Consider the following 72,089-nt stretch of genomic DNA (forward strand, 5'->3'; position numbering starts at 1 on the left):
AAAGGCAAGTAGTTCAGCCTACAATTCTTAACCAGGGGTCCACGGACCCCTTGGAAAATTTTTTCATGGGAGGGGGGGGGGGATTCGTGGAATCAGTAAGCTTGCATGAGAAAACTCCTTGCTTTTGATTGTTATAACTGAATATTATTCTGTAAAGGGGTTCATGGCCTTTATTTTCCTGGCCACACAGGGGGTCCGTGGAACACAAAAAGTTAAGAATCTCTGGTTTAGTCAATTGAAATAACTCTGAAAAATAGTAATAAAGTGGGAGATATTTCTCTAATGCAATTTTTAAAAAAAATCCAGAGGAAAAAACGGCCAAAAAGAAATTGTTGTCACGTTTCATAGAACAGATTCGATAATTTTTTGTTTAAAACCCCAAACAATATTAAAAAATAAAAAGCTTGTCCAGCACCGCTAGTTATTCATAGTACAATGATTACTTTAGATTGATAAAAACCGAGCACACACATCGACAAAAAAAAAAGTCACATATAACAATGTAAGTCCTCTAAAACTGCTGCTCAAATATATATTTTGAATTATTTGTCCTAAATCAAGGGATGAATACTTGAACCGCAGCACTCTTTTTTTTCTTTTAAATATATATATATGTATATTATATATATTTATATAATTGTATATCTATTTTTAAATCGTTTCCAAAAATGTACAATTTTTACATTTTTCCAAGCCAACAATAGATAACCTCAACACTTGAAAAAAAAAACGGGAAAAGGGACGCTTGACAAAGAAGGGGAAAGGGGGAACGAAATAAAATTTTACGAGAACTCTACATACCAAGCTAATCTATGTACAGTGCAGAGCAAATGCTTCAGCACGAGACAACAGATCTCGAACTATAAAAAGAAAAAAAAATTTTTTTTTTCCTTTGATGCCACTGCTGCCACGAATACACTTACCACTGGTCGTTTGTATAGGGGAGGAAAAAAAAAACTGTACACTTTTCATCGCAGGCTGGAAGTCAATATTGATAACGGCATTTCATAAACTCAACATACTCTTCTACCAGAACAATTGCAAAAAACAACTTGGCAATTCGCAAGATTTTTTTTTGTTGCATTAGTGGCCTTTACGCCACCGTGTGTTCTCCCCACACTCGACGAGCCGAGCATGTTTCAGGGAGGGGAGGGGACATGGTTCATATATACTTCCAAATGCATGGGTATTGCAGATGTATTTATATATAATTCTTTAGAGTGTTTTTTTCCTTTGCTTCTTATCTTAAACTGAGGTAAAAAGTTTACAGCTTTAAGTCGTTAGCTATTTTTGATGCTACGTTCTTGAAACCGATGGATGTACCAGAGATCCTCTTGAACCGAACTCCATTAAGTGATAGGCGAGGAAGTTTGCATACTTCTATCTCCCATTGAACTAAAGAGTCTGTGTTCGGGTCGCCGTAGACACAAAGCAGAAGAAATTTCTCGCGTTGTTCATAATCACAGTGGTTTTTATCTAATACTTTCCTTATTTCCTGCATTATCTCGTTCGGATCTCTAGATGAAGTGGTCTTCATACTCCAGGTGAACCTCAGTGACCTCGGCTTCACCTGATCATCATTTATTGTTCGGCTGAAAAATTGTAAAAAGTTAAAGTCAATATTATGAAAAACAATAAAATCACACAAAACATAATGGCTGTTTTTTTCATACACAGAGTTCCCAGCAACATCTGCTTAATCATTTTCTTAACCAGAATTCAAAATTTTTTCAGATTTTCCCAGTACAAAACTCTGAGGGAAACTGTGTCCAACTTGTGTCTAAGTCAAGTTTTTTTGGTGGAAAAATTTTTCAAGTGTGTGGGAGGGGGGTCGGCTTATTCAGCTTTTCGATGAGAAAATATCTACCCCCGCAATCAGTAGTCATTTTTGTAACAGCGACTATTGGTATGGGATATGTTCAAACCTCACAGAATCGATAATTTCAAAGCCGAGGCAAAGAAATCAAAAACATCATTGGTTTTGATACTAGGTAGGCTAACGTCGTTTGTACAGCCTTTAGATGTGAGCATTAACAAGTCATTCAAAGACTATTTGAGGAATTTGTGGATCAAATGGATGAGTTCCGATGATAAAGAAACTACAAAAAGTGGTGCCTTGAAGAAACCTGACATTGGTTTAGTGTGCCAACGGATACATGAGGCATGGAATTCTGTTTCCGCCGAAATTATTATCCAATTCTTCAAAAAGTGTTGCATCAGCAATGTGATGGACGAAACTGAAGATGATATCCTCTTTGAAAGTGAAGATGACAGCCCAGATCAGGATAAAAACGAAGATGTCGCACCCCTATGATGATCTGATGGATTACGATGAGCTTGGAGACACAGAAGAAATAGATTAAAAAGTTTGAATCATTTTCTATTGTAAGTTTCCGCAAACTATTCATTTTGCATGAAAATATAAGAATTTTTTTCTCTAAACTGCACAGATTTTTTGGGGTCAGCTTATACACAGGTTTTCAATTTATTGCAGTTTTTGTGGTCCTGAGAAATGGGGGGTCGGCTTATACATGAGTATATACGGTAAATATAATTTAAAATCAGCCTTCCAAATTTCAAATTTGTTGTTTATTTGTGAATTTTGTTTCATTTTTCCCCCTTACCAGAACTTTTTTTGAGCTAGAGATTTGTGCTAGAGTCTACTGTGCTCATGTTAACAAAAAAAAAAAAGTTCGCAAAGTAATGCTGGATCCAATGGAATAAAAGAAATGTGTATTGTCTACCTTTTGCTAAATTTGAAAGAGAGCTTGCTAAAGAAAGACTGACGGCCAGCATGATTCATGGAAGCCATGTCCTGAGAGTTGAGAGGTGCCATACCCTGGGGACCATTGCATGCAGCGATATGTCTCCTCTCACGGGTCTGGCCGCTGTGGAAAGTGCTCCTGTTCGCTGTTCCTCTTGGAAAAGCCCTGCTAACAGCTGGCAGTGGAGATAAGGCTGCCGGTTGCTTTGCAATAGCAGCGGTGCTGCAAGTATTAAAAATAAAAGTTAACAAATATGTTTAGAAATTTAAAAACAAAGTTCATATAACTTTCGGTGTAATGCGAAAAACAAAAAGCAAAGAACATGATAAATTCTATACATCAATTTTTCAGAGAATCCTGATCAATCTAATGATGCAAATAACCAAAAATGAGGAGCAAGTGAGATTTTAAAAAACATTTGGAAATTTTAAAAAAAATGGATATTTCTCGGCTGGATGGAATGACAAGCAATGTATAAAAATTCACAAGCAATTTTTAATGTCAGCAACAAAACCCAGATTGATTTCAAGATTCAAAAGTGCATGTCTGATAAACTACTGAGATGATGCCAACAGACCACACCTATGATGTGTCATGGAATAGTACAGTACTTCACATGTGGACAATGTTTTTTAAAAGAGAACTTTGATATGTGATCTTGCGCAACTTAATCCTATGTAAGAAATTAGATTCTTGCCAAAAAAGAAGTTACATTCAATATTCATTCAACAATTATGACAATTCATTATAAGCTATTTTTCCAACAACATTTAAGTATTGCAGATTCACAGGGACAGAAAAAAACAAATTATATTACAGCTGCTACTTTGTAGTATCAGGTTTTCTTATAAGCAGGCTCGACTGTAAATGTTGCTAGACAGATGGAGTAACAACTTTTTAATCAGGAAAGGGCGCCAGTCAGGGTTGGTAAAAAAACCAAAAAACCAGGTTTTTTCGGTTAAAACCGTTTTTTTTGTTTTAAATAGTATTAACATTAAAAACAATGAAATTTCTGAAAAATCATTCAAACTTCTAATAATTAACTAAAATAAAATGGTTATTAATGCAATTAACACTATTCCCATATTAATTAATCAATAAATATTTCTTACATTTTAACAAAAACCAACTTTTGCAATTTAATTATTTTTGCTTAACTCAATGGATTACTGTGTTTTTGAAAATTCTTTCAATGTTATTATTAATCATATAGTATATAAAGGTTTTTCTCTAGTTACTTTCAGTATACTTAATTAGGAAGCTATTTTGCAAAAAGTAATAAAAATTAGGTGAATATAATGTATTTAATGAAGCATAAATAATGCAGATTAATTAGCAATGATTTACGATATACAGGATGATTATAACTAAGGTTCTGATTTAAATATTAAATTATTATATTAAATTAAATGATTAAATATTCTGGTCACTTATATGAGACTTTTTGAAAAAAACCAAGGTTTAAACCAAACAACCCTGGCGCCAGTATATAGAGTAAATTTTGTAACTCGATAAAATGACACATCTAAAATGGGCATATTTTTTAGATACGTTTTGCAAATAGAATTACAAGGGTCGTTCGGAAAGTAATACCCATTTGAGCATGTATGTCATTTTTGCTGCAGCAGGTGTCTGACAAGTTCAACCAGTTTCAATCAGTTGTCTGCTAAATGTCTGCAAGTTTGCATCATATTTTGATATTGTTGTCAGCAATAAAAATTCAGCGTGTTGCCATTTGTGAAGCAAGGTCTGTAATTAATGCTAAAAATGTGCGGCCAAGTGAAGTGAAATCAAAGACAAATATGATGATTTGGTGGATGAGGCATCTGTGCGTTGGTGTCAAAGTTTTGATGCTGGAAGGGAGATGTCCATGACAATGAGAAGTGGCTGCCCGCCTGTCATTAAGAATGATTTGTTAGTCTGTCGACAAACTGATAAAGCAAGATCACTGTGACTTTGGATGAAATTAGTGAGATCTAATTTTTCTTATGCTACACCCGATACTAAGCATCAATCTGTGTGGTGACATCATGCTTGATCACCAACTGCACCCAAAAATTCAAGCGAACTATCTCGATTCAAAAACTCATAGCAACAGTGTGTTATGACCAGCAAGAAATTTCGCTCATTGAGTTTGAGCCATGAAGCGCCAGGATAAATGCAGATGCATACTGCAACACACTGAGGCGGTTAATTCCGAATCGAAGGCACAGAATGCTGTCCAGAGGAATCTTGCTTTTGCATGACAATGCATGGCCTAACGTTGCAAAGATAACAAAACAAATTGTTAAAACGTTTCATTGGGATACTATTGATCATTCCCCATACAGACCTGACTTAGCTCCTAGTGAATTTCATTTCTTCACTAAACTTTAGAGTTTCTGGGAGGAAAACGTTTTCAAAATGATAAAGAGCTCAAAGAAGAGGTCACTGATTTTCTTCATGGAATGGACTGATGCTGGTATTCAAAAACTTGTTACAAGGTATGACAAATGTTTAAATTTAAATAAACTGCTTTTTAACTATGTAAAAAAGATGCATAAAGTATGACAATGTAAAACAAAGTTTTGTGAAAAATAACTAGCCGGCATTTTATTTGAAAATGGGTATTATTTTCCAAATGACCCTCATATATTTCTATAGCGAATGGTTCAAAAGATAAAGGGTGTATAAGGATATAACTTTACATCCTGGTATAGACACACCGGCAAATGAAGCACCAATCAATTATTCAGACAAAATTGTCTATATCAGGGGTGCACAACCTCTGACCTGGGAAGCAGATGCAACCAGCCAAGAGGGTTCTATCCAGCATGTAAAAGTTGTTTCAGTAGAAAAGTATCTATATACACACCAGAATAGATACCTAAGCTAATCATATTTCCCTCATAAAAATATGGGATATTGCCAAAAAATTTTGCAAAGGCAAGTAAAGTTGCTATTTTTTCAAGGTATGTTCAAAAAAGTACCCAAGCACAATTTTACGTGCATAAACCAATAAGCTAAGGATGCATGGTTTGATACACTTATGCAGGCTATCTTAGTTCTCATGCTTGAATTTTTTCCTGGCTGCAGAAGATGCCAGTGACGGCCAGACCCTTGATAAGTAAGTGTCACTTTTCACTGTCGCATTTCAGGCTTACGACAAAATGATATTAAAACTTGAACTCTACTGCATTAATCATGATGGAGCTGCCAATTGTGAAGCAGAACGTGTAAATAGTACTCCTTGGTGATGGCTGTGCCGAGTGGTGAATACTTCAGCATGTCCGGTGTGATCTTCAAATGGAGTTGCTTATGTCCCATCGTTAGCAGCCTTGGCAAAAACTTCAACGATATTCTCCTGAAGCCGAAATCATCAGTCAGAATAGAATGAATAGATCCAATGCTGATGCTAACCTTGTCTGCAAGTACTCTGATCTTGATTCTGCAATCCTGTATCAACAGAGTCCTCAGTTGGTCAATGATGATCTCCTTTCTGGATGTTGAAGGCCTACTAGAACATGCTTCATTCTGCAATGATGTGTGGCCATCTTTGAAGCAGTTACTTCTTTACTGGCGTGGTGCCCATTTTTTAAATCTCTGATGGTTTGTTGAATCTTTTGGATTGTTTCTGCTTGGGTATTAGGCCACCAACATCCACACAAAATTTAATGCAGTAGCATTTTTCAAGTTATTCTGCAATTTTATCAAAAACTGAAAATGTGACGCAACACACACTTACTCACTCATTGGTGGTCTGCCAGCAAGAAAAAAAATTCATGCATGCATATTAGGATTGCCTACACAGGTGCACCAAACTACGCCTCCTTAGCTTCATTGGTTAAGGCACGAAAAATTATGATCTGATAATTTTTAGCAAACCTTGTACAGCAGAAAAAATTATCAAAGGCATGAAAAGTTGCCAATTACAGCCAAAGAGAACTATCGCTGAAACTGATGGGTACTGCAGGTCCAAATGTAATTAACCAAAAAAAAATTTAGTTTGACAAATATGTAAAATGAATACGTTTATATGACTATAATTATGATAATTTGAGTGATTAATTATCATAGTACAATTTGTAAGTAATGGAGATAAATGTTAATTCTTGATTTCAAAAATCCAACTCGGCCTTGTTGAAAATAGGGAAAAAATGGGGTATTTTATAAAAGTTGAGATGGCCACAAAATTATCAGAAATGGAACGAATATTCAGCTAATTCAGTATTCAGCCCTTTTGTTGAAACTAATTGGGAGTAAATAATGGTAGAGACATTTTTTTTTATTAGATTTAAAATTGTAACAAGTATTACAAAAAAATTGGTTCCATAAATAATATTAAAATACATCAGTGTTAAATTTAATTGTCAGTATCATATCAATGCAAATTTTCAATTACTATTTTTTTACTATTTAAATAACAAATAACAATTAAAATTCAATGTAATTTAAAATTAACAATAAAATCACCAATTTTATTCATAACTGATGAATTTTAAAATTGATATTCGGCCAAGTCACTATTCATCTCATCCCTAAAAATTATAGGAATATCACATACAATACGAGTTGTGTATATGGTTATTCTTCATATAAAACTGCCAGTTGAGTGGCAGAAATACTGCATATCTGACCTACGACCGAAAAGTCTCAGGCCAGATTTCCCATCTATTTCAACAAAAAAATTTTCCTAAACGTTAAATTATAAAAAAATTTTCAAAAAAAAATTAATTAAATAGCATAAAAAAAATCTGTTAACCCTTTAACTGAACAATCAGCCAAAATGTTAGCTTTCCATTTTGTTTCATTACATTGGTTTTTCCTACAATACATACTCCTGATACCAAATTGTCACTAATTCCTGTCGTGTCTACCTTTGCAAAGAGTGTCATGATCAATAGATAATTGGAATGGTCCGCTACATAAATCGCTTATAGGAGATATGAATAGTCCACTACTCGGATTGCTAATTGCAGATGGAAGCAGTTAAAGGGTTAAACAGCTGCGCTTTTCAAGTAGTTAGAAAATTTATTATTAGTGAAGAGAACATTAAAATGATTAAATAACGGAACACACATACAGCAAGAAAAGACAATTAAGACACATGCAGTAATAAGCAATATGGAATGGTAATTAGCAAAATACCTGGGTCGTAATGGATCAGACGAATCGAACGTGGACAGCTCTGAGCGGCCCGTGCAAGAAACGGAAGCCGACTTAGTGTGTCCTTTTGGTCTAGGGACAGGTGTTCTATCACCGAGCAAAGGGATGTTACTGCAGGTAAGAGTTCAAAGGGTTAGCATTTCACACTCACACAACATGCAGAAGCATTAGACTTTTTTATTATTGAATTAAAAAATGCGGAGCAGATTAAAAAAAATGGCTAGTTAAATATTTAAGCAGGAAAAAGTCATTTGAAGAAAACAAAAATAGAATTAGGGAAAACAGATTTCCGCACATCAAGAAATTTACTTTTCCAAGTAAATTTTTATAAATCAAGTATACAGACATGAAAATATTAAAAAATCAATAAAAATCTTTTTTCCTCTTAAGTTTGTGATTGGTCAAAGGACTAGGGTTGCTCAGATAGTCTAGACAAGTGCTTCTCAACTTTTTCAGCCCACAGCCCCCTTTGGACTGTGTTCCTTCTTGTGGCTCCGTTTGATCCGCGGGACCTCCTCCCCATCTTTATTCAAGAATTCCACCCTTCCTACTTATCAAATTGAATTTAATAAAAACCAAATTTATGTAACAAATTTATATAATCGAAGAAAAACTTCACAATAAGAGCAAACTCCAGCACCCTAGACAAGGCAAGGATCCAGAAGGTAGGTGATTATCCCTCCCAAAAGTCAAATTATATGGGGGCAAATAAGGTCTATGCCACAGAAAGGAATGATCCAACAAATCTACACAATAAGCTCCAGGCACATCCCCCTGCATCCATGCCGATTCTGAGCAAGACTTCAACAAGTTTTCTTATACAAATACAGCAACCCAATTAAAAATTGCATTTATAAAAACTATATATACAACTAGATAAAATATGTTGTGGGATATTTATGCATGACCTTCTCAACATCATGGATCCTCTGAAAAAAGTGATGTTCTGGGGGACCATACTTAGCTGAAGTAACAGTTTACATACTTACATTTGAAAATTATAATACCAGATTCGATCGTGTAGGCCTCCTATGGATACGAGGTCCCTAGTCATGCCCACATGGGCTAACATGGCCATAGTTCTATGAACAGCTCTGATGGATTCAGAAATTAGTAACATTCCCTCCACCATATTTCACCCGAAAGCTATAATATTTCACAGCTCTCTGTGGCATTGTTGTCATCCCCCTATATTTTGCAAACACATAAGATATTCACTTTTTTAACTGCTACACTCTGGCATACTAGAGCAGTGGTTTTTCAACATGGGATCTTGGGGCACCCTAAGAATGCCCACAGTTAAGAATCAAGTTGAACGGGACCACAAAGAGCTGAGAAAAAAGTTCAGATTGGAGAAAGTGTGACTACCTTGATAATCCAACAGAGCTGTCTATAGAACCATGGTGCACTGGACACCGCCCAGGTGCCTTGAGTGCATGGGGGAGGGGCAGTCCTCATGATAAATGAGATCTGATACTCTGTTTTTCAAGAATGAGTATGCATATTGGTAAGCAGGTACTTCCAGCCAGGTAAGGTGTTTCCCACTAGGTATAAATAATTTTTCTAGCGTTGCCTAACCCTAAAGGGTGAAGATCGTACATTCTCTATGTAATATGTATGGAACAGAGCCCAGGTTATGTCTGGTCCTACAGCCAGGTAAGGGGGAGGGGCCTGATGCTATTAAGATGACCCTGCATAAAACCAGGGACATTTTAATCTTAGCATAGCCATGCATGCATGCATGCATGCATCAAAACACTGATGTGAATAGGGGATCTTCAAGATGAGATCCTAAGGTCTACTATTTGAGAGTGATTAAATATCTCAGTAGTTACTTTTAACTATGTATGGGGAGGGGAGCAGAACATCATTTCGCCAGAAGGTCCATGGTATATAATCAGCATAGACCCCCCCCCCCCACCCAAGAACCCTCACTGACACTAAGATCTGGAGATTGATCTTATTTACATAATTTTGTTCCCCATAAATTTACTCACAAAAATTCAATATGCGGGAAGATCTCACTCCTTGCTGAGGGGGTCCCTGGATAAGTCAAGTGGGCCAGCAGATAAAAATATGGTTCAAAGGGAGGGAGGATGGGGGTGACAAGGGTTAAGAAACACTGTACTAGAACACTAACATTAGAATAGTATGGAAAATTAGCTTTATATATAAAGTTGCCGAAAAGCATGAATCATGGCTGTACGTGGAGAAAGTACCTAACCAGTTCATCTGCAAGGAACATAATTAGTAATTTTTTTCACTCAACTTCACCATCATCACATAAAGAAGCATGCATTGCAGTTTAACAAACACTGCAGTTAAAGATGAGGTAGCAACCACAATGGATTAATCTCCATGCTTATTTCTTCTGTTGAAAATATTAGTCGGCAAAGAATTCATTATCTCCAAAATGTGTAGTTTGGTTGATATGGGCTACAAACTTCCTGTTCTGAGACACAGAAGACTAAAATTTTCAAGAATAAGGCGGGATAAAAATATATAAGTTAATAAAATTATTAATTTAGGGGACTTCAAAAAATATGTGCAAAATTTACATATGTTTTATGCTGCAGTAGCAACCAAGCCAGCAGGGTTGTTTCATGAGCCTTGCAAAGAAAAGTGATAAAAATGGTCAAAAAAATTTTGAATGAAAGATTTTCGATAGCCATTTATCAATGGCTTAGTGTGAAAACCTCGTAAGTTAGTTTCCTTCAATTTTTCCAGGAGAAGCAAAAAACATGCACACTACTGCAACTGTTGGGATGAAAAACAAGGTTATCAATTTTAGAGATATACGGCACTATGTTTATTAGTGATGATGTGCTTTGTCTGGTAGATAGTCTGCTTTCTGTATATATAATGACTTATCCTTGGAAAAATTGAGACAAAAGGTTTTCACCTTAGGTCATTGATATGCGAACATTATGCTCATTATTTCATCTGCAAGCATTCAAGCAACATTCAAAAAGTTTTACATGACATTGCACTCCCAAGGACCTTTTCTGGATTCTATGTCGAGGTGAACTCTGAAAAGTCATTTGGTCTTCGCCAGGAAATAAACCTAGGTCCTCTTGCATACTGGGCAAGTAACTTACTATATACATACATCACTGGAGACACAGCTCTGCCTCCCATATTTCATGCACTGTAGCATCAGTGACGAAAGTAGAGGCATTAGTAGCCTCCCTCAACTTCAGCAAAGGGCTCTTCTTTCCAAGTTCACCTTAGCATAATATCCAGAAATTTCCTATTTCCTCAATGCATTGGGCTGAAGAAAATGCTGTGTGTCTTACTCTCTATCACCCTGCCTAGGCTATTTGCTGAAATTAAGGGAGGCTACTAATGCCTCTACTTCAGTGCCTTGTTACAGTACATGAAATAAGGAAGGCAGAGTAGTGTCTCCAGTGGTGTGCATGGTAGTGCACTGGCCCAGTTTGAAAGATGACCTGAGCTTGATTCATGGCAAAGACTAGATTACCTTTTCAAGTTCACCTCAGCATAGTATCCAAAAAAGTTCTATTTCCTTGATGCATTTGGGGGCTGGAAAAAAAACTCCCCCACACACAAACAAAGCATTCAATCGAAATGTTTATTTTAAGGTTAGTTTAAAAGCCAAAAAACATGCCAAGAACAATAAGATGACTAGATGTCAATGAATAAAGCCATACAAATGATATCTGAATGGCGATACAAAACAAAAGTTAACGAAATCCAAATATATATGTATGTATGAATGATGCAAATCCTGTATGGCTCACTAAATGCACAAAAAATTAAAAATTTTACTACAACTGTTCGATAACTGAAAGAATTATGAAGCTTGATATGTTACAAGGTTAATATTTTGGCACAGCATATATTGAATTTACAATTTGTTCTACTTTTGAAAAGCTGAGCGAAAATTCACCTCAATTTCAAATAAATTATTTCAAACGAAAGTAAAATTAATAAAATACCTATTTGATGTTTCCTGACTTCCAGATTTTTCAGACGCTGACAAATGCTTATTTTCTGAATAGTTATATGTATTTCTCCTTGGAATTCCACTATAATTTGAAGATTTCCCCCCGGCAGATGGAGCATGAGGTTTACGAACTGTGGCTGTTGATGAAGCAGATTTTGATGGGCTGCTGTCTGTTGTCGTGCCGCCAGCTGCAAGAAATAATGAATTAGCAATTGCTCGACAAATTACATGTTAAGGTTCATCCACAGCATCGTAAAATGCACGAGCTTCATTGCTTCGTAACAAAGGTCGAACATAACCTCCCCAGTCCTGGCGTTGCCTGTAAGAGACACTAGACAGCATTAAAAAAAATTCTACCTAGCTAAATGAAATGTTCATGGAAACCCCAAAATCAATTCTAGAGGTTGTCAAAATTTGGTAACAAATTATTCATGCTTATCTGTGGGTAGAAACTAACTCAAGGCAGTTTCACAGTTTAAAATGAATATAAAACATGTGAAATTTAGTTTCATTCAGGACTGGGGATGATAAAACCCCACATACCGCAATATACTCTACTTGACTAAGTTTTATACTACTCTATTAGTTAAATACAAAAAAAAATTGATTGCAATATTATGTTCATTCATTCATAATACACTAAATTGTCATGCATCTATTTGTAACATTTGCATGCTTTTCCAGACAATGATCCTTTTTGTTTCACAGAAGTTATTTATTACGGTTGATTGGAAGGATCTTACAATTTATAGCAGATTCTGGATGACTTTTCTTTCACGACATTCGCTTGGAATGGGGGTTCTTGCCCTTTCATGCTCCCCAAACCCTTTGTGCAAATAAGATGAAAGCCACAGAATATTATTCTAAATAATAATGTAAAAACAATAAATTTATTATTTTCTCATCATAGCTAACAGACTTCATGGAAACCTCTCCAAGGGCCCCTTGGGGGTCCTGGTTGAAAACTACTGACTTGAATGATAATATGCTAACCCCTTGAGTATGGAAACATTTTCTCTCTCTCTCAGCAACTGCATTTCCTCATCATTCAGACATATTTCACACGATTCAAATTAAACATTGAAACATTGCTGAAACTAAAAAAATTCAAAAAATGAGGTGTCCCTCACGATATACTAGAACAAACGACAAGTGCATTTTTGTAGAGAAAGTATTTCTTGTGGTTCTTTCATATTCCAATGCTATCAGGCGTTCATAAGTGAAAATGTAAAAATATTCACAGCAAGGGGTCAAGTCTCAGTGCAGTTAAGCTCATTGGAGCATGATTAAAACATGCGAAATTTAAGCCGAAATGCAAAAAAAGTTTTTGCCTAATCTAAAAAGACAGCCAGAAAGATGTGCAAAACATTTCAAATACAATCGGAGCCTGGAACATGCATCCAACACTTAAAAAATTCACACTTCACACTAGGAAAAAAAAAAAAAAAAAATCAACGTAAGTACTCTCTCACATTCACACAGAAAGAGACATGCAACTACGCTATTCTACCACAATCATTCAGGCAATGATTTTAATTCCAAGAATTGCTGACTGCACAGGCATCACCATACATATGTAATGATTTCAAGGGACATCTATGACTATGGTTTAAACAAAAAAAGCCATTTGGAGCAAATGAAAACATTTCATTAAAAATACCACACAATTTTATATACTTTACATAAAAAATCACTTGGTCAGACTTTCGACTACCATTTTAATACAATCAAATTTTGCTGCTTACAATTTTTTAACACATTGTTCACTGGTCTCACTATGGTACAATTGACACTTGTTAAATCGTGACCAAAGAACAAACCAGGTTTTTTTGGTTTAAACCTCTGGTTTTTTTTGTTTAAATAACATTTACATTAGAAACAATTATATTTCTGAAAAATCATTCAAACTTCTAATAATTAAAACAAATGTTTATTAATGTAATCAGCACTATTCCCATATTAATTAATGCATATAAATATTTTTATTTCAATAAAAAAACCAACTTCTGTCACTTAATTATTTTACAGCTTAATTTAAGAAATTATTTTGTTTGATGATTCTACTGCACTTATAATAGCATATTGAAAGTAATTGGGGAAAACACCAAGTTAGGAAGCTATTTTGCAAACACTGATAAAAAGTAGATAAATACGATGTGTTGAATGAAGCATAATTAATGCAGATTAATTAGTAATGATTTATGATACAAAGGGTGATTATAACTAAAGTTCCGTTTTTAAAACACTGCAAAATAAGAACCACTAGTCAAAATGACATGAATATTCCTAAAGCAATGGAATTTTTTATGGTAAAGGGGGAGGGGAAAATACTTGTATCCCTCAAAGCCAAAAGTTCCAAGGGTTAAGGTTAGGTGAACATGATGGCGAGGTGTTGTGTCATCGTGTTATTCCCAAAATTATTCTTTAGCAGCTGCTTTGCTGGAATTGCAATGCGCATCTTGATAAAAGTTGTGCTGTGCAAAACAATGATGCTATTGAAGTGCTGAAATTATGCGTTTGAACAAAAAAGCTTTCACTGCTGACAGAATAGTATAACTTTTTGGTACATTTTTTTAAACGTTTTTCCTTCGCCAAACAAAATTCCATTTTGCTTCAGTATTCATGTGAATTTGCACATCATTATGACCAGTGGTTCTTAATTTACATCATTTTGAAATTGGAACTTTAATTACAAATCGCCCAGTATATAGTTGATTATTTTTCATAAACACTTACTACAGTACAGTAGAAAATTGATTAACTGGGGAAAATGGGGGAAGTATAAAAAAGAACTATTGAATATTAAGGATGGTGGTGATATAAAGTATGAGATGCACTGCTTTTTATGGGAAGAAAAATATCTAAGACAATAAACCACACTGGGGTCTTTTTAATTCAGGAGCAGCTGGTGCCTTTATTAGATTACAAGACCACCTGCCCATTAGCAGGTGGTGATGACAAAGTAACTGTTGTTGCTTCTTTGAGAGAAAAAAATATGGGAGATAATAAATCACAACATATAAAATGTGTGATGCAATTCTCATCCATGTGTTAATTTCCCTAAAGATAAAGCATCAGAATGCAACTAGAGGTATATGGTAAGAATGAGAAATTTTGGCTACTATATATAAAACTTTAAGTAACTAAGATACTTTATATGAAAAATATATATTCAGGTCATTTTTATGTAATTTTTTCAAAAAAAAAAAAAAAAACAAACAAACCCAAAACACTTATATTTTGTACCATTTGAAGGCACACCATCAGAATGCACCCCAAGAATAGAAAATATAGTAAGAATAAAAAGTTTGGCTGATAATGAACCAATATGATGTTTTCAAGGGAAAAAAATTATATTTAGGCCATGTGATTTTTAAAAAAAACCACTTGGTTAAAACCAAGGTTTAAACCAAACAATCCTCATAGCAAGAGAATATTTTTTTAAATAAATTTTTCTTTTAAATACAGTGATATTTTGACCTGCAAGATTAATTTGTTCTTGAAAGTTACTCATATAATGGAAAAGTCTTGTATCCAGAGCCAAACCTTATCCCCATATAAAATCAGATCCTGTTAATTTGTTTCACGCTCCTCAGAATATCAACCCTTAGTGTCCCACCTTATCATGATACAGTTTGTATTCTCTCCCCATCCCGACCTGCGATTTCAGTAATCTGGCGTATCCCTGGTCTGATATGTGCCAGATTGACAAGTCTACTGCATTATTTATTGAATGTCATTTTTCTCAACTTATAAAAGTAGGCACATATATGCTCACTTTCTTTGGACATGGGATAATAAATATGCTGGGTTTGTTTTGCTTTTCTTCCCTTCGTTTTCTGCCCTTGCACAAACCATTTGTGATCACAGCACCATATCAGAGTTCCACTATACCAATTGTTACAGGCAGGTGTAAAATCTGATACACCGACTCATGATTTTATCCATCAAAGTTAGACACTCGTCTAGTGAGTGTTGCTTGGAGTCACAATGAAATATTTCATGATGTCTGTACACATTGATGAGAAATTTCAGCAAACTACTCAAGGACAACTGAAAGCATGTGAATGCAGAAAAGTCTTAAGTCATTCTTTTTTCAACTCACCTCAATACCTCAATTTCATCATTAACCCCCTCCCCTTTTTGACTTGGTAAATTATGACAATAAATGTCTAGTTTCGTTTCTTGAAGTTTGACTTGTCTTTTTTAATCACCCAGTGGAATTTAGTTCAATTTGTACATCCAGTATAGGGTATTTTATGCAAAATAGAAGTATTTTTACCAGCAAAGTGATACGATAGTCAAAAAATAATGTAGGTTTCAAGCACTTGAATTTTTACACACACGTTTTCAGTGAACATATTTTTTTTCTTATAACAGATCACCCACAAGAGGTGACATTCACGGGTCAAGATACCACTGTACTGCGTGTGTGACCCATCTTCTTAAAATATATTTTGGCATTTCACATCATGCACACAATAATAAATGATACTTGGGGAGAAAAAAAAATTCTCAAACAAGAAACAATTTGAACTACTTGTATTTTCTTGTGACAATTGGTTATTCTTAGTACTGATCCTAGACCCTGTTGATAGTGTAGGTGATCCTAATGACGATGAAGTAACAGGAGCTGGAGCCTCCCTCACGGCACTCGTATCTAGAGTGTTCTGCCTCTTGAATGTTGCAGCAGCCGAGCTAGCTCCGCCACTTGTAGTCGAACTGTTGCCAGGCCCATTCGTCACTGCAGTCTGATTAGCTGAATCAACAAAATAGATTTAGGATTTATGAATATTCCCATAATTTCATCAAAAGGTGGCTGAGCACTTTACAATGTATCGTTTGATTCCTCCGAGGAATTAAGATGTTCATCCTCGCTAAACTCAAGCTTGACACCAAAAATTGCATATGCAATTGATTTCATTTTTCCAATATCTGCATCCACAATCCACACACACATGCCTATCATGACAGAATTATCTTAATTGTTTCAGAGTATGGTCACAATGATTATTTTTTCACCACCTTCCAATGTAATATAAAACTTTTGATGAGTATCTTCTCCCTATCTGAATAATATTCAAGTAGAAAAATAATTGGAAGAGAAAAATGTGCTTGGAATATACCAATCAAAACTGCTTCCACAAAGGAAAAAAATATGAAATACGAAAAAAAGAAATCTTCAACAATATTAAGAACTACAATAGCTTACATAAGGCAAACTCGTTATTGCAAAGACACAACTCTTTATATAAAAACTTTTGTAAAATATAAACATGCATTATATTGTAAAAACCCAAATGATGTATGATAGCGAGATTTATTAATGTTCTCGCATATCTAAGCATCTGAAATTTCATCTATGTGTAAAATGTGTCACAAGAAAATTTATTTCCCTTGATAAGCACAACTCTGAAAAACTGAGCAATGCCATTAAAATAAAAAATATAATTTTACAGGAAAATATTTCATATATGTTAATTTAAATTCAAAAGACTTCGCGTTCTCTGAAAGATTGATTTCTAAACACAGTGGCCTAGCATTTCAAAGTGCTGAGAAATTGGTCAAAAATGGCCCTTTTAATGATGACTTTTCAACACATGACTATCAACCAATATTTCACAACATTTGAATAGGTGACCAAAGTTCTCTAAGATGGGAGCACAATGTGTATTTAAAATGCTAATATCATTGCCAAGAGTGTTGTTGTGAATTTAAAAAAAACTTGGAATTATGCTTTTGAATCCCCCATTTTCTGCTTAGACGTTACAATATTTTCATTCCGAACATACAAAAAATACTGTTTTCATAGATACCCAACACTCCTATACATTGCATCAATAAGGCTGCTGTAAAAAAAAAACACCACCACTTTTTTGGTTTACTTAAACGGTTCTACAAAATTTAAATTCATGTTACTAAATAATTCTGGAGAAAATACATGACCAACTAAATAGTTCTATAGAAAATACCTTTTCTAGAGAATAAATAGAAAGTTTTTTCTACACACTGTTACCCTTATTGAAAACCAGTGCAAGAGTAATCAATCTGTAATGCGGCATTATATGCAAATTAACCCTTACAGCAGTAATCCAGAGATATCTCAAACTTATGATCTGCTTTATTTCGGTCACCCCAAAATATTTAGGGTTCTTAACACACTTTTATTTCAGATGTGGCAGTTTTAATACGAATCAAGAAAATTTTAAAAACCGTTTAAAGAGTTGATGAAATGACTTATTTTGAACCCAGAATATGCTCAATCAAATTTCAACTGAAAAAGACATCATATATGTTACTTGGACAACTAATTTTCATCATTAAACTTAGGTTCAGAATCTATCAATAGATACTTTAAAAATCAATGTTTTATTGAAGCAAAATTAACTATACGCATCACTTAAGATACATACTCTCTAGTTAATCAACAACAATCATGCACTATACAAATGGTGTGAAGGAACACTTAAGTACACAACACAAATGGCGCATTTAACCATGCAGTGTTCAAACACCAGATGATAGTGCTTTATACATCACATTGAATAGATGCCAGCTTCTTGCTTCCGAAAGAAAATACTTGAACTTAAAACAAGATACACATTACTAGCATATCGAGCATAAGATTTAAAAGGGAAAAAAAAAGTTGCCTACATGTTCCAGGCTTCACCTAAATCACATATTGCTTTTAAAACAAATACTTGCTACATCAGCAAGAGATTCAATATTTTTTCCCTACACATTGAATCTTTTCTCAAAAAAGGTTGTAGCTTCAAAATATAACTAATGAAGCTTCATTGAAGCATAATAAGCATGTGTGTGTGTCAAGTGCAGAATAAGCTTGCAAGAGCATGAAGCTAGCTGAAAGATACGATCTTCAGCAGTAATGAAGAACTAGCAACAGCAATTTGCTTAAGATAATTTGACTGCAGGCATGCGTTTTAAAGTGCGAAGCAGTCTTCATGCATTAAAATATGTAAGATAATTGTTTCCATGAATATGACTTTCATGTAAAATGAAAAATTCCAAATAGTTTAATGTTTAACTCATTTTCTGAACCTTGAAAATAACTGAAGCCATGTTAACATGTGGACGGGTTAAAGTTACAGTGGTGTAAGTCAATAATCCTCATTCTGAGAATAAGGTTTTACTAAAATTATTGTTATAGGTTCGCATGTTAAAAATTTTGGGATTTCACAATATAGAGGCAAACTATTGAAGCTGTGGCTTAGTTCATTTTTTCTTTTAAAAATTTCAGCAGGTCTAGATTGCCTTTCTGGACTTAAAAATTTTGAAAATGTGATTTAAATCACTGTAACTTTAACCCATCCATGTGTCTATGATCTGAATCAGTGGTGTGCAACCATCAGCCACATGAGAAATATTAATTTGGGCCAACGCAAGCACAATTATACAGCACAACCTTGTTAAGTCGTCACTCCGGTTAAGTCATCATTTTTCTTCAGGCACTTCCAGCTCTCATAGACAACAATGTTATTAAACCCTCGTTTACTCGTCGCTAATTTCAATTAAGTCGTCACTATGAAAAAGTTTGAGAAAGAGGAAAAAACTATTTTTATGGCTCCCATTAAAAAAAGAGCCTGTTAACAGCATTGCCATATGCTTAAAAGTCACCATAAAATCCTATATGCCCAAACGGAACAGTTTAAGTAACGAAAGTTACGCTGGGGAAGTTCATTTGCAGACTAAGGTTTTTGCAACGTTAGAGACTGTTCGAGCTAGATCTCATTCCTACATGAGATCTACTGGAGAAACCGTGAGACACCCAGGCTCTGTCGCATGTAGCAACGTAAGCACTTTGGCTCTCCCCCCCCTCCCCCCACGGGGGAACCAGGGCATCTCCGGCAAAACTAAAATTTATTGATACGTCAAAGATTACATATAGTGCAAGGCAAAAAAAAATTATGTAAATCGAAAAATCAAATTAATCAGGTTAAAGTCAAAGTACAACGCGGGCACAGATGATAAATAATCATAGAAAGCATGGGCTCTACTAATTTAGGGCTTGAAATTTAAACAAAATATTTTTTTTGAAAAAAATTGAACATTCTTTCCCAAGTTGAGGTCTTCTGTTTACTTTTCCCTGCCCAGGGCCCCTCCACCAAGTCAAAAGTGTTCGAGGTTACTTTGTAGTTGCATCATGAACTACTGATGAAGAATAAAAATACTAAAATTAAATTAGATGTCTATGTAAAATTAATGTGCAATAGAGAGTTCTATTATGCAGAAAATCTATTTCTAGCTTTAGACTAACAGTTGCTATGTTAGTCTAAATTAAAAATTACTAGTATAAAGCAAGGTATAGTCCTCCGACCACGAGATGAATTTTCGTTGCGTCACGTCACGTCACGTCGGATGATTTTATTCAATTTTTTTTTGGTAAAACAATTGCACATCGAGAAAAGTTCATCAGTGACTGATTAGCATGTCCTTCTAGGATAAAATAGAATCGTTTGACGTGACATGACGTGCCGTAGCCAAATCTTATATCGTGGTAGGAGGACTATATAAAGTACATTTTACCACAATTTAAGTAATAAGAAATAAAAAATTAAAAAAAATAGCTATTATTTTTTCTTTTGCGATCTATAAATTTTATTAATATTGTTATTTTGATTCATACTTTGATAAATTTCATATTATTTTAAATTTATACGATTTTCACAACACCGCACATTGAAACTGACAGCACTCCGCTTAAGCTGTCATAATTTTTCGATAACTTGGGGTGACGACTTATCAAGGTTTTACTGTATATATTTTTAAATTTTAAAACCATTTTGGACTAAATTGCCAGCGTTTTGCACCACTGAAGAAATATAACTTTCTTTATCAGTTTAACTTTAAAACACATACATCATTTGCATTCGAGTATAAACCAAAACGGGTTTTGACACTCCAAATTTAAACTATTTTGACTATGTTAACATAAAATGCACAATGCACAACACAATAAGTATAATTTTTGTATTTGTCTCACTTAACAATAAAACATAATTTTATGTATGTATTAAACATGACTCACATGAATAATTATTCGTGAATCATTAAACATGATTCCAAAAACCTATTTGTTCTAAACTACAATAAATGTTCAAAGTGCCAAAGTCCTCTCCAAAATTCTGGCACATAATGATTGCTTTTCATCATTTCGAATATAGTGAAATCATTACAAAACCACTGGACTAATCAGTTCGCTGCTGAGTCAGCTATTGAATGCTGTCCACTGAACTTCTCACTATTTTAAAAACGATTCAGTTTGGAAAATAAATGTAGATAATGGAACAGCACTGTTCCAGGAGAAACAATGTTGACATGCATTTTTGCATGTATTTTTTGGCATTACTACTGAATTCAGTTAGCTACGTCAATTAAGACATTCCCATTTCAGTGTTGCACATGAATGTTTTTCAAAGTTTCTTGTGCTAGTCTTAATGGATGCAGATTTAAATTTTTGCTAGTGGTTGTTTTCGGGGCACCTTGTACATGGGGAGCTTAGTTCCTCTAGCACCAATGGTGGATCATAAAGAGGAAGTGGTCTCAGTCTCAAATAAGAAAAACCTAAAGTTTGTAAAGTTTGAATAATTGATATGTTAATTAATTGCAAATAATTTTTTCTCCATTTCAGTCACTGGCACTTAATATCTTAAGCATAAAATGCTTTCATTAATGAAATTGCAACCAATTCTAAAACATTCAGCCCCCCCCCAAAAAAAAAAAAAATCTCATTAAAATATTGTAGCAAACTTTTAAGTCACATTCATTACTTATGCAAAATAAAACATTAATACTCACAGTGACTGAATCGCCTTGGTTTACTGCTAGCGGAAACACTGCGATGCACTTTAGCATGGGGAGGAGATTGGCTGTTCGTGGCATTATCAGAAGGTGCTTTTAATGTGCGCAACGACAAACTGGAACTTGATTGAGAATCACAGCTATCATTCTACAAATGAAAAAAAAAAAAAAAAACCTTGTTCTAAAAATTCATAATAAAAATATATTACTATATTTGAAACAAATTTTAATGCATTCAAAATACAGTAAAAGAGCCTCTTATAATGACAATTCGCCATAATGAGGAAATCTGGTCTTCATAACAGACTTCTTTTTATAAGCAAATTTCAATTTTTCACTGTTAGGTTATAAAATTGCAGAAAATTGCTGTTTTATCAGCATTAAAACATCTTTTAGATCATTTTGTTCTAATATTAACAAATGAATGGAACTCTAGTCATAAAATTGATTTTCAGTCTCGCATCAGTTGGATCTGCGAGATATTTTTGCACAAAATTTCATATTATCAAATCTATTTCATTTGACTAACTGAAAATTGAAATTCTAAATCATCATATCACTGCTCACTTCTGTGGCTGTATGCCCCCCCCCCCCAAAGGGCCTGGTTACAGCAGGCAAAAGGCCACTACGAAACGTCAAAAACTGTACTTCACGTCTGAAAAAAACCGAAAACTTTTAAGCTAAATTCTAATTTACACGATGGCCACAAAAGCCTTTTTTGTTTCATTAATTTATTTTGTATGAAACCATTCATTATTACAAGCATTATGTTTCATTCACAATGATTTCACCCAAGTCTTAAAAATATACACATATCCCGTGTGCAAAGTGAGAAAGCCCAAAAGCAGGAAGGGGACGAGGTTAGAAATGTGTCTTTCCCATGTCTATTCCCCATTAGACTTGCCTCAGAATAATTCTTAGGAGGAGCATGTGAGCATGCAATAGTCATGTTCAATTCTTGAAGAAAGAAAAATGAGGATTTGAGAATTCATTCGCCATCACAGCAAATGCTTTTAAGTTTCCAACTCACTATAATTGATTTAACATTAGCTATTTGACAATCACTTGCAAACCACTTTTTATATCAGACTTTTACTGTATGAAGTTAAATTTGACAGATACACACTAATAAGCTTGGAGCTCACTGGATAAGTAGCAACAAAGCATGGATGATTCGATATGATGCAGACAAATTTTGAAAAGAAAATCCAGGCCTCTGCAAGGAATCCAATCACCATCCAGTCGCATTCTGGGTGAGTTTGCTAGACCACTACACAACAGGAAGAGTCATTGCGTAACAGACAGTCTTTCAAACTCATCTAACATAGCTCATGATAATAAATCCCTCTCCCAGATGGCAAAGTATAGATGAGTGAATAATATACGGAGATGAATACTGAAAAGTCACAGGCCTGTTGGAAATCAAACTACCATCACCTTGCATCCCAGAGCTGAATGAACGAATGCCAGAATTCTGCTGCAGGACTCATCGCGGTACATATATAAGTCCGGGGCTGGCGTGCTAAGCCACTATGCAACAGAAGTCCTCCCTGATCATTTCCTTCTGATGCCAGAAGTACTGGGTTTTCGGGAGAAACACGGAGGGAAAATGAACTTGTACTGAGAATGGTCCAGAAAACCACTTTTTAATAAAGAAGCATTTTGATCTTTTCATAAAACAGTCTCTAACATATGTAACATGCTATGCTCACCATGAACATTCTTTGAAAAAGATTTTCAACCATTTGCTGTAAGTTTCAAGATCTCGTGAAAAAAATAAGGGTTTTAAAACCAACCAACCCCCTCCCTCCTGTAGCAATGTTAACTTTCAGTCTTCACTTTTTAATACACAAAATACAGTCTAACGCTGTTATAACAACACTAGCTGTAACATCAATAATTGGTAGTAGTTGGTTCCCACAATGATCAATACTAATAAACCCTGCTTATAACAATGCTGATTCTCCATAGCAATAGGTAATTTAATATTGCAATCAAAATCAGCAGAGAAGTTAGTATTAAGCAATTCAATTCTTCAATATCTAAACTCTTCCTTTGTGTATAAAGGTGGATCAAATGAAACAGGAACCACAGAATAAAGACAGTTTATTTCAAACATGATCTTCAAAGCTACACAAGCACTTGTCTTACTATTTCACCAAGCTGTGAATAGCCTGCTTGTAGATGTCCTTTGGCTGAGATCGAAACCAGTTTTAAGCATTGTCGATGACTTCACTGTTCGAGTCAAAATGACCACCCTCTGATGCCTTTTCCAGAGAAACAAAAATGTGTAAATCATGTGGCGATAGATCAAGCTATATGGTGGATGTTCCAATACTGTACACTGAAACTTTGCCAACATGTTCCATGTAAAAGCAGCCGTTTATGGCCATGCATTCTCCTGCATCATTTGCAATCAAAGCCAAACAACCTGACCAATGGCCAAAAGAACCTGTTGTCCTCTGAAGTGGTTTCGCCACATATGGGTGCTTTTACACATTGGCATAGTTTTGGTGAACAGCATTGGAACGCCCACCATATAGCTTGAATCCATTGTAATGTGACTCACATTTTTGGTCTGCAGAAAATGGCAATGAAAGGCCATCATTTTACTCAGATGGTGAAGTAATGGGCAATTTTCAAAACTGGTTCCGATCTCAGCCAAAGGATTTCTATGAGCAGGTTATTCACTGCTTGGTGAAACAGTAGGACAAGTGCTTGTGTAGCTTTGGAGATGACATTTGAAATAAACTGTACCATTTCATTTTGTGACTCCTGTTCTGTTTTTATTTCATCCACCCTTTCAATATCGAGGAGAAAGGGATGGGGACAATCTAAATAAATAAGAGGAGACAAGAACTACAAGATGTTAGAAAATGAAGTTTAAAAATTTTTTTAAAATGAAAAACTTACTTCTAACTGACGCTTCTCTAACAGCAAATAATTAGCCATAATATCATCATATTTTTTACTTCTTAACGAATCATTGATCTCATCTATAGTATATCCCATAGAAAGCAATATTTCTGCACATAAATAGAACAATTTAAAACCAATGTAACTTCATATTTATAGATTTGAAGTTCAGTTTTTTTTCAACTATACAAAATTAGTTTACTCACAACATTAAAGGAAACTAAGCACAAGAGTATTGACATTAATTGCATTAATAAATCTGGACAATTATGACAAAATCCAAGGATGACAAAACAGGAGATTTGGGAAATGAAAGAAAAAATAATAATATATATATATATATATATATATATATATATATATATATATATATATATATATATATATATATATATATATATATATATATATATATATATATAATAACCAATCTGCTGTTGTGTATTAAAAATTTCATATAACGTCAAATAAGAAAATGTCACTTCCATCGAGCTATTACCTTTCAAACTTACAAGTACAGTAAAATCTTGATAGTTGGAGGTTCCAGATAATCTGAAGTAACTGGCTTATATCCCCTAAGGGACAGAGCCTGGGTCATGTCTGGTCTTAAAGATAATCTGAAGTGATGAGAGAGAATTTCTTTCTCTCTCCAGAACCTTTGTTTTTTCCCTTCAAGAACCTGGCTTGTTCAAATTTTTTCCAAGAATGCAAGTATGCATTGCAAAGAAATCCCATTTTGAAAGGGACAAGGCAGCACTTTTACGATGGGTAACTACTACAATATTCAGTTGATGAAAATCGAATAGGCTTATCAACCGGATATTATAGCAGTTACCAATTACAAGTTTCATCATTTTCTTTGATTAAAATTCTAATGCCATTGTCAATGTGTTACTAAAAGATGTTCATTGGTGAGCTGCAGCAAGTTGGATTTGAAAGTTTCATCCACATTTGTCTCATCTACATCCTCAAATCAAACAGCTCATCATTTTTTACTATATGAGGATTGTAACTTGCAAGTTTACTTTTGGGCTTAAGATCAAAACTCCAAGTGAAAATCCCCCTATTTTCAATACTTTTCAAAATCAGATTATGCTGAAATCATGTAAAGCAAAACATGCCTGTACTCTATGCAAGTCTTTATGTAAAACATGAACATTAAGCAATTTTTTTTTTATTGTTTTTCAGATAATTCAAGTGTTTGGTAATACAGTAAAATCCCTCTTTTACCAACACTGGTAAAAAAAAAATGTGAATGACCATTAATCAGGGGTGTTGAATGCATACTTTTATTATACAAGGAAACTTATTATTTCGACATAAAAGATGGGTGATCGCATCTGAGGGATGGCCATTAAAAGGGTTTTTATTGTATGAGATAGCCTCAGCACCATACACCTTGGATTATGAAGACTTTACTGTACAGTGCAACAGATGAATTTTTTCTTAGATAAATCTTGGCTTACCTCAGCTCCCAAGAGCAATAACATAATTACAGATATTTAATGGTCCAGACCTTTTTGTTAAGTCCTGTTCTGGTGAAAATTCTTTATTTTTGTAAAAATGATCATTAATTTTGTGAACCATAAGTAATTTTGTGGGAAGCGAAATCTAGTTATCACAAAAAATAAAATGCCAAATTTATGGTTTCATTAATTTGCATTTTGTGAAGGGACTTTTTCAGATCCAGATTTTTGTGAAGAGTCTGGAAAATAGACCAAAATTTTGGCTGGATAGACCCCTGAAATACCTTACTTTTTAAATCTCATTTTCCTAAATAATCTTATTTTAAAACAAGGGCTAATCTTTAGTGCTCCATGAACCCTTTGTGAAAATACGACACAAGCTAGGTACTATATTTTACACAATAGTATTCAACACAATGTTAAAAACAATATATAAGCCAATTGTTATCTCATTCAAGCTTACAAACCCTATGCAACCTCTTCAAGGACCTCTGGTTAGAAACCAATGCCTCAAAGAATCTCACTGTAAAGAAGGCATTAGGATCTTCCCATCGTTTTTTAAAAATTTAACAAGCTAAAGCACTCTTTAATACAAATTCACCACTTGCTAGGCAAATTTGAATATTGATTTTGCACCAACTTAATGGTGATTATTGCACATACTTTGAGTGTTTAAATGTGGTTTTATGCTTCCGAAATTAAAGTTAAAGAATTGAAAATTTCCGGGGGATTCAGGTTGGATAAACTGTGAAACGCATGGTTTTTTATACCTCATGAGCACATCGAACTTCGAAATGGTTTTATATCCCAACCACGCTCCACAGCAAGTTTTGCTTAGCAGTTCAAATTTCTAAAAATGATGGTAATAATATTGCCACATTATGCAATTATTTATCACCAAACATTATTTTAAGCATAATTAAAATTTGGAGAGAGGTTGAAAACATACAAAAACTTTTCTTGTCTATATATATATCACAAAAAGTAAAACTCCAATACAAATATCAAATTTTGAAGTCACTACTGTGAAAAAAGGATTTAAATGAAATACATATTTTTCCTGAAAAAATATTTACCAAGATTCTAAGATAGAAAAAGAACTACATAAGAAAAAAAGATCTCTAAGTGTTTTTGAAGTAAAATGAGAAAGTGGATCATGCATAACCACAAATAGGCCCAAATCATGAGACTTATCTTGAGAGGAAAAACTTTTGCATATCACAAAAATTATCTGAAGGTTAGAATATCCAAAACAAGAGAGAGAATGGAATACATAATACTCAGAGCAACAGTGAAATGAAGAAAATGTTCCAAGGAAATTTTATTCTAAATAAGACAGATGATTCAAGAATGCAAGTCGGGCATGATGTTGAGAAACATCAGCTCAAGCTGGGTTGACCTACTCATGCATGTAATAGACCAGTGTCTTGAGCTGGTCTGAGAAAGACAAATGACCACGATGCACACAAATGTGTGATCGTTCTATTCAAAACTTTGAACAATAAAAATAACTTTTCAATTCTCCATACCTTGGCTTTTTTTTTCTTTGGCCCCAGCTGTGGCATCAGTATGCATACAAATAACAGAAAGGACAAAATGAGTGCCAAATAAGTGTACCAGAGAAATATTAAATGTGAAAAAAATGATGTGTGACACAGAACTTTAATGTTTCACAACAGATTTCAAATGCATTGAAAACTCTTGTTGTATTAGAATGTGAAAATGAATAGGCATTTATGTATTTAACTGTTAATGCAGTATTTATGTATTTAACTGTTAATGCAGTATTTATGTATTTAACTGTTAATGCAGTATTTATGTATTTAACTGTTAATGCAGTATTTATGTATTTAACTGTTAATGCAGTATTTATGTATTTAACTGTTAATGCAGTATTTATGTATTTAACTGTTAATGCAGTATTTATGTATTTAACTGTTAATGCATAATTTCAAGCAAGAAAAATGACAAAAAACTACTTATTTAAAACTACCTGTTAGAGCATTTCGCACAAGTAGCAAATTTTAAAAACTTTCAAAAATATTTACATATAATTTTACACAAATATTTACATTAACATTTAAATATTGCTTTCATACGATAGATGTTAATAATTAATTTTTAGTGACTAACTGAAAGCATCAATGGTATTGATGCAAGATTTTTTCAAAATAAAAAGTTCTACCTGAGAAACAAAATATCACCTTATAATATTGTAAAACAGAAAGAATGACAATTCTGTTACTAATAACAGACATTAATAACTGTTATTTAATCTATACAGCAACCAACTTCAACGCATATTTAAGGTCATATTTCTTCGAGGGCATATTTTAAAGGTAACTTAGGTTTAAGTTAAGATTTCAGTTTCATCACTATTAATTAAAACTGAGATGAACACATATTACAAATTTAATTACAGATCAAAAATTATTAAAGATTTTGTATCGATTAACAGACCAAACTGTTACAACAGGAACAATATAAATATCTGAATTAACAATAGATTTCAAAAGAAAAATACATGATTAGAAATATGTGTACACACCCATTCTTCTTGGATCACTGAAATCGGTTTCAGGTTCCACATAGGGTTTAAGCTCATCATCTTCATACCCAACATTCATCCATTTATCCTTCATGATTGCCTAAGAGATGCGGAAAAATATAAAACCACTGAACTGAAAGAAAATGGTCTCTAACAGAATCCTTGACCATAAACCATTTAACAATATACTACAGTAAAACTTGGTTAATGCAAAATTTGATAGTTCAAATTAACACGAACTCATGTTTCCATCTAATTTAATGTTGAAATTTCTTGTTGAATTAGAATTTTTTTTCAAATGTTTTGGATAATTTGAAGTTGGAGGAAAAATTCATGATTTTTGAACGAGCAAATTTAGTTTCGAAAAACTACGAGTCAGACTGCTTTTCTTAATCAAGTTGCTAAACAGAAAATCTTTAAGACTAATAAAAGGTCGAAAATTCAGTTTTTCTTTTATAATTTAACGCCCATTTTAACACTGTTCAGCTGGAGTGCATCAAGAAAGCACTCCATTCAAAATCTGAATTTTATTAGTCAAAGTACAAATTGTAATACACTGGTGTAAGAAATTAAGAGAATTTGCAGACTTCCTGTGGCTGCATACAAGTCACGAGAGAGCTGAGAAGCTGTAGCACTCCTGTTACGCCTCGCTATAATCCACAAATGGCGATCTTCTCTGGCTGTCATGGCTCTTGGACGACCTTGCCCAAGCTTTCTCTCGATGGATCCGGTATCCTGGAACTGTTTCCATAAGTTGCACACGACGCTGGGCATTAAATTGAACTCTCTACAAATCTGGACTTGAGATTGGCCTGCTTCTAGCCTCCCCACAATTCGCCTACTCATTCCATCATCTAAACGTTGGTGGTTACTCATTTTTACTGTTACAATTTGAAATTACCCAATTGCTGCAAAATAACACCAAGAAATTCGCCGAGGTGTGCTAGCGAACGAAATGAGTCTTAACTTACGCGCGCTTATAAAGCCTGTTTCTCTACTGGCTCCGCCTACACACACATGTACGCTTACGTATTTAACGTACAAGATTTGCATTTTTGTCTAGAAGCAGTGGTTTTACATTCAGTTCAGTTCTTTTCATGAAATTCGATAAAATATGTAAATTCTCTTAATTTATTTCACCAGTGTACATTAATGAAAGTATATTTGCTTGATAGCATAAGAATGATAAGTGAAATTTAAGAAACAGTTTCACAACCGATAATCATGAACTGTTTCCGTAAATCAGGCTTTGAGCATGGTCAAAAAATTTTGCACACACACAGTGATGCTAATTCCAGAAGTTTAATAATGCAGTAGCCAAGATCAATTATTATAGGTACAAATGATTAAAATTTGGAAAACAGTTTCGTAACTGATAAAATTTTGGTGATTGTTTTTACTATCCTATGTAAATTTCGATGATTTTGTAAGCATTTTACAAATCCAGGCTATATATTTAGATAATGCAAATTTTGGATGTTTCCAACTTTTTTCTAATGACTTTATACTTCGAATTAACCAAGTTCGATAGAACTACTACTTAACTGTATACGTACCTCATACACATTCCCATTTGGAATTGTGTAACAAATCTGTAGTTCGGTTATCCTATATGCTGGACTGAGCTTTGAGTGTGTGTGACATGCCCCCCCCCCCACTAACATATTTATGTTGGAGTTGTCATTGTTTGGTGTTCTGCTGATGTTGCCATCTGTCTTCTATTTTGAAATGAAAATGGTAAATGTTCAAATTTTCAGGTTATGTAAGTATCATATTGAGAGTCTGCTTGCTCTTTGCCAAGAGACTTTTTCAAATGGGAGGCTGACTCATATTCGAGCCTCAAAGTTGGAAAAAACCACAGAAAACAAACTTAAGCAGACCCACTACTGCCATTAATGGGGTTTGAACATGGATCCTCATAAGATTTGAAAATATACAGTGAAACCTAGCAGCAAAGATACTTGATATCAGTATAAATAAAGCTGTGGCAAAGAGAACAATGAATCTGTCTAACGACAATACAATTTTCCCATTTCTGGGAAATCCTCAAAAGGAGGCAAAAGCAAGTGTTATTGGATAGGTTCTTTTCAAAGTTGCACAAAAAGAATAAGTTTGCAAACAACAGAGAATCTGTAAATCATCCTAAATGATAGTCCTTTCTCTCTCGCTGTTCAGAGCAAGTTAATTTGTAAACATTATCATACTGTATATTTATTAATGACATTATTTTATATATATTTTCCTGTATTCTTTATTATATTATTGTATTGTACTATTGATCGAATGACATTTTTATTAGCCATTTTTATGTGAATGAATAAGTGCGGAATGAATAATCTGAGTTTCCATTATATTAAACATTTCCCAAAAAGTTTGCTTCCATATATGAGCGATTCGGATAACAAGCAGGTTGGGGGAAACGAATTGGCATGTTAACAGAACATCCATTATATCAGAACTAGATGAAAAAATCCTCCTTAAACTATAAAAACAAAACTAAATGCATGAGGGACATTACCTCGAGAGAAGCTCGCTTTGATGGATTCAAAACTAAAAACTTTTTAAGCAGATTTTCACAATCAGTAGACATGTAAAATGGTATCCTGTATTTGCCTCTCAGTACCCGTTCTCGAAGCTCCTGAAAATAGGCAAAATGAAAAAAAAATTTTTAATGAAAATGAAGAAGCCAGCATTAAAAAATTTTTACACATAAGTCAGATTATATTCATCTGAAAATTTGAAATAATCGAAAGATGTGTATCATACTCACCTTCAGATTTGCACCATCAAATGGTAGAGACCCACTCACTAGCGTATAAAGTATCACTCCTAAACTCCACACATCTACCTCAGGGCCATCATACTTTTTGCCTGAAAAGTAAGAATTTAAAAATTTATTCATAATATGGATTAAAACAGATGAATGCATTTGTATTAGAATTTGTTTTTTTTTCATAAAAAAAACTTCTAATTTCCAATTAACAAAGCTTTCGCAAAACCTAAAGTAGGTCATCACCTTGAAATAATTCTGGAGCTGCATATGGAGGACTCCCACAGAATGTATCCAGTTTCTGTCCAGGAACAAATTCATTACTAAATCCAAAGTCAGCTATTTTAATATTCATCTCTCCGTCGAGTAATAGATTCTCTGCCTGTAAGAAAAAATAATGGGTATAAAAAGCATGGAAAAGAACACAAACAAGTCTTGAATAAGAAATAGAGGATGTGTCAAATATACAGCTTATTCCAATCTAACCAGATACAAAAAAATAAAATAAATTGATATATTGTAGGTACATAGTTGTTATTTTTGAGTATTTCTCACAAGTAATCGCAAAGAAACATGTGTGAAGACAATGAAGGAAACAATGTGCATACAAATATAAAAATCAAGGTACAAATCATGAATAGGAAAACGTTTCAATTTTCAAACATTTACCTTTAAATCTCTATGTATTATCCTCTTTTGATGACAGTATTGAACTGCTGACACAATCTGAAATAAGGAATGCACAAAAATGAACAACTCAACATTTTGTTCCTCAGGCAGTTCTAATTTTTTTAAGAACATAAAGCTTGGATTTTACTACCTGGCGAAATTTTGCTCTGGCTTCTTTTTCTTTCATTCGACCATGGGCCACAAGATAGTCAAATACCTCACCTATGGATTTAGAAAAAAACATAGTAAAATTTTGTTGTGTACTACCTTATTTTTTTCTAAATAAGCAGTGACTGACTTTTACAAAATTGTTAAAAAAAACTATCATAAACTATCATGAAAGCAAAAATAAAATATTTGGGAAACCCTAACACAGCCCTCCTAAAAATTCCTAAATTAATTTCTAACATTTACCAGTTATAGAACAGACCAACGGTTATATATAATTTCGTAAAGATTGAAGATGTAAATTTATAATTGAGGAGCAGAAAAGCAATTTTGTATGAAAAGTCTAATAACTAATTGGATTCAGAAAAAATCAACAGGTAATTTATTCAATCGAAAAGTATTTTGTTTGACAGTTCATTTATTTTTTAAAACATTCAAGAATCGCATGTACACAAAACACAGTTTAAATATCTAATGCTCATGTACACAAAACACAGTTTAAATATCTAATGCTCATGTACAACCAGTAAAATCTGACTGCAAATTTAAACATTTACAGAACCCCTAAATGTATAGTTTTGCATATGTGCAAAGGGTTCTTTAAATGTTCATTAGTGCAGTCTGTTTAAAGATAAAAATTCAGAATCACCTTTGCACATAAGGTGAGGTCATATACTACCCAAAATACGGGGTGATTATAAAAAAACTATCCCGACATATGGGCCCCTAACTATCATACCATTCACAGAAACTGAATGAAATTTTGGCATAAGGTATTTTGAGGTATGCGCTCAAGAATGATATGGAAAACAACAGTGTCACTAACAGTTACGGTTACAGTGAGAAAATTTCGAAAATATCAAATGGCAACACCAAGTTTTTTTGTATTGGAATGCGATCTCCATACTGAAAAACACTAAATAGCGTTGGAATGGCACCTGTAGCACGAAAATCCCCAGAGCATTAATGTTCATTTCATTTGTCACACCATTTCTTCGGCTGAGATCCCAGCCTGATTAGTCCTCCACAAGGTCATGTGGAAAATTTGTGAAACACAATAAAATGCTTTATTTTATGCTGCTTCTCTGTCCTTATTGGTTGTCCTCACTTTTAGCCTATCTACCGCCGGTGATTTTCATGTTACAGTTGCCGTTCGAACGCTATTTAGGGTTTTCCACAATGGAGATCACATTCCAATACAAAAAAACTTGGTGTTGCCATTTGATATTTTCGAAATTTTCTCACTGTAACCGTAACTCTTAGAGTGACACTGTTGTTTTCCATATCATTCTTGAGCGCATACATCAAAATACCTTATGCCAAAATTTCATTCAGTTTCTGTGAATGGTATGATAGTTAGGGGCCCATATGTCGGGATAGTTTTTTTTATAATCACTCTGTACTTTGAATTTGCTGGTGCTGGTAGATGTCACAAGAAACAACTCTTTGTTTGTTGCAGAGCATGTGTGGCTGTGATTTCACTAATTTGTTAAAATGTTTTGTTTACCTTTCTTTTAAATTGAAGTTGACCTTTAATTACATGAAGGTAGTTATATATATTTGGAAAGTAATATTACTTCAATACATTTAATTTGTGTGTGATTTTTGAGGTTTTGAATGTCTTCAATAAGACCCAGCACAAGCAGTACAATTTGAAATAGATTTTTTATTACAATTTGAAATAGATTTTTTATAACTATTTTTCCAGTTTTCAATACGAATCATCAACTATGAAAAAAATTATCAACTGGAAAAAAAAACATTCAAAGCATTTAACACATGGCTTTCATTTACATAGATTTTAATGTGGAAATACAGATTTTAAAAGTCTCATACCAGATTGCAATAACACCACAAGTTAAATTTATGAAGCCCCATAAGAAGAACACCATAGCAATAGTCATATGGGAAAACTATACCCTGACTTACGTGGCTGTCACGGGTCTCACCTATCATGTAAACTTCAAGTTATTAGTATATAGCGAAAATCCTATATAATGTGATACCCTCTAACAGTATCACTCGCCGGCCCTAATGCACTTTCTAGTGTTCATATATTCTATTTATAACAATAAATATTTTATGATACATTTCTCTGATCCCTTAAATAGTGGTATACAGGATTTTATGTGCATACATTTAATAAGAATTTTAAGTGTCCAATCAAGTGTAACAAAGCACAATGTAAAACTTGTTTGTGATGTTCCTGACAAATACATTGGGAGTACATACAATTGGTAGGAAATTTATTTAACTACCCATTGTATGTACTCCCAATGTATTTGTCAGGAACATCACAAACAACTAATTGAAACTATTAAAACAGTATGAAAAAACTTGACTTTGAATTGGCACCAAGAAACAAATCGAGAGAAACCATTCAAATAAACATAGTACCTCCACTAGCATATTCCATCACAAGATAAAGGGTTTTTTCTGTTTCTATCACTTGATATAATTTTACTGGAAAATAAATAAAATGATGATATACAATAAATAACATATAAACAATATACATAACTGTATCATAAGAATTCATAATACAGGGTTCCCAGCAAAATATATATATGCTTGATCATTCCCCTAAGCAAAACCCTGGAAAAATGAAATATAATTCAAAATCTTTATCTTCCAAATTTTGAATTTGTTTTTCAAGTTTGTTTTTTTCCCCTTCACAGAACTTTTCCCTGACTTCTATCAAATATTTGTAGCTTTCCCTATGACTGTATTTTACATTTTCCCTGACTTTCCAGATAGCTGGGAACCCTGCAATAACTGTTGAAATTCTGTTATAATTTGTATGGTTTTGTGAAATATATTTGGAAAAGGCATAGGTATGTGTGCATTTATAAACTATCAGTACACAATAATCCTTATACTCACCAATATTAGGATGATCCAATATCTTCATGATGCGAACTTCTCGAAATAGCTGGAAATATTAAGTTCACAGTCAAACAAAATTATCAAACTCCACCAAAAGTTCATATTTATTCTTAACAGAACATATTTATTTAAATTAACCCTTAAACTGTGCAAATAATCAGAGATATATCTTTTCATGCATGCAAGAGGAAAATTTTTCTGAGATCGCAAATCAACAAGTGATAAAGCCTGTAAGCTTATTGTCTAAATGAGTGATACAAGTAGTTTAAAGGGTTTAAAAAAATTTAAGGTTATTAACATTTATACATAAAATTGATTTTTTTCTGTGTGAATGTGTGTTTGTGTGTGTACATTAAATCTATAATTTTGAACCGACCTTCGTCAAATTTTTTCATATATATCAAACAGGATCAGACTTCAATGATATGCTTACCTTAAAAGTTTGTCATAGATGGGTGAATACCCGAAATTGTCAAAAGAATAACAAACAACAATGGCTTATGGGCCTCAAGAATCATGGTTATTATGGTCCCCAAACATAATTATCCCTTTACAATAGTATATCACTTTTCAATGTTCCTGGTTTACGCAGAAAACCCGAGCAGTGCCTGGTAATTTTTGCTAGTATTTAATACTGCATTAGGAATTCGGTGCAAAGCAAAATTTCCATCAAGTGATTTTTACTTATAAGCACTGATTTAGAAATTACCCATATTTGAAATGCAGTAGAACTTGGTATATAACTCAAATTTCATAATTCAAAGTTGGAAGGAAAAGAAAAGATTTCTGTACGAGCAAATATAGTTTGGAAAAATTCTATAAGAAGCTAGACTTTGCTTTTCTTAATCAAGTTGTAAGTTGTTAAGCAATAAATATTTAAAGACTAATAAAAGTTTTAAAATTCTGTTTTCCTCTACTCTCTTTTTGATAATTTGAAATGCCCATTGTTCAGCTGGAGTGCAATGAGAATTTGTGCCACTTGACACAGATTATATTGTTCAGCCTATGGATCAAGGTGTACCATTCAAAATCTGAATCTTTTACCATCATTAAGAGCAGGGAAAGTAAAAATTGTAATACATTTATGAAAGTACATTTCCTTGATAATATAAGAATGATAAGCAAAATTTGGGAAACAGGTTCATAACGGCTGATCGTGAACCGTTTCTGTAAATCAGGCTTTAAGCATGGTCAAAATATTCTGCAGTGATGCTGATTATAGAACAGTGGAACAAAAAAGCAGATAAAAAAAAATATACATATAATTATAAATTAAAATTTGAAAAACAGTTTTGTATAACTGATAAAATTTTAATAATTGATAATTATTATCCCATAATAATTGAGTTGCACAATTTGTAGTCCTTTTACGAATCCAGGACAGATTAATTAAATAATTAGAATTTTTTTCAGTGACTTTGAATCAACCAAGTTCGACTGTAAAACAAGTTTCTTATTTAGTGCTCTGTGTTATAATTGATATATATTCATTCAACAGAAGAAAAAGTATTGACATTTTTCTCAAAACCTATTTAACATTTCACAACAGCCTTCACATTCTCCAAAGTATCTAGTTTTGTGCATGAATCTTAAGTGCCGCCATAAAAATTTCAAATTATGAGTGAAGTGTAATGATTGAATTTTTGTATCATTGTGGGCTTAAAGCTCTCTGTGGCAAAACTTTTTAACAAGGCTCATTTCCAAAAGTTAAGCATGCGATGGCTTATATAATGTAACACTACTTTGAACATGCCCTTCTTGATTGGACGGTTAATGGGATACAAATGTGTGGTACTCTGGCACATAGTCCCTTCATGTAGAACTTTTGACAGGCACACAGTACTGGCAAATATTGTCTTACCAAGTGATGCTGCAACAATGGATGTAACAGTGATGAAAGTCAATCGTAAATTCCACTTGGGTACTATAGTAATATACTGATTATCAGATGAGGGGTGGTAACCCTGGTTGACTGGACTCATGTCTCTGGTCAGCTATTTGACTTGCTCAGGAGTTGTTTTCGTAATCGGTATATTGATATAGTAGCTAAGTGGAATCGACGAGCGACCTCTACAACTGTTACTTCCAAGGTTGCAATATCACTTGGTAAACACTATCTGTTGGCACTGAGTGGCGACAGCTTCACGTGAAGGGACTGTATGCGCGAGTACCACGCATTTGTGTTCCACTAACCGTGCAATCTAGAGGGGCAAGATTAAAGTGATGTCATATTATTATGTAAGCCATCGTATGCTTAACTTTTGGAAGCGTGTAGTTTGTAGCTAGAAACAAATCTTCAAACTCATTATCCAGTTAATACAACTTATACACCTCCTTATCATGCCAACCACTAATGTTCAGAAGAAAATTAACTCGTACCAATGACAGTCCTTTGCACAAAGAACCTCTTTCAATATCCTGAATTTTTTTGCAATAAGAACTAGATTACTAAAAAACAATTTCTAACAAGATTCCCATACCAGATGACAGACACCATATGGCTGCTTATAATTAATCATTGCCATCATATTATGCAAAAGCAACATACCAATATTTTTTAAATAGTTCAAAAAGAGAAAAAATTCAGTTCTACTCACAAGTTACCCATATCTAAAACAATATATATTTTTTCCCCCCTTAAAATAATTACCTTTTGTAAGCTGGATGGATTTAGTTGTGTCTTGTCAATTATTTTGATTGCTACCTGTAATAATAATGAATCATTAGTAAAATACTGCCTTGGGGGGGGGGGGGAGAACTCGATATAAGACAGGGATCACACTATAAAAGTTTGATAAAAGATCTTTTATAAAACTTGAAAAACTAATAAGCCTATTGGTTGCATTTGCTGGGATGTAAAAATATTCTTGATTGCATTTTTAAAGTTTTATAAAAGAACTTTCACAATTCCCTTTCACAAGTGCAATCCCACCTTAAAACTCATTTTTATCACATCAAAGTAGGCAAAGTAGAAATCAAATACAAATTCAAAGACTTTTCGACTGAAACTACAAAGCAATAGCTTCTGCTATTCACTTTCAGGAAACGTCTTTAACAAAATATTTATTTTTAGACAAACCTCTTTCCCAGTAGGTAGGTGTTTTGCCAATTTCACTTTAGCAAAATTCCCTTTCCCAATGGTCTTCAGCAATCTATAGCGTCTTATATGAGGTTCTTCTGTAGTTCGACTCCTTGGATTAGGAAAATTCCTATTCCTCTCACCATCTTGCTAATTATTAATAATAAAAGAAATTCCTTAATTTCACTGGATTGAAATTACATTCTATGGCATTAAATATATAAAGATCAGCATTAGAATTGAAAAATAAAAGTCACTAGTGTCCACGGACCAGTGAATACAAGAACCTACTGGTCTGCAGACATCATGAGTGGTCTGCTAAACAAAATCTGTTCTAAATAATATTAATTCTTCTAAATACGTTATCATTTAGAAGAGTGATACACCACTAATGGGTACAAAAAGCCATAAAAAACAATTAGAACTGCAGTCAAACCTAATAAAACCACCACCGTTGATTCTGTGGGTTCATCGATAAAAAAAGTGGAGGTTTAAAGAGGCATTCCTTTTTAAATTACAGAAAGAATTCCGCAAAAGATATTTGCATCTAAAAAAATTCATACTCAATGGTTTGCTAAGATTCAAAGAGCAACATTAAAATGATTAAAACAGCAACATTAGGTAATTAAAATGAAATGTCTTCATATGCTATGCATGTCTTTATTTTTATTTTTTGCATATTCAGCAAAAAACAAGATATTTTTGGGTGTGTCAAAATTTCCAAGACAGACAAAAAAAAGACCCTTGAATGGACTGCCTATGCACATTCTGGAATATGGTGCGTGTGTGTGTGTGTGGGGGGGGGGGGAGTATCACCCACATTTTTGTCTCAGACAGAAAAATAGAAAAGATAAAAATTCATTAGATGAATGTTAAGGGATTGAGAATCAGCTGCTATTCACAGCACAAAATGATATGCTAGTACAGTAAAATAGAAATAAAAAGTGTGTTTCAAACTCGAAGAAATTTGAATGACAAACAGTAGCCTATGCAGGACTTTCTTGTGGGGGAAGGGGTTTCATCCTTTCTTTTTCCAGGGGAGGGGAAGGGTTGTTTTCACTTCATAAATTCATAAAACCATGATCTTGGTTCAGGGGGTCCACCCTCTTCCTGCTGCATGGGTTGGACCTTAAACCAATGTTTTGTAACGAGCCGTCGACTGACTGTAAATGTTCTGCAGTAAAAATTCTCATAATATATTTTTTCCTACATTTTTCTTAAAAATTTCCCAGATTGCTCTACAGTAGCACTGATTGTTTTGCACCATACATCACAGATTTCTGTATTCTGCTTTGGGGACACCGGGGCACACAAAGAGAGAAAATTATGGTTCGCTATAGAAAGACAATCTGAAATGTGTGAATTGGGAACTCCATTTTAGGAAGATTCATTTTGAAAATTTGGCACAAATTTAAAAAGAAAAAGAAAAAAGTTGTTCAATTTGTGAGAACATAAAAGATTAAGATGGCATGCAAATGTTGGAAAAATATTGATTCATCAAATAATCCTAAAGGATTGGAGCACCATTTAATATAAATAATGTATAATACAGAATATCAAAAAAAAATCAGTTTCGCTTATAAATTTTTGAATTTTAGCTGAGACATGGTTTTCTAAATATTTTTCACACTAATAATCATCATTCAACATTTAAATGGCTGAGATGATATAAAATGGATCAGTGATTCTCTCACAGGAGATTCTTCACGCGATCAATGTATCACTGCAGGAGGACATTTTTTACTACTGGTCTCATGGACCATTACAATTTTTTTCTCAGTTGTCTGATTCTTTAATCAGTGGCCTGGGACCCATGGACTGCCAATGATTTTGAATGCTGAAGGTATATGGGCTTACACAAAATTGAGTTTTGTATTTTAAAAAACACCATGATTAAAAATGAAAGCTAAAAGGTTGATGGTTGAACTCTTCAGCACACAATCACGAAATAGAACTACAGTAGTATCTCAATAACTTCAGTCTCAAAAGTATGAGGTTCTCAATAATCCAAGATGCTGCCAGAGTGTTTCAACAACTCTTTCTCAGACCCCTCTTTTTCTGTTTTTCATCAAGAATGTACTTCATTTTGTTTGATTCTTCCAACAGATGTCAGTAATGTCAGTTTTAAGGTCTTTTTACCTAGGCCAGGGTCTTCAGTGGATACCCCCCCCCCTCCTTGCCAGAATTAGAAAAATATAATGTAAAAAATAAGAATAACATTCAATTCAGGCCCCAGAGATACAAGAGACTCCCTTATGAAGAGCCACAAGTCTTGGTAGCCTACTCTTACCGAAAACATAAGTCACAGCAGTGCAATGTTAATGCATGGACCCACCTGAGCATGGGGCCCTTAGGTACAGAAAGACCATGAAAATGAAATCTAATGAAATTTTTGACAGTATGTAAATTGGTAGCAGGTATTTCTAGCCTGGTTGGCAGGCACCAGAAAAAAATTTGATTTGTTGGGAGGCATAGGTGCTGTTAAGATGGCCCGTGGTTTGAGTAAGTATAAATATGAAAGTCTAAGCTCGCCTCCCTCTGAAATTAAAGTAAATTTTGACTGTTCTCTCCCCCCCCCCCCAAGATAATCAGGGTTTTCAGTAATTCGAGGTAGCCTCACTCCTATTCACCTAGGTTTATGGAGACTGTACTGCATTAAAAAGCATTTTTCCCATCCACCCTGAATTTTATGAATGGGCTACCAATGCCTTCACGTAAATATGTTTTAAAAAAAAAACTTATTTATTTTACGATAAACAAACAATAAATACCTGTTCAGTGGTTACAGACTCATGCACAGTCTGCAAAGGAGTTCTTATGCTTGCTGACATTATGGACTAAAAGCAGAAAGTGCTAAAATATAAAAAACAATTCTATGCAAAAAATACAAAACATTCAGGACAAATAATATTCAATTTCCTTTTTCGTACAACAATACTCTTACAGAAATTGAAACAATAATCTAAGATTACAAAATGCTTTATGAATAAAAACAAATTGAATTTGCAGAATTTTCTAGTGTGTGTGTGTGTGTGTGTGTGTGTGTGTGTGTATATATTAGATGCACCCCATACCCCTTTTCATTTAAAGCACATTTTATACACTCAAACTATAACAGTAATAATTATCAGGGTTACAGCTGACTTAAAAGTATTTGCATCAATATAGATAACAAAACAAAAATCACAGCTAAATGGACATCTTGTTTATAACAAATTTGACAGTTACAGGGGTGGGAAGTGACCATTAGTGTTACAGGGGTGGGAAGTCCATTTTGGAGCAGCAAAATTCAGGATTCGGAGCAGTTTTGGAGCAGCAAATTCAGGATTTGGAGCAATTTTGGAGCAGTAAAATATGGGATTCGGAGCAGATATTTATAAATTGGAACAGTGAAATTAACAAGAATATTTTCGTTGACCCTCAACCCTTTACAAAATAAAACTACAGCATGTCTTTTGTTATCAAACATCTTTTCGTCAGCTTAATTTTTGTTTTTGATGTTTTAGGCTTTTGACAACTTGTTTGAAAGAGCGGCTGTCATAAAATTTTTTGCACCTGTCTATTTAAGATGATTTTTGCTTACTGACGACACTATTTGCTGCCTTGAACAGCAGCACTTCAAATGAGCTAAAAAAATTTTAGGCTTTAAGTTTTAATTTTTTTCTACTTGGAAAGAAATTGTTGCAAAATGGGAGAGAATTTCGGAAGAATCAACTCGATGTTTGGCGATTCAGCACTCATTATCTGGCGAGATTGGCGATCTGACACTCGTTATTTGGCGAGATTGGCGATTTAACGCTCGTTATTCAGCAACATTGGCGATTTAACGCTCGTTATTCGGCAAAGTTTCTAAACTAACATTCGTAATTCGGCGGACATGCGATTTTACTTTTTTTAAAATGAAATTTTTTTTTTATGAAACATCGGGATTTAACACAATGACAATCGACTACAGTAATTTCTGCTGCTTCCAGTGACGACTTTTTTTTTAAACGGAAACACTTGAATTTACACTTTAAAGCTGAAAGGCATTGCAAACCATCTTCAGTTCCACGATCACGGACAATATCGGGATTTCGCGATGGAAAGCCCGATCAGGGGCCGATAGTTTAAGTATAGTGGAATAAAATACCCTCTTCTCGTAAAAAACGTTTCGTGGCTAACAGGAACAAACATTTTTTGGCGCCCTTTACAAAATTCCGGGCATACTGAAGCAAAATTCGCTATTTGGCACAGAAAAATGCGAAAATACGCTATTGGAGCAGGATGGCGCAACATATTAGTTTTGGCGCAGTGCGGCGCAGAGTTATTAACTGTGCAGTTATTAACTCCTTCAATTAAACATTTCATTGCTGTCTGGCAATCAGCAGTGGGAACTATGGTACTTCTGAAATCAAACACTTGAAACTGGAATATAATAAATGTGCATTATTTTCCATATAAAACTACGTCTCAAATTTAAAAAGGATTAAAAAAAAACAACAAAAAAACATTGATTTCTACAAGGATACAGTTTTCTGGACTTCTTGGAAATTCTTTTTTTGTTGACACAATGAAAAAAGTCGAAACTCTCAACCAGGGCCATAACTAGGAATTTTGCCACCCGGAGCAAACATTATTTTGCTGCCCTCCCCCACACACAGCTTTAAAATTCAATAATTTTGTAATGGTTTTATTTGTTCCTATCTAAAACTGTCATGCCCTAAATTTTACTGCCCGGGACAGTTACCCCCTCCTCACCCCCTCTAGAGGCCCTGCTCTCACCAATAGGTAGCTCTGCAGTTTCCTGATGAACGCAAATAAAAGCCAGTCTTTTAATTTTGTTGGAAATTCATGTATGACTAGCCTTATTGATCGTTTACTTTGGAATTTAAAAGTAGCTTAGCAACATTTTTCACCATATCTGATGGAGGTTCACATGAGATGTTCAACCAAAGAAAAAAAAAAAGATTGCAGTTGATTTACAAATGCAGACATCTGTGAAGTAAATAATAAAGTTATATATTGAATCGTCTAATGAAGAGGATGAAAATGAATCTAAGAAAGTGCACAGGTCTCTATTCCAACACTTGCAAAAGCTTTGGACAAATTAGAAAAATATAAGGCCATTGAAGCTCGAAAATCGCAGCTTTCATTCACTAAATTAACTTTTATTATTCTCTTTACAATGTGTAAGAGCATGGAAAAGAAAACAAATGGAAATAACAAATTAAATACCTGTCATTCTTGTGATTGTTTACATTCCATACAAGTACTAGTTACAACAAGAAAACTGGCATAATAAGTGATAGCATTCAAATACTTTTATAAAATGAATTGGATAATCTGAATTTTGAATTCTAACTTTTTTGCTGTCTTCTTGTGCTTTGAATTATTTAAGTTAGACTGTATTTCAGAGATTACAAGATATCATGCCTCCTTAAAACCCTCATTTCAACAATGCTGAGCCCAGAGACCTCTGTAAAGCAGGCTTTTTTCATGAACATGTTTTCCATCCCTCCCAACCAGTCAGATCAACTGCCACGAATGAATGAATGCCAGGGTCTCTGCCACCGGACTTATCCCGTTGCCGAGATCTCTTCCAGCCCAGCTTCGTGGCAGAGTCTGGAACAAAGTGAGTGTGTGTACACCTAACAGTCTGAGTGTAGCTAGTGTTGTGTATGATATTTCAGTGCTGCCATCTATACTTCAAATTGTGAGTGAAATGTAATGATTGAATATTTGTAACATTGTAGGCCTGTTGCTCTCTGTGGCGAGACTTTTTAACGGGGAGATCGGCTCGCATTAGTGCCTTGAAGTTGGGAACCACAGAAAACCAACTTCAGCCGACCACCACTGTGGGGTTCGAACCAGGATCCTCGCATTGCGAGTCCGTCACTATAACCCTCGACCACCACAGCGGCAAGAGAGAACTATGGATAGAACTAAATCAACTGCCAGTGGGTGGAGTCTGTTTTTGTTCAAAGTTTGATAAGAGGAGAGAGACTTTCTTTCCATTTGAGGGTGGTATAAGAATATGCACAAAAAAACAGACAAAGTGAGATTATTTCTCTTCCTCGGTTTATTGTTCTCAGAGTTGGAGGGGAGAAGCAATATCATCTGCACAAAATTTAAAAAAAAAAATCATTAAAAAAGGGTGTGGCATTTTGCACAGTGTTTAGTGATTTCCACTACGCCAGCAGTTGAAATACGCGTCAGTGAGATATTAAAAACCGCTTACAGGGTAAAAAAGATTGTGGGAGTAAACAACTACCTTATGAACAAACTCTGCCTACATAACTGTAAATGGAAATTGAATTATAGCTTTGTTGCACTATGTCTTTTTAAACCTGCAATGTTGAGACTGGTAGAAAATGCAGATTTCGTAAACATCCTGTAGTGAAAACAAACGCCAGCAGTATAATCTAGATTTCATGTATGTTAATACCATGTACCAAAAATACTTGTGTACAAAATTAAGAGAATTAGCACATTATGACAAATTTCTGAAAAACTAATGGACAAATTTTAATGAAATTTGGTACGAATGTACAGTTATAACAGAGGAAAAAGATGTACCATACGAAAGTCATAGTACACATACACGCATGATTGTCAGTAAAGTTCATCATTGCAGGAATTTCTAAATTTCCAAAATCCATGTTACGAGATTGAACCGAAAATGAGTCTAATATGGGTAAAGTCCTCTCTGACAGGTCGCACAATGCGACAGCATACTGGACAGGAGGCAGTTGAGGAGTCCCTGAGGCAATCGATCCCACTCCTGCAGCAACACAGTTTTCACCTCTATGGTCATAGCATACACACGCATGAGGGTGGAGCTAACACATTTGACACTTAATGTATTTGCATACTTCTCTGGCAACATTATTAGTACCTTTGGTTCAGTACTTTTAATGAAAATTGATACAATGTGCAAATTCTCTTAATTTTGCACACAAGTGTAGAGCCATCTATAACAGAAAATTTGACTTTTTTTTCTTGTGCTGCCGAAAAACATCCTACTCTACAATAGGTCTGAGGGTGCAAACCATAACCCAATACGTCAATTTATTTTAAAATTCATGCAAATTTATGGGACAGCCTGTATTTTGTCTAGACAAGAGCATTCTGGCAAAAAATAATTAAAATCAATAAACTGCGTAACACTGCAATTTTAAATTTGATTATTCTTCATAAAGTAAAGAATACAGTTCAATGCAAAACAGATTATGATCACAATTTGCATAAAAATTAAGATTCTATATACAGTATATAGACTTCAGATGTCATTAATATTGCAAGGGGTTGTATAATTATTAAAATGAAGAAATCAACTTTTTATTTGGCCACCGTCTTAAAAAGCTCAATTGGAAAATTGTTGCTGTTATTCCTGGGGCCAAAAAAAGAAGTCCCATGTTTCCAGGTGCAATATTCATTGAGATATTTGAATTCACAATCAGAGAAAAGTTGGGGAGAAAAACAACATATATGAGAAAAAGAAGTGTCAGTTTATATGTGCTGTGTTATTTCTCCACTTTTATCTAATTTTTAAATTAAAATCTCAGTGAATATTGCATTTAAAAATAAGTAACTCTTTTTGTTGGTCTCAGGAGAGACAGGGCAACAACTTTCTAATTGGGTTTTTTTAGGACAGGTGTCTGTATTGAAATGAAGTAACTTTTTATAACTATACAACCCCTCGCAACATGAATGACGTATGTATGTGTGTGTATATATACACACAACACACACACACACACATATATATACATACGTCATTCATGTAGAACTTATATATATATATATATATATATATATATATATAGTTCTACACGTTATTCAGATACTTTCTGTAACTCAGTGGTTCTCCCAACCTTTTTAAGGCCGTGCCCTACCAAAGCATCTCCGAAATCCTGATGCCCGTGCTTTTGCCAGGGAGTACCCCTGGTGAAAACTTTAAAGCCATAACAGTTTTTTTTCAAATGTAAGAACCATAATTTTTTGGCTTTGGCTCCTTAAATTTCAAAACCCAGAGGTCTTTGCCCCTCCCCCCCATTTCTGTCTACTTTTACTTAGTCAAAAGCAGTGGTTCTTATTTAGGGATCCTCCTCGTAGGGACATCATTGGGTCTGTGAGCTTAGATGAGAAAAGAATTAACTCATTGGTTTTACATTGCTATACACAAAATATAAGCTTTTAAAGGAGTTCACAGGCTTCATTTTTCTTCATTTTATTTTCACAGGGGGAGCCGTGGATTTTATCTTACTGACACTAATTTCTGATCGAACACAAAATATTATGAACATATATTATGAGTCAAACCTCTTTCACTGAAAGAGAAAAAAAAGAAAGAAATTGTTTAAAAATTAAAAATTTGAACTCAAAGAAAAAAAATGAAGGGAGATCGGAAGGGGTTCCAAGCCTTCATGGAAAAATTCAAATTGTCCCCTCGTGGGACATGTGCTTCCCATTGGAAATCACTGCTCTAACTGGAAGTACGCCTCTAGGATCAATGGTTCACCAGAAATTTACGGGCAGGGAAGTAAGTTATGCACCCAGTTTGAGCAAGTATTACTCTTTATAGTAGTTGGAATTAGTTATGATATGGAACTAGTTTTTCAATTATTAAACTTGAACTTTTTTAAATTTTTATATTAAAAGAAAAGGGAAAAAGGAAAACCAGGAAAAGAAATATTTTGTTTTATAAAGGAGAAATAAACCCTAGTCTTCGGCAAAAAAGCAACTAGTGCAAACAAGGTCATGGTCAATCAAGCATCCAATGCACACATGACTTGCTTCATAGCTTAACTGGCTTACTACCCTTTCCTAGTTTGGCAGGTAAATCACCAGCTCTACTTTTAGCTCTGGGCAATATAGAAAGCATGCGACTGGAATGGAACAAAAAAAAAAACCAAGAAAGGGCGATATAGCAAATTTTCATTTTTCAAAGTTATTTTTCTTTCTCGGATATGGTGTTATTTGTGAAGCATCTCATGATCAGGCAGCAATCAATGTGGTCAAAATTTACATAAAAGTTTTGATTTTATTAAACTGTAATAGCTATTCCACACTAAGGGGTATAAATTACATTCCATGGCACTAGCACTCAAGTGATCCACCATATAGTTCAGAGCTCGACAAATTGAAAAATATTTAGGGGCCAGCCAAATCTCTCAAGAGCCAACCATTTTTTATTCAAGAAAATTGGAATAAATAAATGGAATAAAATGAATAAGAAAAAATCGTAAAAAATATTTTGATTTCTCCGGAGAAGTAAATTTTCTCATATTTTTATTAAAGGCATACTGTAGTGAAATTAAACAATTTGTGTCCTCCATAGACTCCAACTTAGCAATCACATATATAAAATTTTAGGTAGCAATACTGATTTTCTAGTCACCATGGCAACCTGAGATTTGTCAAGTCCAGATACAGCTACAATCCATAATTATTGTATTCATACAAATAAAACTGGAAATGGTTTTTTTTTTTTCATAAATCTGCATTCACTTCCCACAATTAATGGAAAAACCCTTAAACATTCAAATGCTAAAAAAAAATTAACTTTAACATCCAAAATTAAACTCCAACAATTTGAAATTTAAAAAAAACAAGACTTTTCAAACTTACCCTCAAAACAGCCCACAGAAAGCAGCAAAATAGCAGTAAGGGCTATAATGAAATTTTTCTGCCACAGATGTTGTATAACACTGGAGAATATATAACATGTTCAAACAGAGGAACGCCTCCACATCATTCTAAATGCCTTTCATCTCAACGGTACAAATTCTTTCATTCTAACTGGAAAAAAAATGAAAATCTCATAAACTGTCTAAAGGGAAATACTTTGTACAACAGAATTGAACCTTTTTTCACCAGCAGAAAATAGTCAATGTTACGAACCTGCAAAAATTTGATATATAATTATTTACAGATCAGATGAATGATAAATAAATAGAACAAATAATGCAGAAAATAAATAGGGGAAATAATTTATGGCCGGAAAAAAATGAAAACAAAATAAATTGGAGAAATGATTACAGACTGGTAGAAAATAAGTAGGATGAATAATTTGTGGACCGCCAAAAAAAAAACAATAGAAACAATTTGCAGATAAGCTAATGGCCAAGACAGAAATAAAAATCAATTTGGAGATGGCTTATTTCATTTGATAAAATTATGTAATAGCTATGTGTAAATCGGGCAAAATAGTTCGTGGACCATCAGGAAAGTCCCATGGACTAGCATTGATTTCTAGACCAGCAGAAGAATAGTACTGTTATAGAAACTTAGCTTTAACTACTACAAGGCACTTTCTCTTGAATCCAAGAACACTTATGCTGAAATATATGTGAGAGCAAAAGTGAAAGCAGGCAGGAGAATGGGTGGCCAGTGCTCAAGGTAATTTTCAAAGACATTAAAAGAAAAAAATCTTATGCTGTTTTAATTTTTCTTTCAATTTAAAATGCAACTGTTCATTCGTTAATAGTCTAATTCTAAATTTATATGGAAGAAATTCTCCCATACCCATCTCTATCTAATCCACCATCGTATTCCTCTTCTTAAAGTCTTGCTTAAATTCCTGTATGAAAGCATGCTGATTATTAATTTGTTGCAATGAAAAGTCTTTGTAGAGTAAGCAATATTTTATCACTGACGTCATAAGTAGGAGAAACAAGTGAAAAACCACTGCATTACATTAGTTTGCTTTGTAATATTTGTGTTTGTTTTGTCATTGCGACATGCAGGGCCAGAACTATGAGGCAAAGAGACCTCGCGCCCTGGGTGGCAAATTTGAAGGAGAGAAAAAAAAAAGCTGCTCTAAAATCACTTTTGCAATTGAGGTGTTGCTATTATGTAATTCTAGAATATATGTATATAGGAAGAAATAAATAAAAAAGTGAATTAGGTGCAAACTAAATTCTCTGCAAACTTTTTTTTTCCTAATAAGAACAGCCAAAATAATTTTATTTAAGCTTTTCGAGGACTTAGTGGCCATTTCCCATGTCCGTGGAAGAAGAAATACAAATATTTTCATAATTATACAAATTCTGAAAATATTTGTTTTCAGACTCCCATTTAGTCATCACACATGGAAGATTTCAGGTACCAATGCAGATTTAGTCCTTGTAACACCCTGGGAATTGTCTCTCTCTAGTCCTGGTACATTAGAATATGTGTAGAATTTTATTTCAAGTTGATCAAAATGTGACTGATCAAGGTTGCATTTTGAAGTTACCTACTTCAAGTTACAATTTTATAAAAAAAATAGAGACGTTAAAATTTATAGAAATACTAACAAATTATACTGTAATGCTTGTCGTAGATCAATAATTAAAAAATTATGCTGAATCTTAATTTTAAATCCATTAGCCCCTACTAACTTCATCATCTAATATGGTATAATCTATATACACATAAAACCTGACTTGACAAATTCCAGGCACCAGGTCACATCACCATGACGACTAGAATATAGTTATTAGCACATAAAATGTTCTGTTTGAGCTTGTTAAATTGTAGTCTAAGAATGGCACAAAATTTTCTGATTTCATAATTGTCTCTTCCAACATCAGAAGCAGTCATTAAGCCCTAATAAAGATGAATGGTCCAAAATAATGTTTTTTATGCTGTTTTTTCCAACTTTTCCAGGAGTTAGTTACCTTTTTTCATTAACGACTAATTCCATTTTTGAATTTGCTTTTTGTGCCATAGCGGCGGGACTACTTACCCGTACATGCACCTTGTACACATTCCTTTACAGAATTTCTAAAGAATCTGCACATGCAGGAGAAAGTGTTCTGAGAGTACGTGTGGCCGTAAGATATTTATGTTGTAGAGTTGCACTTGTTTCGTGTTCATGCTGTCATCTTTCTGTTGTGAAGGGACTACCTTTACTTTCCTTACAAGCTTGAGATATCACTCAACATGTTTCGAACACATTTTTGGTCTCATTTACACAACACAAAAACTTAGCTCCTATTTATTTAATTTTATATGGGGTATGTAAAGACTTTTTCATAGGGTAATGTTTTTGTGAAAATGATTCATAAATTTGTGGGAAGCACAACAATCTAGTTACTGTAGAATCTCAATAATCTGAGGCTACCTGGAATTACAAAAACTGATTATCTGGAAAAAAGAAATTTTGACCTTTGAGAGGGTAGAACCTCAGACCTATTCACGTTTATACTTATCTATTTTGTTCTATAACTTCAACAGCTTTTAGTTCATTTAGATTAAATTTATGTTTCTCCTGTACACTGCACATATTTTGCCATAAAAATTAAAATAAGTTTTAACATTTACTAAAATTTTTAAACAATCATTGATATCATTGATTATATTCATTATCCTAGACTGAAGTTTTAGCAAAGCATCTAGTAAATTTAAGTAATTGGAGATTTATCATATTAACCAATATGAGCTGGGTATACATAATCACGATAAATGTAATAAATTAGCAAAAATATATGTAATAATATGTAATAATGAGAAATATTAATAATATTAATTCTATCCAAAGATGCCACTCTCTGCTCTCACTGCAAAGATTTTGACAGCTGGTTGATGCGAAGATAAATCCAAGGAAGAAAAATCAACAAGATTTGCAGGGAATCGAGCCCATATACACTCACTTGCCGAGTGAGCGCCCTAGACTACAAAGCCAGCTTTCCTTAGAGATTGTGTGCACTGCACGGGTCTATGTACCACTCCGTTCAACACACGCGAGCTCTATGGAAAAGATTTGTTGGCTTTATAGTCTAGTACACTAACCTGAAAAGTAAAAGGACGTGCGTTAGATTCCCAACAGGGACTGCTGAATTTTCTTTCCTGAATTTATCTTCACGTCAACCAGCTGTCAAAACTTTCTTAGTTATATCAATTCTATTTAAAAAACATTACTTCTTGTGCTCTGACTGAAATTCTATAGTTTACTAACTACCACATGTGTATCACAGAATCAATAAGCAATGTGTGGAAGTGGGGGAAAGGACTCAACAGGAAAGGCCCACATAGGGATGGACCATCAGGTCCTCCTTCCCTGCCCAGAATTGATTGCATGATGAACCGATTTACAACCACACTATTATTAAAGGGGGAAACAGGAAGAGACTTTGAGAACCACCAGGCAACCTTGAATGCAAGACTAGTTTGCAACAAATCTCCATCTTAACAAAAGGGGGTTTAAGAATCAGTAATATCAATAAGATTCATGTACAGATATCCTGAAAAAATATCAGGATATATTTCTACCCTCTTTTTATCTCAATCTTGTAGTAAGTAATTGAGATGGCTGGAGTGGGGGAATTTTTATTAAAAGTGCTGAAATATACAAAACAAATGCTCAAAGAATGAAAATATGTATTAGAATGACTGGAAATCATAAAAACACTATATTTCATAAAAATAGCAAAATAATTTAAAAAAAATATGTGAATTCATAGGAATCTTAGCCCTATTAATCAAACGAAAATTATTTTAAGCAACCTGGGATTTGCCTACTCCGTGAAGAAAATATGACTCATCCAAAGCCAAATAGCTAAGGAAATTCCCATTTAAAGGAAAGAAAATAAAGAAAGAGGTTATTGATCGAAATGAGGTCAAAGAAAAGGCATGAAGATCACAAGGTCATATTAAATCGTATGCCTCATCAAAATAAAAATAAATTTTCTCACTATCACAGATAAAAAATAATTAAAAAGGGAACCAACCATTTTTTTCTGGAATGCTTCACATTTTCTAAATAATCTTTGAGAGGAAGGGTAGGGTTGAGGCGATCTGCTTCAAATATGCAAGACAGTATTTCTCAAGCACCATCAATATTGGAATTAATTTTGTATTATCAAAATCATAGCTGCCAACTTTGGAAAATGAGAATTCAGGTGGTTTTCGCATAAATCCAAATTCCATACAAAAATAAATGCAAAAGGGATCTTTTAAAACATTTTAATGATTTCTCATTAGTAAAAAGAGAAATTTTAGGGATATTTTTCCATTGCAAAAACAGTTACATCATGCAAGCCATTGCTAATCATAGTAGGTTAAAGTCCTTGGGTTAAATTAAATTTCAGAAATCAATCTCGCGAACCAAAAAATCTCCGTCGGGCCTGAAACAGTACATATGGTGAAGCAGATATATGCGATCATGTTAATTTTGGGTTTTGAAAGGCCAGATCGATGTGTGCTGATTGGCGAATTTTGTGTTTTCTCCCCAAAAATTTTTTTTTGTTATTTGACGAAATGGCGACAATTTACATAACATTTATGAAACAGCAGTTTTTTTGGTTTTTTGAGTAAATTATTGGGGAATAATTTTTTCCTAAATGTAGGGATTTTTACAATCACGGGAGATAAAAGAATTTTTTGGGAGTTTCCGGGAGACTTTGGCAGCTATACAAAATGAATCATTTTAAAAATCTGAACAAAATAAAAGGTATCCAGTTATATGGCATACGTAGGTGCTGAGCTAATCTGAGAAAACTTCAGTCAAATATTTTATGATAAAACACACACAGCTTGAGATTTTTTTACTTTTCATGTCCAATATGAAAAAGACAAATTTGACCAAGGCTTGACAAATAGCAAAAAAAAAAAATCTAGGCACCAGAACAATATTTTAGGAGCCAAACATTTTTCTCCAAGAAATATTGGTTAAAATTATATTCCTTGCGATTTTTACAGGATATTGCGACTGCTAGTCGCCACAGCAACTAAAAAAATTTAAGTTGGTGCTTAAAATTTTCCATGTGTAATTACTAAATTAGTTTATGAGGGCAACACCAAATTTTCAGACTTCGTGTCAATGTGCCTCCAATATGAAAAAGGGTGAATAAGCCCCAGAAAAGAAAAAATGAATTTGGATCACTTTCCTTTTTTTTTTGGCTCCTATAAAAAAAAAAAAAATCAGGGGCTGGCACCTAAATTGTTTTTTAATTTGACCACATTTGGAATTGATAGATATGGCACCTAAATTCTTTCTGATTAGCCAAGCATTTTTTCCTCGACAAAATCAATCTGAAGCAGTGACCCCTTTCCATACTATCAGACAAGCAGACTTAATTTCAGATAATTTTGTGCAATCTTCAGACTCGAGTTCAGTTATTATATGTACAAAACTTTGATGCAGTTATCAATTTTTTAGTTGAAATAACAGCCTGGAATTTGTCAAATCCTGGAATTGTTCAAACAAAATAAAATCAGGCACGAGCCGAATTTCTCAGGAGCCAAGCATTCCCCCCCCCCCCATAGAAAAACTGTCCACCACAGGGCTGGACAAATCTGAGGTGCTAAGTGTGATTACTAGGGCTAGGATATTTATGCCCTAAAAACTTCTAAAAAATGCTTCATAAGAAATGCATTTATGCCCAATAAAATAAAAAATATATCCTAAAACATTTTTCATTCCTACCTCAGATAAACATTAGCTTTATCAAAATAATATGATAGCGAGAAGTGTTGATGCAGTCTAAACTATTTGACCCATTACTTTCATTGTATGAACAAAATGTTTGTTTTACTAACCCCTATGAGTATCAGCGGATCAATAACAGCTTTAAAAACAGAAAAAATTTACCCCAAGCCAAAATTTGCCTTTCCAGTAAGTTTTTCCTTAGAAATTAGTATTCAACTTCAGAATTAATGTGCTGCCATATACAGGTAAATATATCTAGTCAAGTATTTAACACAAAATTATTGCACAAAAAGTATTGCACAAAACTAAAATAATAATTCCTTTTATTTGATAAAACTCTCAAAATTTCTCGCTCTAAATCTCCCTGAATCACCCAGAGTGCTCGACACCCCTGTTCAATATCGTGCTTGTGAGCACCACATCAACATCCTAATTAAACACCTTGTACAAATTGCATTCACGGATTGAAATCGCCCCAATTTCATGCATACTTATGTCAAACTTGCCATTAGGGTGCTCTTCTTTTGATGATGGGTACAGATAGTGCTCATAACTAGAGAAAGGTTGAAGACCTCTGCTTTAAACATTCACTGCGCTTGCATCTGATTTTTATAAAGGTTGCCAAGATTATCAGTTGGCACACATATTTCTGGTGTTCAGCAGGAGTTTGACCTTAATGGCCATAGATGGCCCAGGTTGGACACGGATAGGATTTAGAACCTTTTACGAATTACGGGAAAGAAGAAAGCTGTTCTCAGAGGCGAGAAAAGAAAAAAAAACAGTCCGAAGCAGAATCAGAATAGCGGGGAATAAATTTACTTTTATCAAAAATTATGAAACATGCAATATATACCTTAAAATTTTGAAAATATGTTCTATCACGTAAAATTAATGAAATGTGCAAAAAAAAAAAAATTACAAAGGCATAGAAATCCAAGCCATAGTGATTATTATCCCAAACAAAAAAATACGCTCAGCTCCTACAGTATTTGGCTAGCAACAAGATTTTTTCTTAATTTGTCAAGCCCTTGGTCCACAATAGAGCCTAATCCTTTTGTTGCAATTTTTTTACAATTTGGATTTCTTTTTTCATGTCGGTAGACACTAATATAAATTCCAAAACTTTTGTGTTGTGCTTGGAGTAATAATCACACATAAAAATTTCAGATCCCAATACTAATTTGTCACCGTGGCTATCTGGCACCTAGAATTTGTCCAGCCCTGGCATAAATTCTGAAAATTTCCTTATTAAAGGCTTAACCAATTCCAGGCTCCTAAAATTTTCCATATTTAATTAATAAAGTGTCCAATGATAACAAATTTTTAGAATTAGTGTTTTCCAACATTAATAGGGTCAACAAGTCCAAGAGGGGAAAAAAACATCATTTTTAGGACCCTTTTTCTCTTGAAAATACTCTGCTTGGCTCCTAAGAAATTTGTTTGGTACACGAAAACTTTTCTGATTTGTCAACCCATGGTCGGCATAACTATACAAGAGCAAGCAGACTCATGCTAGCTGGAAATTCAAGGATCTGGCACAACTCTGTCAAACATTCCTCAAAAGATCTAATGAATTTCGGTGCATGTGAGAATGTGTCACGTATGCGCAGTGTACCTAACATGGGTTTATTTCTGGAGAATGCCTGCTATGCGTTCAAGTAGTGCTGCCATCTGTCTCCCAAATTTTCATAATAGTCAAGAAAAAACTGAATTTCCCTGATCTACCGCATGTAATATGATCTGACAGAGTATCAATATAGGGACTGAGAAATCCCCCAGGGGTGCCAGGTTTCTGAATGACACAAAAACCAATATTTTTTAAAAACAGTCACACATTAAACGTTACTTAAACATTAACAAAATATCAATGCACAAATCTGTAAAAGAAATTAAACTTTCTAAAAGCACCAAAAAATTACCTTAAATTCACGAACTTGTCAGACAACTATCCTTAAATGTCAAAATATGACATAAAAACAGATAGGTTTTCCTTTAAGGCAGCGGTTCAATATTTTTGGCTATAATTTCCACAGAAATTAAATATGGGTAAATGAAACAATTCCTATAGGCATTTTTTTTAATTATTGACCAAACACACTGATTTATTCCATTATCCTAGACAGATACATAGCCCCTTAAGGTTCCGCAAAGCATGGGCTGAGAACAGCCGATTTAAGAGCATGTGAGAATGGGTTAAGACCCTAACCAGCAGGGTCTCAAAATGTTGAAAACAATAAATTTTGAACTACCTGTGTCTATTTTTTTGTCAAACTTCAAGCAAAATTCATGTAATATTTGAAACACAAATGCAAAAAAATGCTATGAATGGAATGTTTTTTCACAGTACATTCAACTAGTGACTATGCAGGTTTAATAAAACATTTAACTTATAGGATGATCCAAATCTGTTGATGTGCTGGAGATTGTAATTCACCAAAGTTTGCAATCTGACCACTGCTCATAACATTTTGTGGCACCCCCCCCCCCCACGCCAGAAGTTGCAAGGGTTAAGTTGCATTCTGTTATTGTCAAAATGGGTCTTCAGCAGCTGCTTTGCTGGTATTGCAATGTGCAAGAAGTTGTTCTATCCATATACTGATGCTGTGGAAGTGCCGAAATGATGTGTTTGCACAAAATAGATTATACTGCTGGCCAAGTGTACAGCATCATCTACTTGCACATATTGCACTATTTGCACTTTTTTTCCTTTTGCAAAAGAAACTTCCATTGCTCCAGGAGTATGCATGCAAATTTTCAAGTCATTCTGACCAGTACTTATTGTATAGTTTTGGAACCAAAACTTAAAATTATAATCACCCTGTATATAGCTGATTATGTTTCATAAATCTGTTACTACTCTCCAGTACAACCTTTGATTAACTGGGCTTAACCATGAAAGTATAAAAAAAAAACTATTGAATATTAAGACTGGAAGATATACAGTAGGAGATGTGCTACTTCTTATGAGAAAGAAAATGAAAATTTATGTGAGGTAATGTAACTACTAGTACACTAGTCTTTGTCCTTTAAGGACAGCTGGTGTCTTTATTGGAATACAAGACCACCTGTGTGTGTGCCCCTAGCATGATGGTGTCACTACTGTTGCTGCTTCTTTGTGAAGGGTAAAAGAAACCTGTGAGAAATACACCACTACATTTAGATGTGTAATGCAATCTTTATTCATGAATTTGCTGAAGACAGAGCATCAGAATGTAGCCAAAGGTTAGAAAATGTGGCAAAAATGAGAAATTTTGGCTTCTGTATATAGCTTTAAATAACTAAGATATTTCATATGAAAAAATATATATATTCTGGCCACTTTTATGGGAATTTTTGAAAAAAACCACTTATAAAATCTTATGTCATTTAAAGATATACCATCAGAATGTACCCCAAGGATATAAAATCTGGTAAAAATGAAACATTTTGGCTAATAATGAAGAAAAAAATGATATTTAGGCCCCTTTTATTTGATTTTTTGAAAAAAACCAAACTGGTTTTTTTAAAAAAGCCACTTGGTTTAAACCAAACAACCCTGCTTTTGAGAATAGCTAATTTAAAGAAAAATCTAAAAGTGGAGCCTCAACAATAAGATTTTTCCTTTTCCCAGACATTGAAATTGATTTTTTAGGCATAATCAAAACTTTAAATGCACTATTCTCAAAAGTGACTTTTTGCATTTCCACGGTTTTGCCATAATGCTAATGATATAATAGTGTGATTGATATTCTCAAACATAAATCTCAATGACTTTTAATTATAATTTCATTGTTTTTTTTTCTTTAGCCATATTTCATATTGAATCTTAGATATAACTAACATTTTATAAACAATACAAAGTCTCACAAGAACTATACAAAAAACACAAACAAGAACAATTTAGGAAACATTGTCTATTGAAAATGGAGTTCAATACCACCCATCAAACCCAAACAAACAATTGATTTCAGAGTTTTTTCTTTTTTTAGGATTTACTCGCGGAAATGACAATAAATTTTATAGAAGCCTTGGAGAAAAAAATAGCTAGCACACACGAAAAAAAACACCAGCTGAGCGAATGAGAGAGCGTTACTCGAAACTTTCTAAAAGGCCTCCATTTAAAAGCTCAGGAATGGGATGATCAAAGTAATTAAGACCATGAATCCAGATCAACACCATCCTAGAAATACCTTAACTAGCCCTACTGCAAAGAATTCATTTCGATGAAAACTTTGGTTGTTTCTTGTATAATGCAATCAACCTTTTTACTTATCAAGGGGGAAAACATGTTCAAGTCTTTAATCCTTTAAGCGGTATTAACAATATATTTCGCATCTTAAAAAATCTCTTATTTAACATTGATAAGCTGCAACATTTTGTAAAGTTTTCTCAATGGAAAACTTTTCCCAGTACTCCTTACTTTACATCTGCTGAAAATCGGAAGAAAGCCTACTTCATTAAAGATATGGCATTTTATAAGAAGTTTAGTGATTTCTATTATGCGCAGAAAGGGTAAACTGACAATAACGATATCACATATTCTTCTCTAATAAAAAAATTAAATTATCCCTTTTTGATTATAATCCACTACCGTTCAGTAAGCTTCCCCTCAGTAGCATTATAGCTTAAAGCATTCTTATCGAAATATCATTTGATATACCCAATCTCGCATCTTATAAACAAAACGAACTAATGCTAGGGAGAAATACCAAAAAAAAAAAACCAAACCAAAACAATTTAAGAAATATTCAGTCCATTGAAAACTGTAGTTCAAGACATTAAAACTTCTTTGCGGACATTGACAGGATAAAAAAAATTCGTCTGAACAGAGGGGTGACCATTATTCAGGGGTTTGAAATACATACTTTCATTATACAAGGGGAAATTATTTGGCCGTAAAAGAGGGAGTGACAGCATCTGAGGGTTGTCCGTTAAGAGGGGTTTTACTGTACCACCTACCAAGTAAGTTCCGCTTACTGAAGCCAACCAAGTGACATCAAGACTAGAAAAGCAAACAAACGATTTCAGTATTGTTTTAATTTTTTTGGACTTACTAATGAAAATCACCATCAATTTTATGGAAGCTTAAAATGAAATAATAAAAGGAGAGACAACTGAGGGAGAGATCGAGTGCTACTTGAACATTTCGACGAGGCCTCCATTTAAAAGCTCCGAGATCCTCACTCTAGTTATTGACAGAAGTAATGAAGACTACAAATTCAGGTGCCCTGAAATCAAGGTCGCCATGTCCGTAGAAATATCCTATCCAGCCCTGTTGTAATTAAAGAGGCAAACTCATGAATTCATTTTAATAAAAAACTTTGGCTGTTTGTGATGCAATCAACTTTTGAGTTGACAAATCTGAGCCTTCAACCAGCAATAACAACCGCAGCCACGACTAGAATTTTTGTGAGGGAAAGAGCAAACATGATTTTTTCAACCCCACCACCTTTAAAATTCATTTCATTATATTTTTTGTTCTTAAAATTTGTCACCTTGGACATTTGCCCCCTTTACACCCTTCCCCTGAAGTAGCAGCCCTGATAATAATATACATTTTTTTCTCTATAAAAAAATATTGCCACTAATATCGCATTTTTATGCATATACTCCACTACTGGAAATTATTATTTGGTCATCAAAAGAGGGGCGAAAGCATCTAAGAGTGGTGGCTGTTAATGGACAATTTGCCTAATAAAATGTTATAAACAGGATCTGCTGCAGTCCATCACCGTTAAGTAAGCTTCGCCTCAACATTTATAACTTAAAACATTTGAAACACATTTATCGAAACGACTGAATGATCACTGATGTGCTCAAACCTAACTGAAAATCTCAATGGCTTTTAACTACCCTTCTATGTTTTTAAGCTACAATCTAACATATAACATTCTACATTTGTATCTTAAAAACAATGCAAACCAATTCCCAGGAGGAATACACAAAAAAAGACAAACACAAACCAAAACAATTTACGAAATATTCACAGTCCATTGAGATTGTAGTTCAATACCACCTATCAAGTAAGAGATTGCATCAAGACATGTAAGCCTAAACAAAAACAATCGATTTCCGAGTTCTGTTTTTTTTTTTTTTTCGAACTTACTCGCGGAAATGACCATCAATTTTACGGAGGCCCCGACGGAATAACTAGCACACACGAAAGAAAACACACCAGCTGAGCGAGCGCTACTCAGAAATTTGTAGGAGGCCTCCATTTAAAAGCTCGGAGATCCTCCACTCTCGGGGATGAGCGAAATAATTAAGACACAGCCATACCTGCCCGAACGAACCAACATCCAGGAAATCGTCCCTCCGCTCGTAATATCAGATCGTTTCGGCCCAAAATATATCCATTTTGTTTAGGCTTACGGTCCAGCCACGGAGACTGAGAGGTATTAAGGGGGAAGCCATTAACCCGAACCTTCAAACAACCGATGACGGGATCGCTGCTGGAAGGAAAGGATGAACAGGCGTCGTCCGACACAAAGCAATGCAGTCCGAGAAAAATCACTAATTGCCGCGAAATAACCAGCGATACATTTCGACACAAAAATTAATTAAATCGTCTACCTACCAATATGGCGGTCTCAGGATTTTTACACAGAGGTGGAGGTGACGGGGGAGGGGAAGGGTGTTCATAGATCCGACGACGAGAGAGAGAGAGAAGAAAAAAAAAACCTTTCTTAACACACAACACCCATCACACACAGCGGCGTTCACAGCAGCAGCACAACTTCGTCCGCTGGGCGACCATCAGCCACGAACCAGGCGCTGCGAGTTATTCGATGACTCATCGATTACGTCACGTAGCGTGAAACTCATCCTGGGGTCAAATGTACGCGAAACAAGTATTGAATAAATTTTACCCTGTTTCGAAAGTAGAAAAAAAACAAATTGGGACTTACGAATAAATTTATGTTTTATCTCTGATCGACATAAAAACTCATAAATTAATGTACTTCCTCGGCTTAATGACCATATTTCCAAAACAAAAACACGGTTTTATGGCATGCGACATACGGAAAATCGCCAATTGTCGCCCGAAGCAGGCAAAACTGCTAAAAAGTTGCGGCCCAGGGTACGGATACTGATCTTTTTTCTTTGGCCTACGATACATGAAATTAACAGACATTTTCGAAATTATGCCGAAGTGAACGTGGGAAAAAGCAAGTTCCGTTGTCTCCACCGGAAATCGAACCCAAGACTTCTCGCAACCAAGCGAGCGTGATGACCACTGACTTGCTGAGTAAAGATCAGCCTCAACTTCAGCGAATGATACTCAAGTGGCGGAAATATAGATGAAAAATGATTTTTTTTGTCGGCCCACAATACACCAAAATTTTGATATACCCCCACCCCACATGCTAGTGCCGGGCCCCCATTCCAGGATTTTTTGTCCCCCGAAAAATTGTATGCACCCCCCCCCCCTTGAGAAAAGATAATGTTGCATTTGCAGTAAAAAACAAAAAACGAAACTCCTTTCGGAAAGAAGAAGAAAAAAAGTTTAATTCCCCCCCCACCCCCAATGAGAAAATCCTGCATATGCTACGGAATTTGTATATATAGTAAAACCTCGCCAAAATATCGTTGTAGAAGACTATACCTCTACAATGCTATTTTTTTTTCAAATCTTGTTTGGAATTGCCTAGTTTAATGTTAAACTCGATACAACGATATCCTCTACTACAATAAACCCCTCTATAACGATATTTTTAGGAGATTTTTGAAGTAGTTACAAAAAGAAAACTAAACGATGTTTTTTTATATTTTGCTCAAAATTGTTTTGTTTATTTTTAACTTTGTCACTTGTTCTCGTTCTTCTGAAGGCGTCTAATAACCATGGCCCCCCACATCCTGGAGAAAGACCCCCAGACCAGTCTTTTCATGGGGCAACTTTTTATAGTGAATATATGGCCAGTGCCGTCTTAATGCATGGACCTACCCGGGCACGGCTCGGGGACCTCAAGAGAAGAGGGGCCTCAGAAAAATGAGAAGTAGTTGGATTTTTCGAGAATTGGCGAGCTAGGGCCTCAGAAAAATCACTTGGTCCGGGGGCCATATGATGCTCTTAAGACGACTGCGTCTATGGCTAGAAAAAACAAAAAAAAATTATGAGAATCGGCCCCGGCTCCAGGGTTGGAGCCATGCTTATGACATCAATATTTTGCAATAAATGATCACCGAAAAATAAAGGAAGTTATTGGTATTGCTACTTTCTGTGCAAGACACAAAAGTGCAATGCAGTAAATTTCTTTACAGGGATAATGCACGTCTAACGGCCGTATTCACCAACACAGTTTCAACTGCAATCGCAGGTGGAAGGATTGAAGATCGAAACGGATTGGTTAAATTAAGGATTTTAACCAATCCGTGTCGATCGCTGATCGTTTAACCTGCGATCGCAGTTGAAACTGTGTTGGTGAATACGGCCGTTAGTGAGTATTATAAATAAATTAATCTATTTAAATTTTTTTTGGCGAATAAATACATAAAAGCGCATTTTCTGTGGTATTTAATACTATTAACAATGCCGATGCAGAAAAGATGACAACAATAGCATGAATTTCAACTCACGTAAGGATATGTTCTCTTGATATAACTATAATCTCATACGAAAAGACACAAAGGTACCAACTAATAACATCTTTTGCCAAAAAAACTTGAAAAATTTTTCGAGAGGCTTCTTAACTCGGAGTTCGATCACCTAGAGAAAATATCTCCTTAGGGTGCGATTATAGTGCATTCCGGTTTCAGAATCAGGTAGTGGGCGTGGTTTACTCGTGCCGAGAGGGTGCTCATAGTTCGAGCCGGTTTTCCGCTGCTGTACTTCATACAGTCACCCCCCCCCCAGTGCCGTCTTAACACATGGGCCCACCCTGGCACAGCCCAGGGGCCTCAAGAGAAAAGGGGCCTCACAAAAATGAGATTTGGTTGAAATTTTCTAGAATTTACCTGGTAGGGCCTCAGACGTGATGCTCTTAAGACGGCCCTGCTCCCCCCCCCCCGTATTCGCGGGAGTTACGTTCCAGGGGTGGTCGCGAATATGGGAAATTTGCGAATAACCGAAAACATAGGACTTTTTGTATATCTCGTTTATTGAACATCATGAGAAGAGCAGGGTGACGCCGAGGGTAGAAGTGAACGCAAAAGAGGGTGCAGCGATTGTTGGCGATGTTTCCTGAAAGAACATTGTGATTTCTTTTTGCCGTTTCTTCATATCATCAAGTATGTTAGAGTATGTTGACAAGACTTCCTCTACCAAATTTTCTACATGTGAGGAACGTAACTATGTCATGAAAATAATTCTATTGCTGATTGGAATTTGCGAAGCCCTTCCATTATGCTTCTCACGGTGAACTTGTTCCCCACTTCTTTATCTTGATCTTCTTCATCTCGTACCGCTTCAATTTCAGGAGCAGTCAGCTGCATTAATTCCTCTTCGGTCAATGCCTCTGAATTGCTATTAATTAGCAGTTCGACTTCTTCTACATCCGTATCATTGAACCCTTCTCCACCCACCGGTTCACTAACGTAACAATGTCTTTCATAATCTCTTCAGTTGACTCTCTAGAACTTGTTGTGCTCTGGACCGCACATTGTGGCCAAAGATTAATCCAACTCGAGGGACTGTCTCTCGTAAGACTGCCATGACTCTAGTAATGACAGTAATGGCATTAGCGAGTCACCCAAAAATGAGCCATCCTAGACATTCACAACTAAAATTTTGTAAACAAAGCACATGAATGACGATTTGTGAGTATCAATTGTGACTAAAAATTTTTTAAAGGAAAAAACATCGCGAATATGGATACCGCGAATACGGGGGGGGGGGACCGATTGTACTGTATATTTTGTTTACTCGTCAAACCGGCGGGAGGGATAAAAGCGGGGGAAAAAAATTGACTTAAAGAAAAAAAAAGGCAGTTTCGATTTGGTTTTATACTGTGGGTATTGTATTCCCCCTTCCATCTTCGAAACAATATTCGTTGTTCATTTGGTTTCGTTTCCGGCCATGTGCCAGCCACATGCAATGCATCAAAAATTAATTTCTTCTGCAAACTATTTCATCAAATCTATTCATAGTTTGAATTTCTCTTACAAATGAGGCATTTGTTCCAATTTTTTTGCAATTATTATTTTGCCTAAATAAGCAATTTTCAATAACAACACTAACAAATTCTTGGACAGATCGTAAAGATCTCTTAAGGATACGTGATAATCACGTTGTCATTAAAAAAAAGAAAAAAAAATGTCGTCTCTGTGAATATAAGTTTTCTGGGAGATGTGTCCTCAAGACAGACTACAACACCAGCTTGAGCTAGTTACTCTACTTGTTGGTACAGCGTCTTAAAAAAGACTGATGCGGAATGTAGCCTGTTTTTTCAGAAGCAAGGAAAATAAACCTTGATTTTTTCGAACTGGGACAAATGAAGTGGATAATTAGAGGGCCGTGTGGAAATCGCGTGATTCAGTACACAAGTCATTCAACAGTCATTTCCTACCTTACTTTTTGTGGGAAAACGCTTTAAATGAGAAATCTCGATAAGTATTAGTAATAATGACAGTTACTAATATATATGACATATAACGTTATTACTAATATATATGACATATTTTCCTGCAGAAAACTAAGCAAGAAACTTTATAAGCGGGATCCACTGTATTGTATACAAAAGCGTACAGCAAAGCTGTCACTTTATCATGGTCCACCCACGAGGGTGGGGCCATGAGAGGAGATACGGGGTGCATGGAGCACTGCCCCCCCCCCAGCGACTAATTTAGGGCTAATTTTGGCAGCCTCGAGTGCATTTACCATTCTCCTCATTTTTTGTTTTTGCACACTATAACTTCACTACAGAGGGAGTCCGCTGAAGAGCGCAGCCTAGGGCTTCCCGTTACAGGATGGGGGGGGGTCACGCTTTTTTTTCGGCAATTTTACTGTGGAATGCGACATCTGTTATTACCAATTTTCATTTCATGCAGAGATTGTGGCCTTCTACTCACTAAAACAGCAGGGGCTATACTATTGCCCTGAGGTCCCCCATCCAATGCTGGTGGCATGGCCCCCCACAAGGGGTGGGCTGACAAGGCTCCAGCCCTAGGGCCCGGGACGATTTTAAGTTTTTTGCTTTTTCACGTTATAAATTCATAATAAAGGGGCCCGTGAAAGTCTGGCCGAGGAGCCCCGCAAAAGATCCCGCCTTGGGACCCTGCTCCAGGATGCGGGGGCCATGGTTGGTGGTGTCCTACATATAAGGAAATACTCAATAGCCACGCGATTATAAAAATATATTTTCTTCCTTCCTCGGAGAACGACTGCCAACAGAGAGTGGTCCCTCATACATTGGTATTTTATTCGTTCCCTGTTTTGTTTTTTTTGCGGTTAGTTGTGCATGTGTATTGTTGAAAAAAATACAATAAAAAGATACTTAGTTCAAGATATCCGTCGATACGCGTACAAATTGATATGATTGATATTAAAATATTCTGATTCTTACGAGACATATCTGAGAGGATGAAAATCGGATAGGCCATCGCACGGGCTCCCTTGACTCGTGGGCCAATGGGATGGAACCCTGTCAGCCCCTCACAATTAAGGGGGGATCCCCCTTAATTGTGGGGCCATGCATCAAATCAATTGACTTTTCGGATATCTGATATCATGTTTTAAGGGGAAAAATAGGTGCCTTTTGATATAATGGACCCGTACTTATAATGCCCTTACTTAATTTGCAGGAGGTTCTGGGTTCGAATGCCGATGCAAACTTAACTTTTTTTCCCACGCTTATGTCGACATAACATCCAGAATGTCTATTGATTCACTAATATATAGCTTATGGATATAAATATTCATTTCACATAACTGTCATGTTTCAACCTTTTAATTTCGTATAATTAATTTCAGTGCACTGCAATTAACAATAGCGCTTCATTTCTCATGATTGGCGAATCCAGGTGAGGACATTAACGATTGGTAACTTTGCTCACTACGTCATCATGTTTGACGATGATTGGCGATTTCCCTTATTCATCCCCCCCCCCTCTGTCAACTTCCCGTATTTCTTTTGTAACCTCGGAAATCGCCAAATGCGCCAAATAGCTGGAAATATAGCGCTCTCCAAGTCCCAGCGGAAAGAAATGTGATTCATGAAAAAAACGTTAAACATGACAAAAATGTGAGATGTTTATGAATACTTTTAATCAAAATTTTATAACAAAATTAATAAGTTTGGAAAATGAATTTAGACTTTGATTTTAATAAAGATTTCCTTAAGATTCATGAGAATATCCCGGAAAATATTTTTAATATGGTCACGATACTTTTGTTTCATCAGTCCATCAAGCATAGCGTTTTTGTAAGATATATACATTGATTCGAAGTGATTTACTGTAAAATAGTAAAAAAATATTAATATTAAATTTTTAAATTACATTTTTTACAATATTTATTAATTTTCTCAATTTCACAACTACAGCTGCTGATTGTAATTTTTTTTCCCCCATGTTGCCATAGGTGGGGATAAATAACCTATCACAGCCCGTTATTACTTTAGCGAAAAATTGACGGCTTTCGTCAGCAAAATGGCGGAAAGTGAACTGAATGTGGATAGTATCATTTCGCGACTATTGGAAGGTAAACAATCAATTTCATCTTTTATAGATCTGAATCGTCCGCACGATTCATTTTATAAGAAATGTTCTTTTAAGAAATTATATCTCCGCCTGACACTGCGAATATCGACTATGTAGGCGGTAGTTTCTGAAAGAAATGTAGGTCTTCCTGGGGGTTAGGTTCCGTATTTAGGCGAGTAGGGGAACGTTGGGATGCGGCGATGTATTGCGTTGAGATATTCATCAAGGGCGAAATCGCTGGTTTTCTTTTTCCACGCAAGATTCGTCGCTATATTCATCGCAGGTTATGTAAGGTATTTCGAATGCGGGCGTGTCATGTTTAGGCCTATGATATTGCAATGTTTACGTGTTAGCAAGAATATGTATCAATTGCAATACTCGTACTGAGCTGTGATAGAAATCAATGTAGACGCTTGTTTTCTATTCGAAATGCGTTTAAAGAAATTTTTATTCGAACAGTTCTTCAAATGTGAAATCTATTCGGTTATAAATGAATATTAATCACGCCAATAAAATATTTTACACAATTTAATTTGCTCTCCAAATCGGAATGGTTTCCAAATAATTTGAAGGTAATGTTTGAAATTAAGATCTTTAAACATCTCATTTGGTACTTTAAGCAAGTATCTTATGGACCTGGCCTGCCCCCTGGAGTCAATGTTGTAAATATAGTTTCTACTTAGGTTTCAAAGAATCCAGAGAACTTTCAAAGAATCTTTGAAACCTAAGTAGAAACTATATTTACAACATCTCCAGGGCGCAGGCCCATGTAGATAAGATACTTGCGTAAAGTACCAAATGAGATGGTTAGAGGTGTCCCAAGTTTGTGCATACCTGGTTAGTCCTTGCCTCAAATTTCCCTTGCCCAGGAGTACAACAGAAACTGGTAGTACGACCACGGGAAAATATTGCTGTCACTGAGGGATTAGCACACCAGCCTCTCAATAAATACAGTGGAATCCTGTTTTAATGATTACCATTATAGTGAAAAAATCTTGTTTTAACGAACACTTTTCTAATACCCCAGATAAGTTTACATAGGGACAATGTGAAAACCTGGAATTTCTTTGTAATGAAATTTGGTTATAACAAAATGATTTCTCCAGTCTCTTGGAGTTTGTTATAATGGGATTTACAAGATATAAATTTTTTTCCTTCCTTAAAAAATAAACATCTGAAATAATAAATATCTTCACAACATCCAGTCTTCCGTATATCTTGTATTAACAAGTGGAGAGCGACATTCATGTCATATAATGGGATTTGACTGTATTAAGAACAAAAAAATTTGCGATTTGGAATCGACAATAAATTGTAGGTCCCGGTCTAATTAGCCCTCGTGTGCAGAAAAATACAGTGGTCGAATGAATGTTGACTCTATAAGTATGGCACATTCCCGGTTTGTGAGTGCGAAAAACCACCAAATGTGGAGCTTATTACTGTATTACCTTGAGTTGGAAGGTTGCGAAGTAACGTGGGCATAATGTGTGTCTGGTATGCTTTTGTTTACAAGATACCCGTTATTGATATAAAACATGAGGGCAACCGTGTTGATTTCCTCTCTTGATTTGAAAGATTATCCTGTATACCCATTGATTCTTGTCCTGTTAGACAGTGTGCAAGTGAGTGACAGTATGCATGCGTGGCCGTGATTTCTATATGGTATGTGGGCATTTGCCCTGGACTCTGATATCTAAACATTTACTGTGAAATGCTTATGAAATAATGCTTGAGACCAGAGAAGGGTTAGTTATTGTCTGATTTCGTCCAATCGCAGGGGCAAAAAAACCACCAAAAATCAACCTTAAAACCATAGGCACGGGGCAGTGTGAATTATGGAGCTGATAGATCATCGTGCCCTCCCCCCCCCCTCCACACACACAGCGTTTCATGTGTATCTCCACCTCTGCTTAAAACTGCATTTACTTGCAAACAGTATACTTTCTAATGATATTGCATTGTTATTACAAATAAAGACCCTATGATACTAGTTGTTTTTCAGTCAAAATATGAAAATATGTCTTAAAAAGAATATATATAATTAATTAATAACACGATCTTCACGTATTCCTATGAAATCAGCATGATCCATCCAGGGAATTTGTTAGTGTTTGGTTAGTAGACATCCATGCCCGAACAGGGATTCGAACCCAGACCTGCACATTGAGAAACTAGTTCCCTAGCGCCTGGCTAATTAAAAATAGTCTTTCAAATGTGGATATAATTGAATTTTTTTCGCTCTAGCAAAAATATTTATTGAATTCCGTGCCAACTGGGAATGGTTTTCAAATTATTTGAAGCTAATTATATTTATGAAAGTCACCAAACGTATGTAGAATTCGCCAAGTTGGCACCGCTCCCTGTTTCTGAAATATCTCCCGAAAAATCACCAATTGCGGAGTGTTCACTTTTCTTACATTGTATTAGGGTACAAACATAGTGCACACTGGTATTTGATTCTGTAAGTCTGTGCCATTGCTTATTGATTACAAAACTTGAATTTCAGGTTTTTTTTACCAATTTGTAACGACCAGAATTGAAACCAGCTTGCACCATGTTTATACCCCTACTTTGATTTGGAAGGTTGCCAAGTGATAACAAAATCAGTGTTACTTGCTTTTGTTTACGAGTTAGATAACTCGAAATTAAACTGCACATCGACGAAAATACAAGGGTGCAATAGCTCTCCTTCAAGCTTGAATGACTGTGTGGATCAATTTCTGTTGGTATCCTCACCAATGCGACAGCTGTGAGAACGAGTGACTTCATGTGCGCATGGCCCTAATTTCTACATTGGCAAGTGAGAATTTGTCCAGGACCCCAAAATTTAAACTCGTAAACCTACAGTAAAATGCCTATGTAACGATACACGATAAGCATTCTTTGGATATCTGAAATTAAAGACATGAATCTACATTGACCATTTGTCCTGTATCGAGCCAGATGGATATTTTTTTACACAATTTGATTTGTGAGTGGTAAAAATAGGTAATTTAATTTGGTGATATGCAACAGCTTGCAAGATGTCATTTTTTTTACAAAGGGGAAAAATCTCAATGAAAAATCCCTACATGGTTTCAAAAACTCTTTTTATATTTATTTTGTATGGAATTTGATCTATGCAAAAAACCTTTAATTCTCTTGTATGTAATAGACATTCTGCACTACCGCACACCTTTTAGGTAAGCTTTGTTGTAATGGAAATGTAACTTATATCTTGCAGTTCGAGGTTGTCGCCCTGGAAAAACTGTGCAGCTTACAGAAGCGGAGGTGCGTGGACTCTGTCTAAAGTCTCGTGAAATCTTCTTGAGCCAACCTATATTGCTGGAATTAGAAGCTCCTTTGAAAATATGTGGTACGTTGTTCTTTTATTGTATAATTTCTCGTTGTAGGGGATCTTTAAATGTTTTTTTCCTAATCTAAATTTTCTATGTTTCATACATGCATTTCACAGGTGATATTCATGGGCAGTACACTGACTTGCTGAGACTTTTTGAGTACGGGGGATTTCCGCCAGAAGCCAATTACTTGTTCCTTGGAGATTATGTAGATCGGGGAAAGCAGTCGTTGGAAACAATATGTTTACTACTGGCTTATAAAATCAAGTATCCAGAAAATTTCTTTCTCCTTCGGGGAAATCATGAATGTGCTAGCATTAATAGAATCTATGGCTTTTATGATGAATGTAAGTATGACAAATGATATTCCACCTGTATAGCTTAATATTTTCAACCGAAATTCATTGTACAAGGCTATTCCAAGCCATGATTTTTTCTATTTAACGCTGGTTTTGCCATCTATTCGTAAATGTGCACAAAGCTGCTCTTAGAGGGTGTCTTAAGGCCCTCCCCTGTACTTACTGTAATAGAAGTGAAAAAATGATCAAATACATTTTTTTTGTGTGGTAAACAAGAAGTGTTAAACTTCAGCTAATTTGATTCTTGAATTTTCATCAATTTTGGAATTATTTCTTTAACGATTCTGGGTTTTTTAAATTCTGGATTTTCATCAATTATAGAATCATTTCCCTTGCTAATTCTGAATTTTCATCAATTCTGGGATTTTTCTCTTATTTGTTCTGAGTTTCTGTTCTCAGATCTTCAGGCCCTAGGTTTCATCTGTTGTTCAGTTCTTCGATTTCATTTAAAATTTTCTTCAGTTCTTAGTTTCTATTAATTCAAAATTTTCATTAATTTTGTGTTAACTTACATTGAGTTGATATTTTTCAGCATTCCTATATATTCTGAGGATGAATCTTTGGATGCCTGATTCCCCCTTACGAAGTACATAAAATCATGGCCAAAGGGGTTCGAAATTATTTTCGCTGCAGGCTCACGCCTGATAAGAGCGGCCCTGATCATACAAGTGTCTATTTTGATCAAAATCCTACATGTATACTAGCATTAATTGAAATTATTCATTTTGACATAAACGTTCAAAAAAATTTTAAACAGCTTTTACAAATGTAGGCTACAAAGTAAGTTTTGTCGAAAATTTCTCTCAACTTATTAGAATTAATTTTTTTTTAAAGGCAAAAGGAGATATAATATAAAACTGTGGAAAACTTTCACTGACTGTTTCAACTGTTTACCAATAGCTGCAATCATTGATGAGAAAATATTTTGTTGCCATGGAGGTAAGTCAGAGCTTTGTTGTGAATGTATTTTTCCTTTTCTCTCATCTATGATTTAATTTCCGCATTATGTATAGCAGGGAGTGGGGACCAAATGTGGCCTGCGAAAAGTTCTATAGGGGCTCAGACCTGCCAACTCTCCGGATTTTTCATCCTTCCTCCCACTCTCTGGATTTTCGCAGAAAATTAGATTTTACGCGAGCTTTCGCGTTCTCGTGACGTCAATGACTGCCGTTGTCGTTAGGGAAAACACCTGTAGAGTACAGCTGAGGTCATTTCCATCGAGCAGCAGTAAAAAGTCTTGGTGATCGCATTTAAGCAACTGGCAAAGTTGTCACTTTGAATCATCGCCGCTGTGGTGCTCGAGTGGTTATAGTGACGGACTCGCGATGCGAGGATCCGGGTTCGAACCCCACAGTGGTGGTCGGCTGAAGTTGGTTTTCTGTGGTTCCCAACTTCAAGGCGCAAATGCGAGCCGATCTCCCCGTTAAAAAGTCTCGCCACAGAGAGCAACAGTCCTACAACGATAAATCATTCAATCATAACACTTCACTCATAGTTTGAAAAACTGGTGGCAGATGGCAGCACTACACATAACAAGCATTACAGAGAAACAAAAAACTTCACGTCAGGTTTCACTACACATACACGCACGTTCCTGCATGTACCGATTCGTTGGGGGTTCTGGGGGGGTGGGCGGGGTGCATGTGTGGTGTGGCAGTAGTAGGTAGGGCCTCCAAAAAATGGCTCGGGGATCCATGATGTTCTTAGGTCAGCCACCTTGTTGGGCAATTTGCCTGTTGTGGCGTTGTAATTGTATTGTATTTATGTAGCGTTTATCGGCAATCATTTATCAGGGGCATGACCTTGGTTGCCGATATTCCTGTATAATCGTTATTGTATTCCATTAACAGCAGTGCGGTAAACACAAGTATTTTCCGTCAGCAGTTTTTTTTTTTTTTTTGAAGTTTTTAATTGTTTCCTCCGATTAAATATATCTTCAGAAAGAATATATAAAACTTTAAGCTATATAAAGCTTTTAAGAGTTCATATATCCAAGATTATCAATCACTGATAGCATCCACGAAAGGAAATTCATGTTTATGAACAGTATATGTGGAATGGAACTTTTTTTTAATTGATTAAAAAAAGAATTTTGAAATTTTTTTTCGAAAAACCTTTTTTGATTGAGTCTCTGGGGGTGTGGGTACCCCCCTTTGGGAGAATCACCGGATTTCTGGATTCC

At 34.8% G+C, this 72,089-nt stretch overlaps 2 protein-coding genes across 10 annotated transcripts in view; one reads left to right on the forward strand and one right to left on the reverse strand.

Moving 5' to 3' along the window:
- Window positions 1-836: 836 nt before the first annotated feature.
- On the reverse strand, window positions 837-60,335 carry LOC149081195 (MAP/microtubule affinity-regulating kinase 3). Of its 9 annotated transcripts, none has more exons than XM_089238000.1 (21): window positions 60,152-60,321; window positions 47,811-47,981; window positions 40,970-41,051; window positions 38,199-38,348; window positions 37,770-37,823; window positions 35,117-35,165; window positions 34,631-34,696; window positions 32,217-32,287; window positions 32,066-32,122; window positions 31,643-31,778; window positions 31,397-31,497; window positions 31,145-31,264; window positions 28,627-28,726; window positions 27,608-27,634; window positions 24,610-24,722; window positions 21,694-21,844; window positions 16,418-16,636; window positions 11,870-12,065; window positions 7,893-8,021; window positions 2,745-2,987; window positions 1,081-1,592 (listed from the first exon to the last, which is right to left on the reverse strand). In XM_089238000.1, exons 3-21 carry the CDS (start codon window positions 41,027-41,029, stop codon window positions 1,265-1,267), a joined length of 2,370 nt encoding a protein of 789 aa, XP_089094126.1. In that variant the 5' UTR covers window positions 41,030-41,051; window positions 47,811-47,981; window positions 60,152-60,321; the 3' UTR covers window positions 1,081-1,264. The 9 variants fall into 9 exon arrangements, with proteins under 9 accessions (XP_089094129.1, XP_089094134.1, XP_089094126.1 ...); XM_089238001.1 differs by having other exon boundaries at window positions 40,970-41,035; window positions 60,152-60,308; XM_089238003.1 differs by lacking the exon at window positions 7,893-8,021 and having other exon boundaries at window positions 837-1,592.
- Window positions 60,336-66,089: 5,754 nt separating this feature from the next.
- LOC149081196 (serine/threonine-protein phosphatase PP1-beta catalytic subunit) overlaps window positions 66,090-72,089 on the forward strand; it is a 14,253-nt gene continuing 8,253 nt past the window's right edge. The window contains exons 1-4 of the mRNA XM_089238009.1: window positions 66,090-66,211; window positions 69,434-69,565; window positions 69,665-69,895; window positions 70,742-70,846. Of these exons, the coding sequence (XP_089094135.1) occupies window positions 66,160-66,211; window positions 69,434-69,565; window positions 69,665-69,895; window positions 70,742-70,846 (520 nt within the window). The 5' untranslated portion in view covers window positions 66,090-66,159. The remainder of the gene's footprint in view (window positions 66,212-69,433; window positions 69,566-69,664; window positions 69,896-70,741; window positions 70,847-72,089) is intronic.

The sequence above is a fragment of the Pholcus phalangioides genome, unplaced genomic scaffold (assembly GCF_987345545.1).
Source record: "Pholcus phalangioides strain wild (caught in Gottingen) unplaced genomic scaffold, Ppha-v1.0 ptg000010l_1, whole genome shotgun sequence".
Lineage (NCBI taxonomy): Eukaryota > Metazoa > Arthropoda > Arachnida > Araneae > Pholcidae > Pholcus > Pholcus phalangioides.

Excerpts from the sequence above, each read along its gene's own strand:
- LOC149081195 (XM_089238000.1), bottom strand. The coding sequence starts at position 41,029 with ATGTCAGCAAGCATAAGAACTCCTTTGCAGACTGTGCATGAGTCTGTA. Across the intron at positions 24,723-27,607 it reads CAAAGAAAAAAAAAGCCAAG|AAATATTGCTTTCTATGGGA; the intron begins GTATGGAGAATT and ends ATTTATGTGCAG. Across the intron at positions 16,637-21,693 it reads ACCAAGGCGATTCAGTCACT|CTAATCAGACTGCAGTGACG; the intron begins GTGAGTATTAAT and ends TTGTTGATTCAG.